General features: G+C 49.1%; 2 long non-coding RNA genes across 4 annotated transcripts in view; both read left to right on the top strand.

Annotated features, from left to right (window-relative positions):
- LOC135967408 (uncharacterized) overlaps positions 1-21254 on the top strand; it is a 32616-nt gene extending 11362 nt beyond the window's left edge. The window contains exons 2-4 of one of the 3 annotated variants that reach the window (XR_012425038.1): positions 4597-4695; positions 18596-18789; positions 21124-21254. This is a non-coding gene — a long non-coding RNA (uncharacterized lncRNA). Of the gene's footprint in view, positions 1-4596; positions 4696-5561; positions 7372-18595; positions 18790-21123 lie in introns of those variants that run through there. The other 2 variants (XR_010581514.2, XR_010581513.2) reach the window with 2 other exon arrangements.
- Positions 21255-43708: 22454 nt separating this feature from the next.
- LOC102117073 (uncharacterized) lies at positions 43709-59447 on the top strand. The gene is made up of 3 exons (XR_284617.5): positions 43709-43848; positions 45453-45876; positions 57906-59447. It is a non-coding gene; the product is annotated as an uncharacterized lncRNA (long non-coding RNA).
- Positions 59448-71284: the final 11837 nt, after the last annotated feature.

Below are 71284 nucleotides of genomic sequence, written 5' to 3'. Positions count from 1 at the left end.
TTGGCCTCCCAAAGTGCTGGGATTACAGGTGCGAGCCACCGCACCCAGCCTTCTTTCTTCTTCTTCTCTTTTCTTTTTTTTCTTGAGACAGAGTCTCACTCTGTTGCCCAGGCTGGAGTGTGGTGGTGCAAACACAGCTCAAGCAATCCTCCTGGCTCCACCTCCCAAGTAGCTGGGATCACAGGTGTGTAACACCATGCCCAACTAATTTTCTAAGCTTTTTCTTTTTTTCTTTTTTTCTTTTTTTTTTTGTAGAGACAAGGTCTCACCATGTTGCCCAAGTTGGTTTTGAACTCCTAGGATCAAGCAGTCCTCCCACCTTAGCCTCCCAAAGCACTGGGACTACAGGCATGGGCCACCTCACCTGGCCAAAAGTATTTTTAATGTTTTAATTTTATTAAACTGAACAACATAAAATTTCTAACATTTGACTGTTCTTGACTTAAAAAATGGCAATTTTATATGATTTGACCAAACATAAATGATGCTGCGGTGAACATACTTGAGACTAATCTTTGCATAATTTTTTTCTGATTACTTCTAGGATTGCATTCCTAGAAATCCACTTGCTGAGTGAAAAGGGATGCATGCTTTTGAAGAGACCCACACTTTAGTACACTGACCTCCTGGCATGTGTCCAGGGCAGAGAGAGAAAAGGGATGAGGGTGAGAAACCGTTTTAGGAACTGGCTGTTGGGTGTTGGGCTTGGCCATTTTCCTGGCTGCTTCCCTCACTAGGCTGTGGCCCTGGACCTGTGGCAGCCCAAAGGGAGGAACTCCAAGTCTGGAGAGCGATCAGCAGGGTTTTCGTAGTGAGACAACTGCTGTTTTGTTTCAGAGATACTGGTTTGGTGAAGTCTCAGCCATTTCAAATTCCATCTAACTTCCACCAGTCTTTGAAACTCTGCCTGAACTTAGGATCCTCGGAGTCTTGGGATCAGAAACCCTCTTTTCCAGGGAAAGGTGACTCAGTAATAAGACGGCCCCTCCCTTCCTGCTCCTTAGAGATGAGGCCTTTCTAAAGGACTCACGATTGCCTCCATGGTTTTGAATGTTTTAAAATGTAACTTGGCCTCGAGGGTGGACCCAGGCCTGGCTGTGGAGTGAGGTTCTGATGGATTCTGGGGCGGCAGACCTCTCGAACCGTCGAAGCGTGCAGGCTGAATTTTAAAAATAATTGTCCTTTTTAATGATGTAAAACATGTCATCTAGATTAAAAAATAAACACACTTTATTACTTTCCCAGTCCTTTCTTCCTCCCTCCCAGGGCCAGATGGGGATTGCTTGAATATTTCTGGCGTATTTCACATATTTAATAACGCCCTTGGAGGTTCTTCTAGAACTGATGAAAATGTGGGATTGAACTCTGCCTATAGACAGTGTTCACAGAAAAGAAAGCTGCTGGTGGGTGGGCATGTGTTGGGGTGGGGGTGGGAGATGGGGGGGCGGGGGCACGCTGTTTTGGAAGCAAGTCAAAGGCATGTACTTTTTATCTTGAGCAACAAAGGACATTGTTTCACTGTCTCTCCGCCCCAACTCTTGCCTTTTGAGGGTTGGGGGAGCAGAAGGAAGAAAAGAGAAAAAAAAATCACTGCAGCTAAAAAAACTAGAAAGGCTTCAGAGAATCAGGCCTTCCGCCCTTCCCCGACAGCTTTCCACTAGCTCTCTTGAGCGACAGCGAATCCAAGAAAATAATTAAAGCTTTAATTTATTTATACATCTTCTCTATAGATATTATAGATCTCACAATCACCGCCTGCTAATTTATGCACGCAGAGCCTGAGGCAGCCCGGAGCGGCCAGGACTGGGGGGTCCGAGCCCCTCGGAGCGGGATGGCTGTCAGCCCCCGCGGTGGCCGCACAAAGGCTGGGGTCCCGGCGGGCGCACCTGGGTGATGGGCACCTCCCAAGACTCCCCGGGACGGAGGCCTGACAGCGCGCGGCGGCCGCCTTAATAGACTGCGGGATGTTCTCCAGGAGAAGGCTGCGCCGGTCCCCGAGGACAGATCATCAGGCGGAGTGGTCCCCGGAGCAGGATTTATTAGCAGACAGGATGGGGAAGTTGATTAGCCTCCGCGGCTGAACGGACATCCTGTCAGACAGGCCTCTTAATCCAATCACTTACCTGTGGAGGGGAGCCGGCTGCCTCCTCCCGGCCTCCTTCCTCCTCCCGTGGCACCTGCGGGGCCACGCGGGGTGCCCAGGCGCCAGGGCACACAGGCCGGGCCTCTCCATCCCTCCCGTGCCTGGCCTCGCTCCTTGATTCAGTCTCGTGATTGACGCAACCTGCAGGCTGCTCTTTTGGGCTCACTGCCCTGGTGGTGACTGTCTCGCACAGAGATCTTACCTTCTGTGGCTCCCTCTTCCCCACTCAGGAAAATCCCCTTCCCCTCCCTGGTCTTGCCTCATTTGACCCTGAACCGCCTTTCCAGCTTCATCCTCCACTAGTCCCTCTCTTGAGTGGCCTCTCTCCATTTCCTGAACCTCTCCTGCCTGCCCCCTGCCCTTGCTTCAGGTATGGGGTCTACTTAGACTGTTTCTCTCTCTCTCTCTTTTTCTCCAAATCCTTCTCGTCCCCCGGGGTCTAGCCCACAAGCCTCACCTTCCCTGATTCCACCCCCCTCCCTCCAGGCCCAGGTAATTTCCCTCTGGTCTGAAGCTTTATCCATCTGTGTTGGGTGAGGATGCCAGGCCCAAATTCTGCTTCTGCCTCACCAGCTCTGCAGCCAGATGACCTCACTGGCCTCTCCTTCTGGGGATGACAGCAGCAAGTTCCTCCAGGGTCTGCTGAGGACCAAATGAGAGGGTGCATGTTGAGAGCCGGCGGTAACCCCCAGCTCACAGCAGCACACAGCGGTAGGCGATTGTCTTACCCTGGACCAGGGTCATTCTGTATGGTGGGGTCTCCTTCACGGTGCTGAGTTCCATTAGGACAGGGGCCAGGCCTCACCATCTCCTACCTCTTTCCGTCTCCCTTGCCCTAACACCAAGCACAACCCTTTCCGGATAAGATGGTTGAACGTTTGTTGAATGCATGGGGCAACCGTCTGCCACACGGTGGACCTAAGATGGCGAACCCTCTCCTGGAGTGACCCCACGAGGCCCCATCTTTGGTTTACCTGACCATAGAAGAAGTAGGACTGTGAGGGGCAGGACTCCCGTCTGCTTCTGTGGGTGGGCATTGAGATGTGTGTTCTCTCCAGCTCTTGTCAAGAGTTTAGGAATTCAGACCCTATTGATCCACTGCATCTTCAAAGCCATCCATCATCATTAAGAAACAGGACCTGAACCCTGGATGCAGCAGCTGGCACTGGGTAATTTAGAGCATTTTACAAACACACACACACACGCACACACACACACACACACACACACACAGAGAGAGAGAGAAAGAGAGAGAGAGAGAGAGAGAGATAGAGGTGGCTGAAAGAAGTTGGCTAAGGCAAACATTGAGCACTTGGCAGGCAGGGAGGGAAAGAACCAGGCGACTCACAGAAACCAAAGGTTTCTACACCGCTACATTAAATTCTACTTCCTGGTTACAGATTTTCATGGTTGATTGTAATTGTCTATGGGCATTTGACTTTGGCAAATGTGGATGCCAAGGTCTCACTCAGGCCCTGCCACCTTCTACTGATGTCTGTCCCTTGCTGCTCACAACCATCAGTCTTGACTGTGTTGATGTCAAGGTCACTGGTCCCTAGTTTGCACCATCTTCCTTATTTTCCTTTAAAACAAACCAGAATAACATTTGCCAGGACACAGTTGTCAGGCAACTTTCCCATGTCTTGGTGTTTCTCAAAGATTCCTAGCTGCAGCTGGGTGATCTTGGTGTGGCAGAATTTACCGCTGGAAAAAGATGCAGAGCAGGGGCCTGGTCAGATGCTGCTACTGATTAGCTGTGTGCTTCTAGGTGGGGTGGCATGGGAGAGTGTGGGCATTTAACTGAACCTCATGGAACCTCAGTTTCTTCATCCACCAAATGGGGATAATATTTGGCCCACTACTACAAAAGGGGAGATTTAAGGGTAAGATGAGGTGCTTGATAGGAATGTGCTTTTAAAAGCACAGTACTATACAAAATTAAGGTATAACTACTATCATGAAATTGTGCCTAAAATATCTAATACGCTTAGTGCTAGATGCTGGAGAAATAAAGGTGACCAAGCCTCACTCTGCTCTCAGTGAGTTCACAGGCTAATGGGGAAAAGAGGCAGACATGGGGACACTAACTAAGCACCAGCAGGATCCGTCAAACTGGACCTTGGGCCGCCTTTTCAATCCTGGAGCCCCTGTTCACTACAGCACGTGCCATCAGAGGGGGCTCCGGCCAGCCCAAGGTCAGGCAGCTGTGGCACTGCCCTTGTCCTGCTGTTTTTTCAATGGATGAGATGGAGTAAACATGGAGCCTTCTCCTTTTAGGATGGGGAGTTTACATCTTAAGAAAAATGACAGATGCCACTGAACCATTTTTATGACAGATTCACTGAACACTGACGTCTGTTGATTGTGTCAATAGGGAGAAAGAGGGTAGAGAGCAGAAGATATTCCTACCCCGAGCTACCCTCTCATCCATGTATCTTTTTTTTTGTCTCCAGTCCTTGCTTTGGGAATCTCTGCTCAGACCTGCAGTGCCCACTCCAAGGGGGATCAGTTAAGAAGCCTTCCGTTGCATGGATCCTGAGCTCCCCCGACAGGTATGGCAGCTGGTAACTGCAGCTTCCCCACCCCTCCCACAAAGGGGCAGGTGCACAGCTCTGATCTGGTCTCTTCTGGGGCTCCTAGAGGCAGAAGCGCTCTTCCGGGCTGTGCTGTAAGTGATTCTCACTATGGTTGGGAGGAGGGAAGGGGACCATTGTGCCAGCCTCTCCCATTCTGCCCCTCCCTCTGCCCACTCTATGGGCACCTCCTTGGGGTCCCAGAACCCTTCTTTGGTAGGCAGGAGTGCATAAGATGTGGCACCAATGAGGAGAATATATTTGCTCAGGTGAACATCCCCTTATTGAGGGAAGGTTCTCATGTTTCCAAGATGATTATGGCATTAGAGCTCAGAGTGCAAGTGCATATATCTCAACACAGATGAGCTACAGGGCCCCGATTCCCCTGCCTGTTAGGGGCTGACCTCTTGGGATAAAGCAAGGGACCGTGACTCAGATCTGAGGAGAATAAACTGGTATTTGGGTGAAATCACTGAACTATGGACTGAGACTAGGGGCCTGGCCCCAGGACATTCTGGGGTCGGGAAGTGGCCCCGTATAGAACTGGGACTATGGGGCTCTGTGGTTCTCCCAGGCAGAGTCCCCCTAAACTGCGGCCTGTGCTGCCCCATGCTCCTCCCCACTGCCATCCAGAACCCCCGTGCCTGCTCACACCCCTGAGCACAGGCACAAGAGGATCCCTTGGTTCCAAGTGGGAGGGGTGGGTAGAATGAGCAGCGCTCTGGCCTGCACAGTCGCCTGATGCTGTCTGGCTGTGCTCAGCAGCCTGGCAGGTGGGAGGAGGGAGACAGCTGGTTGGGGTTTTGGGAACAGGGACCATGTTTTAATAATCTCCATATCCCCAGCACAGAGTGGGAGCTGGAAAATGTGTTGTTGGATCAAAGGATAGTTGAGTAGGGGGCCTTCAGATGGCAAGGCAAGACAGGGCACTGAAGACTGAAGAAACTGCATGAGCAAAGGCTGGAGGTGGTCACAGTGCCAGGTAAGGCTGAAGCGGGAGTGACAGAGAACTCATGGCTGGAGGGATGTACAGCACTGCCCACTTCAACCCCTCCCTCTCCCTCAGAATGCTGAGCTCATTCTAGAGCCCCAGCAGCAGCCTTCCTGGAGATAATCCAGCTGCACTTGAAGTCTCTGGAGACGCCGAGCTCATTCTTCCCTTGACATTGCTTTGTATCTTGGGCGTCTCTGGGATACAAAATGAACTTCTTTCTTAAATGAGGTGGGCATTGATTCTTTTTGGAGCACCTACTGCTCCTCAAGCTGCCTGCTTCTTTGGTGCACATTGCCCAGGGCCTTGAGTGCCAGGCCAAGCAGTTTGGTCTTTCTTCTGCGTGCAGAGGGAGCCCTGGGCAGCCTCTGAGCAGGAGGACCATGAACGGGCAGAGCCCTGCTCAGGAAAGTGACTCTGCTGGCCCATCTGGGGCTGGAGTCCTAGAGGCAGTGCAGCCTGAAGTCTGTGTTTCTGCACCTGATCATACTCATTGCTTGAATTTATGGACCTGAGGGCAGAAAACCGGTGACAACTATTTCTGTTGCCTGACAAGCAAATCCAAGGCTTGTGGCCCCGGGTATGGGCTGCGAGGAGGTACATGTAAAAGTTTGTATCTTAGGGCCAGCCAGGTCTGGGTGTCATGGAAGCCAGTGCCTCCCAAACTCCCTTGCCCCTCTGGAGTCTATCTGCAGAACAAGATGGTAGGCAGGTGTGGGCACCTAGGGTCTTGGGGTAAAGGGAGGCTCTAGTTCTCCTCTGGCCCTGACAAAGCCGATGGCCACTGTGAGGACTGGCACTCAGTGGGAGCGGCACTCAGTCCTCCACCCTGAGGTCAAGGCTTGCACTAAGGTGGGCCCATAGCACCTTCACCCACCCCAGGAGCCCCACTGACCTTTGCATTCTCCAAAAAAAGTCAAGGTGATGACAAGACACATCTATCGCATCTCAGCCATCATTGCAGTTGAAAGATGGGCCCGGAGCAGGTGGACTGCTTCAATTATGATGGATGAGGACGGTGACAGCTCTCGGGAGAGCTGCGGGAACCTGGCAAGTGCTCACTCAGCTATGACTCCTCTGGTAGCAATTTGACAAGATCAGAGCACTTTATGGAAGTGGAAAGTTTGGGGACCTTGGGGTTTGCTTGGCCCAGGGACTCTGGCTGCGGAAGCCCTTTGCCAGCAACACAGGGTGCTTCCTACGAGGGCCAGCGAGGGGGAGGCAGGAGCAGCCCTTGGGGAGGGGCTCTGCTTCAGGAGACCTCCTGGCCCTGGGACCAAGCCTGGGACATGCCTGCTTCAGTCTCTTCCCTGCCACTGAGAATGGCCCCCTGCTACCAACCAGGGGACAACATGGCTCCAGCCACAACCTCACAGGACAGCTGGGCATCTCCTCTCAGCCAGGCCCTGTGCTGGGCACTGAGAGAGAGTGGTGAACAAGAGAGTTACTTCCTGTCCTCAGGACATTCTCCTTGTAGCCTCCAAGGGAACTGGACAGCCCCATCTGTGGTCAGATGTGACACTGGGCACGTCACCTCTTCTCTCTGAGCTTTGGTTGGCTTTCTTTATGAGGATGGCGGTTGTGTATTAAGTGAGGTAAGCTACGGGGAGCACTCATAGCTTATCAAAGGTAGTATTCAATAAATGTTAGATTTCCTTCCTGACCAATTCAGCTGTCCTTTGGTACATTTCTTTATTTATTTATTCAGCAAGTTTGGCAGAGCCCTTTTTGTGTGCCAAGCACTGGGCTTGGCTCCTGGGAATTAGATGTGGCTGTAGAAGAGGGGCTGACAGCTTTATCTGCTTAGGGATGAGGATGTGGTGGGATTAGACAGTCCCTTGGCCCTCGCTGCCCTGAAGTGCTTTCTGGGCAGAGGTGTCCGTCTTGCAGAATGATGGCCAGGCATAGTCCTGGCTACAGTGCTGCTGGAAGCTGAGGCCCTGGTGACCCCTGGGCATCCCAGGCATTGGTAGGTTTTTCTGCATTAGTTCTGCTCTGAAGCCAGGATTCCAGGGATTCTTTACTCCAGAGGGTAATCTTCCTAGAGCTGGAAGGGATCCCCCAGCACGGGCAGCTTGATCCAGAGGTGCTCCAGTTCCTCAAATTCTTTTTTTTTTTTTTAGATGGAGTCTTGCTCTGTCACCAGGCTGGAGTGGTGCGATCTCAGCTCACTGAAACCTCTGCCTCCCAGGTTCAAGCAATTCTCCTGCCTCAGCCTCCCAATTAGTTGGGACTGCAGGAGCACACCACCACACCTGACTAATTTTTGTATTTTTTGGTTGACATGAGATTTTACCATGTTGGCCAGGATGGTCTTGATCTCTTGACCTCGTGATCTGCCCAACTTGGCCTTCCAAAGTTCTGGGATTACAGGCTTGAGCCACCACACCAGCCACCTCGAATTCTTATTAAGCAACTGTTGTCTACCCTGAGGGGAGAAGCAGACAAGACTCAGCCACATCCTGCCCTCTAGTGGTTCTTGGGCTGGCAGAGGGAGAGTGAGGCATCAGGCATTGAATAACATGTGGTGCTGGTAAGGAGGCTGCAGGGAGGCTCTGAGGAAGGTGGCATCCATTCTGGCAGGGAGATCAGGGAAGGCTTCTCTGGATGCAGAGGGACCCCCCAGAAAGAGCTGAGGAGCACCACATGCAAGCCCATATGGAATGCACACAGGCAAACCCCCTCCACTGGGCCTCCGTGTCCCCATCTGCATGGTGACAAGGCTGCCTCTGTGGTTTTTGCCTCAGTCCTCCTGGCTTGGACACTGGTAGGTTCAGGTCTGCATGTTCCCCTCAGAGTCAGTGCCCGGGGGAGCTGCTCCTCCCTGGTAACTAGTTTCACTTGAGACTTCCCTGTGTGTCCCAGACAACTAAAGGCAGCCCCGAGGGGCCCCTGCTGCACCCCAGCCCCCACCTGGGGAAAGATGCCAGCACAATTATACAGAGATTGAGTAAATATTGCTATGTGTTTTACTAAACTATTGTTATTTTGTCTGGGGAAGAGAAGATGTTGATGTCGATGACAAAAATATTAAAATCACACACTAGCTGTGTGTCCTTGGGAAAGTTATACCCTCTCTGGGCCTTAATTTGCTCCTCTATGAAATGGGAGCTTTAGTCCTGCTTGATCCCCACTCTGGGATTGTGTAAAGTGCTGACTCCACGAAACAGCTGATAAAGAAGAGATGTGGTGAGAGAGGGATGGTGGGGGAAAATGATCTCTAAAAAAGTCATGGCCAAAATGACGAATGGCTCTGCCCTGCTCTCATAGCCTCTTGTTGCTGTGTGTGCTTTGGCAGGGGTGAGGGGTGGCGTAGGGCAGTGTTGCAGCTTTTCCCCTTCTGGCACATGTGGCCAGATACAGGGCTGCTTTCTCCTGTTCGCCTCTCAGGCTACCTCTCAAGAAGACCTCTTATTCTATGCATAAAGCCTCTAGCAGGAGAACGGCATGCAACGGAGAGAACTGCTTTTCAATGGAGCAAACCCCCATCAAGGTGGAGGAGCTCATACAAGCTCCTGAGCTCGCCTGGGCTATTGCTTGGACCTTCTCTTCTGGTTTGATCTCTGCCCTAACCATCCCTTCATGGCAAAAAGAAGAGACCCAACCCAGAAGCCACAGACCAGGCCTGTGGACCGAGGACTCTGCTAATGCTCCGCCAACTCTGCCCCATCCCCACCATGTCTCCTTGTCTAGGAGCCAAACCCTCAGCTCAGATCCCTCAGCTTTTTTAAGACTGGGAAGATTTTCCAGTGTCTCCTTCAAGTTGCCAAGTCTATGTTCATGAGTGGAGGCAAAGAGCCTGGGCTCTGGGGTCCAGCTGACCTGGATTTGACCCCCGGCCCTGCCACTTTCTAACTGGATGACAGTGGGCAGATAATTTAACCTTTCTGAGTCTCAGTTTCCTTACCTGCAAAATGGGAATTATAATAGTGCCTATTTCACAGGATGGTTATGAGGAATAATGAGATAATGTGTGCAACATCTGCATGAACTTTATGATTTTTCTGCCCAGTTGAGCGTTTCCCTTCTCCCAAGAAGGGCTCCCGGGTGTTCTCAGGGCTGCAGGTCACGACACGGCACTTCCCTGGCCAGAGCACATGACTCAATGCAGCCAATCAGAGTCTGTCCTTGGGATTTTATACTGTAGCTGGAGAAAGAAGGGCTCTCCCCTCTCTGTTGTAAAGATAAAAGATGTAAGCTTGAAGTTGCCTGCACATGGGGTTCTGGTCTTGCCTGAGTGGGGTACAGCTGACTCATCAGAAAAGAACAACTGGAGTTAGGTGTGGTGGCTCATGCATGCAATCCCAGCACCTTGGGAGGCTGAGGTGGGCGGATTACCTAAGGTCAGGAGTTCAAGACTAGCCTGGCCAACATGGTGAAACACCGTCTCTACTAAAAATACAAAAAATTGCCAGTCGTGGTGGCACACACCTGTAATCCCAGCTACTTGGAAGGCTGAGGCATGAGAATAGCTTGAACCCAGGAGGTGGAGGTTGCAGTGAGCTGAGATTGCGCCACTGCACTCCAGTCTGGGTGATAGAGTGAGACTCTGTCTAAAAATATAAAAAGAATAAAAAAAAGAAAAGAACAACCTGGAAAGAAGCAGAGAGGAGAGAGACACTGGATTGCACTTGAATCCCTGGTTCCAGTTATCTCATGGTCCAGCGTCATTTCTGTTCTTCCTGTGGTTTCACTGTTTGAGGGACTGCCCACAACATTTCCCTTTTGGGTTACCTGGTTGGAGTTGGGTTTCTGTCACTTGCAACCAAAGGATCCCAACTAATGTAAAATTACTTAGCCCAGTACCTGGCTTATAGCAAAGGCTCTCTAAGTGGTGGCTCTAAGTATTAAGTCAGACTCTGCAGCTTGACATTGCTGCTGAATTTCCACTGGCCACCCTGTTGTGAGCACTTGTGTATTCTCTCTGCCACCCAGCACCCAAGACTCTAGGGCTCCCTAAGTGAAACACGAAGCTGGTGGGTGGCTCACGTCCTGAGCCTGCCCGGTGAGGAGGACGGCAGCGCCGGCCCATGCAAAGCAGCACCATGGACAGTGGCAGCCCAGCCTGAGAATGCCTGCCGCCACACCAGACACAATCAAGCTGCCGACATCCTTCCCCATGTCGGGGCCTGATAATGAACAAGTAATTTATGTCCAGGAGTCAGTGGAGCCTGTCGCGGGCCAGGGCTGAAATGTGACTACGAGGGATTCCTATGAAGGTCATTGCCCTGCTCTTGTCACCGCTAAGGGGTGTCTGTAAATGGCATCCTTTGGAGGCATCACCTTGCTCTCCTGGCTTCTTTGTGGGGATAAGGGTGCACTTTTGAGAAGGTGAGTTGAGAAAAGCACTGGGCTTCTTTTGAGCCATGCCCTTGCGGTGGTGTAGGAATTCTTGCCAAGTGTGAACTCAGATGGCTCGTGGGTGAGAAGGGGTGACCCTGCGTGGACTGACACCTGAGAGGCTGTGCGGAATCTGTGAGTGGGGAGGGCAGGAATTGGGCATCCTTCATTGGGGACGAAATAGCTCCAAAGACCTTCTGTCTGAATTAATTTGAATCAAACTCCAGATATGACAAGAATGGTGTTCTGGCGACAAAGTAACAGAGCATCTTTTTTGAGAGTATGAAAAGAGGGGAACGGATAAAGGAGAAAGCACTAGGCTGGTGGGTAGGTGAATCATGAAACCCCTTCCTATGGGATTCAGTTTCCCCACCAGTTCATGGATTGGAGAGGCTTCGTCATTCTGGGATGTGGTCAGAGCATGGTTTAATGGTCCCATTTTACGGATGAGGAAACTGAGGCTTAGAGGTTAAGTCATATAGATTTTACATTCCAGATTTGGGTGTTTGGATTCCGAACCCAGTTCCATTTATTGCCAAGCCTCACATGCTGTTTATAGAAACTATGGGATCTCGCCTCAGCAGAGAGGTCTCATGGGGTCCTCCCAGCAGTGGCCCAGAGGCCCCCACTCTGTCCTACTGTCATTTCAAAGTAAGCATTCCTCTGGAAATTGCCATGCTGCCTCCTGTTGGAGAGGGTGCAAGGGGAGAGGGTGTTCCTGGAGGAAGGGTTTATTTTCCAGAGGAGGTTTGGCCACTTGTGTGTGCATTGTTTCAGCCCCTCCCTTCCAGTGGAGGGGCTGAAAGTGGGATCATACCCTTGTTCCTGCGCCATGGGGACCCCTGTCAATGCCTTCCTTTCAGCTTCACTTCCTCTTTCCATGTTGGAGGCTGGAATGTCTGGCCTGAAACATGATCAATACACCATGAGCTGAGTGCTACAGTTTTCTTTTCCTCCCAGGTGGGAACTACATTTAAATTTACTTGAAAGTTAAATAAAAAACACCTCCTATAAGGGAAGTTTAAAAAAAGAATGGGTTGGGAATCTTCCTATTAACAGGAGAACATATCACGCCAAGCCAAATGAGCCCTGTTTGCTGCTCACCCCACAGCTGAGCTGAGCCTGCTCTGGACATGTGGGCCCTGGTGACCACATCACAGGGCCTGGGCAGTGTTCATTGGGTAGAGGGATGCTGATGGCTTGGTTGGCTCGTGTGGCTTGGGCTTTTAGAAAATGCCCCTAGACACAGCTTTTCCTTTTAGTTCCCTTTTGCAGAACTCCAGGAAGCAGGTAGGTCATGGATTACCAGGCCCATTTCACAGAGGAGGAGATGTTGCTCAGAGAGGGAGAGTGGAAGAGAACAGCCCCCAGGCTGCAGGCACTCCCGCGGGGCCCTTTCTGCTGCATCTCTGCCAGCCCCCTACCAACGGCAGGTGCAGAAGCGGCTGCAGACACACAGGGCTCTAGAGCACCTGGCCAGAGGCTGCCTGAGCAGGCTGGGGGAGGTGGTTTCCTTCACACAGTCTCAGAGCTGACAGTCCCTGAGCTCCACACACCTTGGACTGGGTCCCTTCTGTTCCTCTAATGCTCACTGTCTTTGTCTGTGAGAAGATCCCAATCACAAACTGTACTGGCTTTAATTTTTAGGGGGAAATTTACAAAAGGGGATACATGTCTATGCAGGAACATTGGGAACGTAAAGCTGAAAGGGGAGGTAATGTCACCCCTGCCTCCCCTGTCTGGCTGCACCCTTCTTTACTGCACCTCACTACCAGCCTGCACTCTCCAGAGTCTGCTCTCCCTGGAGTCAGACAGACTTCACCCAAGTCTCAGCCCCACCACATCCCAGCTGTGTGACATAGGGGAGGTCACCTAACTTCTCTGAGCCTCTGTCCCTTCACCTACAAAAGGGGATAATAACAGGGTGACTGTTAAAGTCATCCAGATGGGGACACTATTGAGAGTGAAAGTTGGCACTCTTAATAAGCACATTGGGACAATAGGCATGGACCAGGGCCATCCTGGCAAACCAGGATATTCGGGCACTTAGTGATAATGGAAGTACCTACTCATAGGTTGTTGTAAGAATGAAATGCTAAAAATGCACAGATTAACTTGCATAGAGCTGGGAGTACAAGTTCTCGATGTAAGACAGCTTTACTGTTGTTATTTTGTGTTCTCTTTTCATCTCAGGACACTGTGTACCTTCTTTTGAGACTGGAGAGAATCGAGTGGTCCGATCTGGGATTGCTCACCGTCTGCACATGTATAATTCTATGCAGTGTTGGTATTTGCCTTCTCTCCTAAGACCGGGCTTTGCAAATGATCCCAATGGCTCTAAAGCCTCCCTGGTTGGAGCCCGCTGACCATGATGGTGTGAGGTTGGTCATATGTGGTCCCAGAAGATCACTGTCGAGACCTTGGAGGGCACGCATCTCTGAATTGGGATGAAAGGCACATTTGTAAGTTTGTGCCTCTGGCTTCTCTTGCTGATGCTCCCCATTACTTATTATGGGATGTGTGTTGTTAGAGTGATGGGTGGGTGGTGGGAGGGATGCTGCTGTTTAGAGAGGGGTTAAGCCTAGACAACCCTTCTAGAAATCTTCCAACTTTCTAGGAGTTGGCCTGGGGAGAGGAGGCAACCAAATCCACTCCTGTGGCCTAAGATTAGACAGTCAGGCTGGTCTCTGTCCTGACATGATTCCTGGAGACTTCAGAGAAACCAGTTACCAAGGGGGTCCTGGTAATTCAGCAAAAACACAGAATATTAAAATAATTGGGAGTCTTTCCATCCCTGTGTACATTTCAAGGCCAGGTCTTCCAGCTGATGAGTGTGTAGGCATGTGGAGTCCATGGGAAGGAATTTTGTAGTTCAAAGCAGATGCACCCAAATGTAACTTGACTTTCTCTGTAGCTGGGCTTTCCTTCTATCCTGTGCTCCTGTTCTGCCTGATGCAGAGAAATCAATCTAGCAATTTCTTACTGACATCATAATTATTCAGGAACTTCTCAATGCTCTCAGCTGAGCACTGTCACACTCAGGTTTGCTTCGCCTTTCAGGGTGTTCTCTCCATACCACCTTCTGGGTTGACACTGAGAGATGAGGAAGGGACTGTGTGGCTCTGCCTCTTCCCTTCTGGCCTGGGCAGGAGTGGCACCTTTGGGCTGGAAACCCACTGGGTGCGGCCGCATCTGCCCATGCCCTTCTTGGGAGGGCTGTCCTAGCCATGAACCTCTCCCTGGCCCATGACCTCTTCCAGACAACTTCAGCGTCCCATTCGGGAGTCTTGAGAATGTCCTGAATGTCCTTCCATATAGTTCTGGGCTTCAGGAGACTGGAGGGATGGGGGCTACCCTGAGCCTCTCATGTCTAGATGAACCATGTCACTCACGTATTCTCCAGTGACTGCTTCCTTGGCAGCACTAGGTGTAGGCACAGGAGCTCTGTGTCACGGCAGCTCCACACTTATCTGGGGGCTTCTAGCGTCTTCTCCCCTCCTGTGAGATTTGTCCCCAAGGGTAGATGGCAGAGTTCAGGGCTATCCCACACCAGCAACTGAGCTGCAGCTTCATCTGCAGACTTCTCCTCCTCCCCAGGCCTGGGTGCCTTTTATCTTGTCCGGGTGGGCAGGGGATAACTGACTCTAGTGGGTCATGTCCCCTCCTACTTTGTTCATCCTACACCTAGACTGTGGATCCTGAACTGAAAACCTCCGAACTTGGGACTTCTGTTCTTTGGTCCTTTCTGACAACTACCCGTAGGGGTAGTGGTGGGAGCGGAGTGGAGCATGACATGCTCTCATGGGGAATGATGGTTGTGAGGTGAAAGGGGGTGCCGGGGAGACAAGGAGACATGCCAGATAATATCTCAGATTTGTGTCCTGTCATGGAGATTTACAAGGAGAGCAGGCAATGTGGAGCAACAGGGACTCGCATTCATTGCTGGTGGGAAAGCAAAATGGTACGGCCACTGTGGAAGACAATTTGACGGTTTTTCAAAAAACGAAGCATACTCTTACCATATGACTCAGCAGGCACGCTCCTTGGTGTATGCCCAAAACAAAGTAACTGAAAAATTGAAATTTTACTTTGTCTACAAAGACACCTTCACTTGGATGTTTATAGCAGCTTTATTCCTAATTTTCAAAACTTGGAAGCAGCCAAGATACCATTTGGTAGGTGAATGGATAAATAAACCATGGTGCATGTGTCCAGGGGGTGGCTGGGCTCCACCCTGCCGTATGAGTTTGGACAATGTATAATGGAATGTTACTCAGTGCTAAAACGAAATGCGCTATCAAGCCATGAGATGACATGGAAGAAATTTCAATGCATGCTACAGAGTGAAAGAAGCCAGTGTGAACAGGTACATATTGCATGACATTCTGGAAAAGGCAAAACTATGGAGAGAGTAAAAAGCTCAGTGGTTGCCAGGAGAGAGAGAGAGAAGGTTGAATAGGCAGAACACAGAGGACTTTTAGGGCAGTGAAACTACTCTGATATTCTTATGATGGATATATATCATTATACATTGTCCAAACCCATATAATGTACAACACCAAGAGGGAACCCTAACACGAACTATGGACTTTGGGTGATTATGATGTGTTGATGTAGGGTCATTGATTGTAACAAATGCATTACTCTGGTGGCAGGGGAGGCTGTGCATGTGCAGGCATGTGGGATGTACAGGAACTCTTTGCACCTTATGCTCACTTTGCTGTGAATCTAGCACTGCTCTAAAAAACAAAGTCTATTTAAAAAACAGAGTCACATCACATATACTGTGTTATTAACTTCTTTTTATACATCAGGAGTATTTACCACCGTCATCACATATTCTTTTATAATATAGTCTGTAATGAGTATGCCATATTTCATTGTATACAAGTTTCATACTTTAGCCATTCTCCTATTTTTGGATGTTCAAGTTTCCTTTTTCTTTTTCCTTTCTCTCAGAAAAAAATGCTAGATGAATTTCCTTGGACATAATCTTTGTGCAAATTTCTATTCCCTCGAAATAAATAAGGATATTTATTTTCATGTAAATAGTTGAGGATTTTCCACATCATCCCCACACAAGCTCTTGTGCACATTTCCACAGATACCTGCACAGACACAGAGACACACAGAAACACAAAGCCACGTGCAGTCTTGACTTCACTGTAGAGAATTTAGCTCATCTGCTTTGAATCTAGACACAATAAAAACATCTCCCTCTTTCCAGGTACCACCAGGAAGTGAAGGCACCTGTGCGGGAGGGTGACAACTGCACACATGAATCACCCCAAGGTGCCCTAGCCTCCTTTGCAGTTGTCACCCTCCTGCATGGGTGGCTGTACAGATGTCTTCACTGGGCGGTAGAGTGATCAACTCCTCCCAATTCGCCTGGGACTTTACTGGTTTTAGCACTGAAAGTCCTTGACTCTAAGAACCTCCCCCAACCTGTCCTGATAAAACTAGCATGGCTGGTCACCCTAAAAGGCAGAGGGTGGGGCTGGGTCCCTCTCCTTCAGTGCTGGCCTCCTCCCCTCATGGGCAGATACCAGGTCCGCTGGGCTTACCCCGAAGGCATTGCAGAAGCTTAGGGACTAAGAAAAGTTTGACGCTGTGGGAACACAGCCTAAAGCCCGCTGGTGCTCTCGAAGGGAAGCAAAGGAAAGCTGTGTGTTCAGGGGCCTGCTGGGCTCAGCCCTGCCAGATGAGTTGACTAAACCTATCTCCATCTCAGTGCCTAGTGAGTGTCGGGGACTTATCATTGTCTTCTGAGGAGTGACATCAGCTGCCAATTGGTTCATCCATCTGCAGCCACTCCCCTGTCAAGCCAGTTCCAAGCCTCAAATGTATCTCTGCTCAAAGTCTGTGACGACACTCCATTGCTGTTGGGATGGTAGGACAGTGTGGGTGGAACACAGATTTTGGAATCAAACAGATTAGCGTTCAAGCTCCAACGTTCTCAGGCTATGTGACCTTGGACAAAGTCCTTGATTTTTCTTTTCTTTTGTTTTTTTTTTTGAGACGGAGTCTTGCTCTGTTGCTCAGGCTGGAGTGCAGTGGCGCCATTTCTGCTCATTGCAAGCTCCGCCTCCCGGGTTCATGCCATTCTCCTGCCTCAGCCTCCCCAGTAGCTGGGACTACAGGCGCCCGCCACCACACCTGGCTAATTTTTTTTTTGTATTTTTAGTAGAGACAGGGTTTCACTATGTTAGCCAAGATGGTCTCGATCTCCTGACCTCGTGATCCGCCCATCTCAGCCTCCCAAAGTGCTGGGATTACAGGCGTGAGCCACCGTGCCCAGCCAGTCCTTGATTTTTCATTTTCCTCATTTATAAATGAAAACAAAATCTGCCCTGTAGGGCTAAAGAGAGAAGTAAATTAAATAACATAACACATTTATAAAGTGCCCTGCACAGTATCTGCTACAAGGTAAGTATAAAATAATCAGTCACTATTGTTTTGATGACTTAGAACATCATCCAGAGACCCCAGACTGGGGTCATTCAGCAACCCCCCACCCTGACCTTGCCTTCAGCTCTGGGTTCATATTCACATCACCCACATCTACAATCACACCCACACTTCTGCTGCCCGTACTTCTTGCTATTCTCCAGGTAAGTCCTTTCCTTTCTGGCCACAGTCTTTTGCTGATTTGCTCCCTTGGCTAGAACTACAGTCCCCTGTTGAAGCTCCTACTCATTCTACTGTAGCCCCATTCCACCTCCTCCAGGAAGTCTTCCCCAACACCCCAAGATGAAACGGAGCTTTGCTTCCTCCTTGCTCTACCATTTACTTTCTGCAGCTTGCACTTAGAGACCAGCCTTGCAGTCAGAATGGTTTCCTCTATGGCTATTTGCATCCATATCTCTTTTCCCCTGTAGATCCTGAGCTGCTTGAGGGCAGGGTCTGTGACCTGCTCATCTCTGCCAGCCTCAGAGCCTAGCACAGAGCTCTGCACACAGCAACTGCTCCAGTGAAAGTGTTCATTTGTTCATTGTCCTAAGAGAGTGGTGGACACTGGGCACTGTGGAAAAGCAGAGGACAAAGGAATCACCTGCCTGGGGAGCATGGCATGTTATAGAGAAGGTGGCCTGGACACTCAGTTTTGAAAGAGCAGGAAGGTAGAAGAGAAAAAGAGACAGAGGAACAGATAGTCCAGGCAGAGGATGAGTGTGGGCAAAAGCCTGGGGTTGGGCAAGTGTGTGTTTAGGGAAAAGCAAGGGGTCCTATTGCTGATGGCTGGGATGGGTGCAGGTGTCACAGAAAGCTAGGTTAGAATCTGGCTGAGGAGGGAGATGCCCAACCACCCCAGTTCTTGCTTGCTTGACTGTGAACACTCTCTAGTTGGTATGGCCCAGGTGCACCAGAAGGATGCAGAGAAAATGTTGTGATGTTAAATATAGATGCCCTGTTAAACTTGAATTGCAGATAAACGAATAATTTTTAGTAAGCATAAGTATGTCCCATGCTTAGGTGAGACATACTTGCACTGCACAATAACATATTGTTTATCTGTAGTTCAAATTTAACTGGGCATTATGTTCTTATTAGCTAGATCTGGCAACCCTCTCTGTGAGGAATACAGTAATGCTGCCGCGTCAGAGGTGTCATTACCATTTTTTGGGCCATTGCTTCATGAGCAAAGACAGATTGAAGTGTATGAATCCCCACTGCACCTAAATGCAGATAAACATGACGAACGGTAATGGCTCCGGAGGAATCAACGGGAGTGTTTCCAGCAGCAGGTGAGTTGTGGGCGCTGGAAATGAGCATTTGGATACTGGAGCTCAGTACCCACCTGCCATCCCTGGGGTGTGGATTTCACAAGGGGGTATCTTCTGAAGGAGCAAGGCTCAGGCCTGAAGAAACAAGGCTAGAAGTAGCGATTGAGTTTCTAGGCTCGCCCACTTAAAGTCTATTTTGCTATTAAGGGGCAGAGATTTAGCAATATTTTTAATGAGGCTGGTTTGGGGGCTGTCCTGGAGCCCAGCTTCTATTTGAAACCCAGTTTTTACGGTGATGGAAACTCTTTTGTCCCTGATTAGAAAGAAAGACGGATACATCAGAAACATAGCTCCTTCAAGCCAACCACGGTTGCTGTGGTCTCCAGGCCATGTTCCAAGGAAGTAGGGGTGGAGGACGGGCATATTAGTGGAAACTGGGCAGTAATAAAAAAGGTAGGCTCCCTCTCACCTCTCTCCTTCAGCTACCAGACCCTCAGAGAGGAAGTATTATTTACTAGGCACAAACCATGAGCTAAATATTTTGGGTTCATCACCTTGGGTATCTTACAGTACTTGTTTGGTGTTATCTCATTATATGGAGATAGAAACTGAGGCTCGGAGAGGTGAAATAACATGCATAATAAGGTCATATAATTCAGCAAAGCCAGGACTTGAACCTGTGTCTATGAAGCTTCAAAATATTGGCTTTTTATTTTGGGCCACATTGGAAATAACTCCCTGGAAGCCCCCACAACAGGTCCTGGGATCCAACTACAAGATTCATTATTCCCGACCTCACAGCCCCTGATCCAGCCAGTCCCAGCATGGAAGGGCTGGCTATTTGTCCACCAAGGCACTTGCTCTATGGGTGTCCAAGATGGTGGCTGTTGCCACATTTCCAGGAGGGACCCAGTGTTGCTGCTACTGTTCTCCAAAGCCCTCCCACACTCCTGTCGTCCCTGAATGACTTAATCTGTGCGCTTTCTGAGACTTAGTTTGCACCTGTTTGTGAGCCTCCTGGAATTATTGATTACCCTAAGTGGAGAGCTCCTGGGGGTGGGGATTGGGCAGGAACCGAGTTAGTCCTCTCTTCCTTCCAGGTGTTCTAAATGTGTTCATGGAAGGGAGAAAACCCCAAAGGTTTATTGAACTAGAGTAGTCCAGGCAAGAAGAGCTGATGACATGTACACTGACCAAGCCAGACTAAGCTTATCTGCCTGGATTATTTAATATCTGATGCCTCAGAAGAGTGATAGGGCATTAGCTAAGGTAATGCTGGCTGCTATAACAAACTCCTAATTATATGATGGCTCAAACAACAGATGTTTATGTCTCACTTGTAAAGTACCAGACACATGTTCTGATAGGTATAGGGTTGCTAGATAAAATATGACACCTAGTTAAATTTGAATTTTAGAGAAACCACAAATAATTTTTTCCAAGTGATAACTCTCTACTCAGTTTTTCTAAGCATCTAGGACTGGTCCAGAAAGGTGGCTGGGGTTGCCTCTGTCCCTAAGCTGGGATGTATACTAAGAAGGCATTCATTGCTTATCTGAAGTTCAAACCTACCTAGACGTTTTGTTTTCGTTTTTGTTAATTCTGGCCACTTTAGACAGGTGGGTGGTCCTTCTTCAGTATTGGTTTAGGGACCCAGGCTCCTTCACTTCCTGGCCCTGTCCCTTCAACCTCTGGTTTCCACAGTCATGACACCCATTTGTATCAAACTGATGAAAGGGAGTGAGCATGAGGATCATTTGAGGGAGGTTTTTGTGGACTGAGCTGTAACTAGAACACACGGGTCTTCTCTCATTCCATTGGCCAGAACCAGTCATATGGCCATGCCCACCTCCAAGTAAGGCTGTGAAACGTAGTCCAGCCCAGGAAGAAGTGGAAGAAATTTCATGGACACACACACACACACACACACACACACACACACACACAGCTTTTTAAAGAAGGCATGATACATTTTCTTGGGTAGTCTTTTTAAGACTACAGCTTTACTTCAGCAAACACACACTCCAGGAGGGAACAAGCCAGTACCCACATCTGTCACGGCGAGAGTTCTTCCCTCTGCGTTCCATGAAGAAAACAAATAAACAAAACATTTATTTCTTCTATGAAGTAAAGTCCTGGTAACAAGTTGTTGAGTTTGTGCTCTTAAACAAGCAGCAGGATGGAGAATCAAAACTTTGAACCTACCAAAGGCCCCCAAATCCATCTGCTGAAATCCTAACACAGGGTGATGGCATTTGGAGGGGGTGCCTCTGTAGGTGATTAGATCCCCCCGAATGGAATTAGTGCCTTTGTAAAGAGGTCTGAGGGTGCTTCTTTGCTTCTTCCACCATGTAGGGAGACGGCAAGAGGACAGGTGTGTCTGTGAATGAGGACGCAGGCTCCCACCATAACCTGAATCTGCTGATGTCTTGACCTTCACCTTCCCAGCCCCCAAAACTATGAGAAATAAACTTCTGTTGCTGATAGCTACCCAGTCTACGGTATTCTATTATAGCAGTTCAAATGGACGAAAACAGCATTCAACAGACCTGGGATCGATCCTGGTAGAACCTGGTACAATCTTCTAGCGATGGCACCCAGAACAAGTTACTCAACCTCTCTGAGCTTCAATTTTACTATCTGTGAAATGGGGCTAACGGCATGTACCTAATGGGGTGCTATGAGGACACAGCCTGGCCCAACACTTGGCATATAACTAGAGCTCGACAAATAGGAACAATCTCACAGCTTCTGTTCCCTCTGTGGTCCTGTGCCAGCTACCCAACTTGATCCTGAGCTGAGCCTGTCTGGCGGACAGACTGGAGGTTCCTCCAGGAATCTGCCTGTGGCAAGGAGAGACAGGTTGATAAACTAAGCCTGGCAACCAGCCTCAGTCACCCACCAGTCAGGAGGAGAACTTTCCTACTGGTCCAGGCCTCTCATGGATTTGTGTCTGGGGCCTCTGGGGGAGGGGATTGGTCCAGATAAAACTTCTGAAAAATACTGGAACACAAGCCTCCTTGGAACAATGCCAAAGCGGGGGAGAGGCAGTCCCCACAGGGACGCAGGCTGGCTGTGGACCATCCAAGGTGCAGATGATGGTGGCGAAGATGGTGCTGCCGAGTGGGAGGTGACTTCAAGGTGGGTACAGAGGCAGTGTGTGTGTGTGTGTGTGTGTGTGTGTGTGTGTGTGGCGGGGGGCGTTCTCCCATGACTTGGTAGAAAGCTGAAGAAGAAAGAGAAGCAGTAGCTGAGATGATAACTGGTAAAAACATAAGAGTTTTCCAGAAATACTTGAGGAGGTACTGGAAGCAGCTAGACGGCCAGAATTATCAGGTAGAGGGGATACAATAAAACTGTGAAACATTAGTTATCCATAATGACCCCCTTTACACCAGGGTTGCTGTGGTTGGGGTAACCTAGGTTGCATCATTTTTTTCAAAGAATAATTCCCCAGGCTACATTTGATTGCTGTTGGCATGAGTGTGTCTCCCTGACCCCTACCCACCAATTAATGTCTTCCCCCGGGGCTCTGTGTTCTTCAGGAGAAGGTGCTTTGCCATCCTTGATTCAGACTCAACCTCTCTGTTCTCCCTGCCTGCATCTCACACCCCTCCGATTATGGAAGGATTGTCTTTTGGTCTCCAAATCATTAATTTTGGTTGTGTAGCTCCTGCCTAGCAGAGCTTTTTCTGCTCTGAAAAACTCTGATTATAAATAGTTCAATAATACACGTCCTCCTGAGTTTAAGACTCTGGCTTATATAATTGGAAATCTGGATGTGAAGCAAGTTAAAGTTGATGCCATAAAGACAGTAAAATAATTAATCACTTTGCTCTGTTTAATAGATTCAAGGGCATAGGAACAGCCTTGCGGCCAGGGTGAATCTTCGGGAGTGGCACTGGCTGTCATGGCGACCTCAGCAGGCACTGGGGAGATAGACCAGGAAATCAGCACCTGGGGCTGGAGGATGGGGTCTCAGCAGGCTGTGCCCCTCCAAGCTCACCAAGGCCCTCCTGATCAAGGTGTCAGGCATCTGTGACCTCCTGATCCCCCACCCTCCCCCGTCCCAGGGTTCCTGCGTATTGCACATGTCCTCAGGCTCATACAAGCCTGGTCCCTCCAGCTGCCTCCCTGGACATGGAGGTTCTGATTAGTTAATCCCTCTTCAGCCCACAAAGGACTTGAACACCCACTATCTTGCTCTATCCTCACAAGGCTCTGTGAGGCAGGCAGAACAATGATTCTTTCCCTCCCACTTGTCCTCAGGGAAAACAAAGGCTCCTCTGCTTCTGGGGAAATGGCCCATTTCACATGTATCTTTCTCAAATTCACACAGCCAGTTGGTGGAGCCAGGTCTTACATTCCGATCGGGGTGACACCTCAGCCTGTGCCTTCTTGGCTCTGCTCGCTGGGTCCCTGAGAGGCCAGGAGCAGCAGATTGTGGACGTCCACCTGAGGGAGGCTGCTCCAAGGGCAGGGACCAGCTGGGAGAGCATAACATCGAGTATCAACAACGTGCCGGGCCAGGTCCTAACCGCCTTCACACACGTGACCTCGTTTATTCTTCAAATCACCATCTAAGGTAGCTGCACAAAGAAACAGGCACAGGGAGGGTAGGAAACTCATGTAAGATCAAACGGCTCATAAATAGCAGAGACAGGATTTGAACCTGTGCTTTCAACCACTGTAACCTGTGGGCTCCTTGGAAGCCTGTGAGCAGCCTTGAGATGGGATCGAACTCTTACTTGAGTCATTGCCTCAGGGTCGATTCTAGGGTCTAGCACAGGAAGGGGTTCATGAGATGTTTGTTGAAGGACTGGAAGGTCCGGCAGGGTGGGGCCCTGCTGCCTCTGGCCTGGCTGTCTTCCTTCACTAATTCCAAGCACACATATTTCCTGACCTGGGCCAGGCCCTGTCCTGCACTGGGAACACGGGGGTGGATGAGCCACAGCCTCTGCATCTGCAGGGGGCAAGTGGAGGGTAGCGGGGCAGATGATAGCCAAGTCATGCGGTAAGTGCAGGACTAAGAGCACCATGGATGCCTGCAGAGCACCAGCCTAGGTCAGGGCAGCCTGGTAAGGTGACAGCGGGGAGAGGACAGGCCTGCCAGGTGGAAGGAACAGCACCAGCAAAAGCCTTGGCGGCAGGAAAGAGATGGGGTGAGTGGGATCCAGAGCCATGGTAGGGGGCGTGCTGGAGATTGTAAAGGCCTTGAGTGCCAAGGTAAGGACTCTGGATTTTCTCCAGAGCCGCTGAGCAGTGCCATGGCCCAGTGTGGTTTTAGGAAGCCGGGTCTAGTGAGACAGACTGGAGGTCGGGAGGCCGGGGAGGAGAGGGCGGGTGGCAGTGGGAATGAGGGCAGTGGCTCTGCTTGGTGAGGGAGTGTAGGGGATAGCCTGGAGCCTGCCTTGACTTCTATACGTGTTTGAGCCCCCTCACCCCCGCACCAAGGCCAGTTTTAGGCTTATTCTGTGGGTTGTGAGTGAGCTCCGGGGAGGGGCTGAAGCGACGCATTTGAGACCCCCGACCAACTTCTGCCTTTAGGACTATGATGAGAGGAGGAGCTCTTCGCTTGGCGTTCTTGGCACTTTTACCTGGATCTGTCCGAGGTGACTTCTGGAATGAGTGTCCTGAGGGCAGGGGACAAGCCCAAGGCGGTGGAGATCATCACCAAAACCAGAGCGACCTGGGTTTCAATCTCAGTCCCACCATTCAGAAGCTGTGTGCCCTTGGAGAAATCGTGTCACCTCTCTGGGCCTCTGTTTTCTTATCTGTAAAGTGGGGCAATAGTGATGCTGCTCCTACAGCAGCTGTGAGGCTCCAGCAAGCTTTATCTGGAAAGCACGTGGCATACAGAGGTGCTCAGTTACATGTCACTCCCGGGACCTTTGTCATCATCTTGTCTTCCTGTTGGGATCAACACACTGAAGAAACTGCAAAAGACTGCTGGGTGTGGTGGCTCACGCCTGCGATCCCAGCACTTTGGGAGGCTGAGGTGGATCACCTGAGGTCAGGAGTTCAAGACCAGCCTGACCAACATGGTGAAACTTCATCTCTACTAAAAATACAAAAATTAGCCAGGCGTGGTGGCAGGTGCCTGTAATCCCAGCTACTCGGGAGGCAGAGGCAGGAGAGTCAATTGAACCTGGGAGACGGAGATGGCAGTGAGCCGACATCAAGCAACTGTACTCCAGCCTGGGCAACAAGAGTGAAACTCTGTCTCAAAAAAAAAATTTAAAAAGTTAAAAAATAAGAAATTGCAAAGGATTGTTGTTTACCTGCTGAGTAGCTGCAGGCAAACAGCTTGAAGCTGGGGTTGGGGGAACGGCGGGGTTGAAACCCCTCCCTCTCTGTCCTCTGGAGCAGGACCACCTGGGATGGGGATCAGGTTCAGGGGGTCTGACACCTACCTCCTGGGAGATGAGCATAGAGAGAGTAGTCTCCATTCCCCACCCATCCCTCTGCCTAGCCCGTCTCCTGCAACACTGTGCAGGAGGGGCCAGGCTGGGGCGTACTACCATTTCACAGGGGGGAAGTGGGGCCTAGGGAGGCAATGGGACTCCCCACAGTTTGCTCTGAGCCGGGAGGGAGGCCTGGGTTCCTCTGTGGGGATTACAGAGGACCTTGAAGTCTCTTTGTGGCAGGCTGGTGTCATGCAGACAGGGGCAGGCAGCGACGTGAGCACTTCTGCCGTCTCCAGTGAGGAATGCGCTGCTCAGGTGAGGAGGGCCTTGCTCAAGGTGACTGCGAGCTCTCGACTTCTCAGTGTGCTGGCAAATGGACCCCATCCATCCTGGGAGGGAGAGGGCCTGACTCTCGCCCCACACAGCCCATCAGGGTGGCCATAAGCTCTCCAGGCGCCTGGAAGAGCATGATGGCCAGCTCCCTCGGGACCCCAGCAGCCGAGGACAACGCCTGGTTCCCAGCGGCCCCGCGCCTGTCGGGTGACCTTGAGGACTCACCTTCCCTGGTGGCGGCTGCTGGGAGTGGAGGAACAGGGCTCAGTCACAGGATGGAGGCAGGTGTGTGTGTGTGCGTGGGGTGTGTGTAACGCATATGGATAGGCATCTCCCCAGCTTTTTTGGGGGGAGGAGAGCATCCAGCTGGGTCTCCTCCCAGGTCCTACCAGCCTGTCAGGTAGGAGGGGAGACCTGGGAGAGACTGACTTGGGCTGACCTGGAGGGGATCGACCCCGAGGCCCTCCCTGAGATCTGAGCTGGCATCTGCTTCCGCCCCGTCTCTCTGACTCCTCTACCCAGGACTAGTTACGGTCACCATCACAGTCAGCAGGACTGTCAAGCACTGTTTTAAGTATTCATATATATCCACCCAGTTAGTCCTCATTTTACACACGGGGAAACTGAGGCACAGAGGGCTTAAATTGTCTAAGGTCACAGGGTCAACATGCACTCAGTCACTCCCTTCTGTGGCACTGCCTCAGGGGGCCACATGTGCTGGGAAATGCTGCTGTCCTGAAGCAGCTCAGCATCTGCTGGGTCAAGAGAGGCGCAGGTAAGGTGCTGAGGACCTCGGAGGAAGGAGGACCACGATGACAGCTCTGTGGTGTGTACAATTGTGTGCTATATGTGCGTGGTGTGTGGGGGGTGTGTTTGTGTATGGTGTGTGTGTGATGTGGCATATGTGTGGTGTGTGTGTATGTGTGATGTGGTGTATGTGTGGTGAGTAATGTGTGTGTTGTCTTTGCACGTGATGTGTTTGTGTGTGGTGTGGTGTATATGGTATATGTGTTGTGAGTGGTGTGTGGTGTGAGTGGCATGTGTGAGTGATGTGCAGTGTGTAGTGTGTTTATGTGGTGTGTGTGCTGTGGTATATGTGATGTGTGAGTGGTGTGTGTGTCGTGTGTGGTTGTGTATGTGGTGTGTGTGATGTGTGTGGTTGTGTATGTGGTGTGTGTGATGTGTGTGAGTTGTGTGTGTGGTGTGATGTGTGTGAATGGTGTGTGCTGTAGTGTATGTGGTGTGTGTGAGTGGGGTGTGTCTGTTTTGTGTGTGTGAGTGGTATTTGTAGTGTGTGCATGCTGTAGTGTGTGGTGTGTGTGCTGTGGTGTGTGAGTGGTGTGTGTGTGGTGAGTGGTGTGTGGTGTGAGTGGTGTGAGTAGTGTGTGAATGGTGTGTGTGGTGTGTGAATGGTGTAAGTGGTGTGTGTGTGCTGTGGTGTGTGAGTGGTGTGTGTGAGGTGTGTGTGGTGTAAGAGTGTGTGTGTTGTGGTGTGTGTGAATGGTGTGTGGGTGGTGTGAATGGTGTGTATGAGTGGTGTGTGTGTGGTATGTGTGAGTGGTGTGTGTGTGTGAAGGGTGTGTGCGTGGTGTGTGAGTGGTGTGTGTGGTATGTGTAAGTGTTGTTTGTGTGTGTGCTGTGGTGTGTGTGAATAGTGTGTGTGTGGTGTGTGAGTGGTATGTGTGAGTGGTGTGTGTGGTGTGTGTGAGTGGTGTGTGTGTGGTGTGAGTGGTGTGTGTGGTATGTGTGTGTTGCGTGTGTGTGCTGTGTGTGTGGTGTGTGTGTGAAGAGTGTGTACGTGGTGTGAGTGGTGTGTGTGGTGTGTGTAAGTGGTGTGTGTGAATAGTGTGTGTGAGGTGTGTGAGTGGTATGTGTGAGTGGTGTGTGTGTGGTGTGAGTGGTGTGTGTGGTGTGTGTGAGTGTTGCGTGTGTGTGCTGTGTGTGTGGTGTGTGTGTGTGCTGTGGTATGTGTGTGTGGTGTGTGTGAGTGTTGCGTGTGTGTGCTGTGTGTGTGGTGTGTGTGTGTGTGAAGAGTGTGTACGTGGTGTGTGAGTGGTGTGTGTGGTGTGTGGTGTGTGTGTGTGGTGTGTGTGAATAGTGTGTGTGGTGTGTGAGTGGTATGTGTGAGTGGTGTGTGTGGTGTGTGTGGTGTGTGTGAGTGTTGCGTGTGTGTGCTGTGTGTGTGTGAAGTGTGTACGTGGTGTGTGAGTGGTGTGTGTGGTGTAAGTGGTGTGTGTGTATGATGTGTGTGAATAGTGTGTGTGTGGTGTGTAAGTGGTATGTGTGAGTGGTGTGTGTGGTGTGTGAGTGGTGTGTGTGTGGTGTGTGTGGATGCTGTGTGCATGCCGTGGTGTGAGTGGTGTGTGTGTGGTATGTGTGGTGTGTGCATGCCGTGGTGTGAGTGGTGTGTGTGTGGTGTGTGTGGTGTGTGCATGCCGTGGTGTGAGTGGTGTGTGTGTGGTGTGTGTGGATGGTGTGTGCATGCCGTGGTGTGTGGTGTGTGTGTAGTGCATGTGTGCTGTGGTGTGTGTGTTGTATGAGTGGTGTGTGTGAGCAGTGAGGTATGTGTGGTGTGTGAGAGGTTGTGTGCACTGTGGTGTGTGTGTCACGGTGTGAGAGGTGTGTGTGTGCTGTGGAAAGTGGTGTGTGTGAGTAGTGTGGTGTGAGTAGTGTGTGCTCTGTGGTGTGTGCGTGGTACGTGTGTGCTGTGGTGTGAGTGGTGTGTGTGTGCTGTGGTGTGTGTATGTGGTGCGTGTGTGCTGTTGTGTGTGTGAGTGCTATGCGCTGTGGTGTGTGTGGTGTGTGTGTGTGCTGTGGTGTGTGCTGTGGTGTGAGTGGTGTGTGTGTGCTGTGGTGTGTGTATGTGGTGCGTGTGTGCTGTTGTGTGTGTGAGTGGTGTGTGCTGTGGTGTGTGTGGTGTGTGTGTGTGCTGTGGTGTGTGCTGTGGTGTGAGTGGTGTGTGTGGTGTGTGTGAATCATGTGTGAGTGGTGTGTGTGTGCTGTGGTGTGTGTGGTGTGTGTGAGTGGTGTGTGCTGTGGTGTGTGTGATGTGTGTGTGAGTGGTGTGTGTGTGCTGTGGTGTGTGCTGTGGTGTGTGTGGTGTGTGAGTGGTGTGTGAGTGGTGTGTGTGGTGTGTGCTGTGGTGTGTGAGTGGTGTGTGTGTGTGTGTGTGAGTCCTGTGGTGTGTGTGATGGGTGTGTGTGTGCTGTGGTGTGTGCTGTGGTGTGTGTGATGTGTGAGTGGTGTGTGTGTGAGTGGTGTGTGTGTGCTGTGGTGTGTGCTGTGGTGTGTGTGGTGTGAGTGGTGTGTGTGAGTGGTGTGTGTGAATGGTGTGTGAGTGATGTGTGTGAGTGGTGTGTGTGTGTGGCGTATGTGTGCTGTGGTGTGTGTTATGTGGTGTGTGTGTGCGCGTGTGAGGGAGGGAGTTTCGGAGAAAGAGGTGGCAGGTGGCAGGTGGCGCAGGTGGCAGGTGGCGCCGGCACTTAGCCACCAAGGGCGGAGGAGGGCCTTCCGGACGAGGAAACTAGTGGTGAGCAGGGGGCCAGAGGAGGTAAACGCTGTGGCATGCTGGGGGTGCAAAACATTGTCATGAAAGATAAGATTGGGGGGCTGGTTAGGACAAGATTGTGGAGGACACTGATTATCAAGCTGGAATTATGCAATTTCTCTCGAGAGCACCTGGTCACCACCGCAAGTCTTTAAGCAGCTATGGATGGGAGGCGACTTTGGCAGCGGCGGGCGAAGATGGGTTAGAAGGGGACAGGAATGAGACAAGAGGAAAGGAGGGAAGAAACGAGGTGGGGAGGACGGGAAGGCGTGCAGGGAGGGGGCCAGTGCGAGAGGGACATGGGATGGAGTCCACAGGGCTGGGCTGGGGAAGAGCTGGGGACTCCAGGTTTTCTGGTCAAGAGAGACTGGAGACGCCACTGACAGAAAGACGAGGAACAGGTGTGGGGAGAACTGATGTTTCTCCGACCAGAGCCATCTGCGGAAACATCGTCTCCTCCGTGGGGCCTGGCTTTCATTCCTCACAGCAGTGATCACTGCATGGCAAACAATCACATTCATCATTTATTTGGTTTTTGTCTTTGCTCAACCAGCATATAAGAGAGTAGGAATTCCATCTGCCATGTTCCCAGCGCTATCTCCAGAACCTACAACAGTGTCGGCTTCTAGTAGGTGATCGCTATTTTTTTTTTTTTTTTTTGAGTAAATAAACGAATGACTCACGTCGTGCTGGAGGGGGACTGTGGGACAAGCATCCAGGAGGACTGGAGATCTCCAGGAGGGACGTCTGAGCAAACAAGAATGTCCCACACTTGGAGGTCACCAAGCCCAGGCTGTGTCTGAGATGGTTCTAAGAGAGTAAGAGAGAACAACAGAAAGAAACCGGATCACCTCCTGTGCCTCCAGCGCCTGCACAAAGTCAGGCACACAGTAGGTGTTGCGTGTTGGTTGACTGAATTAATGGATGAACCTGCTCTTCGGCGAGGAATGAGCCTTTCTGTGCATAAGGGGCTCGAGCAGGAAGAGAGCAGGCCGAGAGCGTGCGCTGGCGACCAGAACTTGCCTCAGCTTCACGGGTAACAAGTTGTGCTTCCCCTGAGACTCCGGGCGGGAGGAAGTGGGACTATAGAGGGGGGCCCACGTGGGTAGAGCGTCTACCTCAGAGAGGTGGAACCTCATTGGGCGAGTGGATAGCCAATGAAGAGGCGCCCTGAGGAAGAGCCCGCCCCTGGAACTGGGCCGGGGCACCGCCCCCGCGGAGGAAACCCCGCCCCTCCCCGTGCATGACCAGGGTGTCCCAGAGGCGAAGTCTGTCGTCTCCCGGGCTACTTGGTGGCCTGAGAGGCCCCCGAAGGGCTCTGGGCTGCACCTTCATCAGCTGCCTTCCTGTGTGACAGCGCCAGACCTCATCCTTCAGGGGGCCTCCATTGCCTCAGGTTCCTCTTTTTTTTTTTTTTTTTTTTTGAGACGGAGTTTCGGTCTTGACTCCCAGCCTGGAGTGCGGTGGTGTGATCTCGGCTTACTGCAACCTCCACCTCCCGGGTTCAAGCGACTCTCCTGCCTCAGCCTCCCGAGTAGCTGGGATCACAGGCGCGTGCCACCACGCCCAGCTAATTTTTGTATTTTTAGTAGAGACGGAGTTCACCATGTTGGCCAGGCTGGTCTCGAACTCGTGACCTCAGGTGATTTACCTGCCTGGGTCTCTCAAAGTGCTGGCATGAGCCACCGCGCCCAGATTCCTTTTCATGTAGGCAGAGGACTTCAAGGGTTAGCTCTGGTTTAACAAAATGGATTCAGCGCTTCCTGTACCAGGTGCTGGTCTAGGCTCTTTTTTGCTTTTTCTTTTCCTCCCTCCCTCCCTTCCTTCCTTCTTTCCTCCCTCCCTCCCTCCTTTTTCCCTTCTCTTCTCTTCCCTTCCCTTCCTTTCTGTTTCCTTCGCGTAATGCATTTATTTTATAATACTTTTAGTGACACGGGAGTTTTCAGAATGCAGACTCGAAGATACACGGTGATCTATGTGAATAGTCTGGGCTCTGAGGATACACCTTCAGACCCTCTCCTCATGGGCCTCACCGTCTATGGTTGGAAACACAGTAAACAAACCTGCAGTCTCCTCTGTAATTACACATTGAATAAGTGTGTCAAGAAACAAAATAATGGGGCATAATTCAGGTAGCACTACTGGGAAAGTGACATTTGAGCTGAACTAGAGAGCAGCGCACCGTTGGCGGTTAGAGAAGTCTCCACACTGAGGGAACAATATGAGAGAAGTCCCCAAAGCTGAGATGAGTGTGCTGCATGTGGGGCCAAGCAGCCGGGCTAGACGGGGAGGCCCAAGGTGAGAGCAGAGGAGAGCAAGCCGTGCAGAACTCCTTCGATTGTTTTTATAATAGGAGTTTAGACTTTTTTTTTTTCTCGGGATACTGGGAAGCCACTGAATATTTTTACAGGGAAGCGCCATGTGATTTTTAAATAATTACTCTGACTTTGTGTGTAGAACTCCCAGGCTGGAGTGCAGGGGCGTGATCTCGGCTCATTGCAACCTCCACCTCCCAGGTTCAAGCGACTCCCCTGCCTCAGCCTGGGATCACAGGCGTGTGCCACCATGCCCAGCTAATTTTTGTATTTTTAGTAGAGACGGGTTTCACCATGTTGGCCAGGCTGGTCTCGAACTCCTGACCTCAGGTGATCTACCCGCCTGGGTCTCCCAAAGTGCTGGCATGATCTCTGATCAAGAGCAAGAAGATTCCTGTTGAGGTGGCTGAATTTTCCTCTTTATGGCAGTTAGAGGCAATTTGAGATGAGGCAACACCCAGAACCTTGAGTTGAAGGGCAGTACATCAGAAAAGGCACAGATTATCTCTAATTCTCTCCAGAAATATATGAGCTTGAGGGTGGCTTTGGGCAAACAACTTTCAGGACTGAGAGAAGGCGTGGAGGGAGGGGGGAATGCATGGGATGTCTCACAAGCCACATAGGTCTGCCCAGGTGTCCCGCACATCCCAGTGCATTCCCTATAACCTGTCCCAGAGTGGTTTTCCTTTTCTATCACAATCCCAATTTTCCCAGCTGAACCCTTCTCCAGTCCTGGGCAGCTGTGAGGCAGAACTTGCATTCCTGGGTTCTGCCATTTCCTTGCTAGAAGCCCCCAGCCTTCTTGCTTTCGTTTTCTGGTTCCTGAGAGGCACTTGCCTATAAGAAATCTGACTACCTGAATCCATAGTTGAATCAGGGTTCAAGCAGTTCATAGCAAGTGAAAAATGTCCTGTCTGGCCACCCAGCAGTGATAGGAGAGGAGGCTGAGTTGATGGTCCTCCAGGCTGTAGAGACCATGAAAGCAGGGATGTAGTAGGTCCTCAATAAGTTACTTGTTGTATGGATGGTACCTTCATCATGATTTATCAACTCTAAGGTGCCATCAACTGTAGGAAACACTGTCAATTCATTGACAACTTTTCAGGACATACAAAAGATAGACATGACATTAAACATACACACCAATTATAAGATACATTGTAACAGGAACACCAACATGTGAAAAAACAATACATACATTTGAGAATGGAGAACTTGTGTAGTAACAATCATCTCTCTGAGAACCAGTTTGCAAACCAACTGGTGGGGCCAGTTTTAGCTGTGAAGGGCGTGTTGCTTCCTCATTCTCCTGTGAATGCTTGCTTTTCTGTAGACACATCCCCAGTCCTGTGGATTTCTGGAGCCCAGTTTTCCTCTCCTCCAGAAAGTAGCCACGCCCCCCACCAGCAGATCTGCATGGATGAGCTCCCTAGGCCATCTCGCCAGCGACTTTGTAAATGACCAGCTCCACAACATGTTTTCTTTAGAGTTTACAGGAATAATGAAAGTGACATAGAACTGTGTAGCCAGATTCAAATGAAAGGACAAATGTAGTTGGCCAAAATGAACAATTATAGGAAACAAAGGGAAAATAACGATTAAAGATCTTTCATTACAGCCTGCTAATTATCATGAGTTCTGGACTTAACTGTTCAGGCATAGAATTAAAAACCTTAATTATATTGTCACCTTTGTCTCTCAGCTCCCATTGCCACAAATGAATCCATTTACTGTAAGTGCCGCTGATGAGCAGAAATTGATGGCAGTCCCAGTGAGGTGGGAGAGGGGCCCAGGAGTGTGTGTGGGGGGGGTGTGTCAGGCAGCACTACCAGGCCCGCACAGCTGGGTGGCATCTGCATTCCAGGACATTATAAATTAGAAACATTTTTAATGAGACAAATACAGGTTTGATGGATTTTATGATTTCTTCTCCCCTCCAAACCACTAACAATGCTCCTCCTCTTTCTTTCTTTCTATTAGAGCCAGCCTCTTGTTAAGTGATTGCATTAATGGTCTTTGGAGACAGGCAGAGTGTAGGAGGAAAAGAGGGACTTCCCTTGTGAGGGCATTGGAAGGCTCTTCTCTCTGAAAGAAGACAATTCCTGGCTGTTGTTCCAAGTGGGAGCATTTTAAAGCCCAGTGAGATGAGTGGACATGCGAGATCACTTTGAGAACTAGGGAAATTGGAAAAGAATGCAGCAGACTGGTTGGGGAGATAAAATCCTCAAAACTAGCCAGTTAGTTCTTTTGAGAGAGAGGCCAGCCAGTTCAGTGAGAGCCAGGCGTGGCTATTGGAGAGATGGCCAGGTGGTCAATTTCTTGACTTCAGGGTGGGATGGGGTGCGGCTGGGAGTGAGGAGCCCTAGAATTATAATCAAGCATAGTATTGCGGTTCTGGACACAAACTCAGGAGCCAGACTGCCTGGCCTTGAGTCCATGCTCCATCTCTTTCTGTGTGACTCTGGGCAATTTACCTAACCTGTCTGGGCTTCCGTTTCCTCATCTGTAAGGTGGAGCTATTGATAGTACCTACCTCATAGGGTTAATATGAGGATTAAAAGAGTTAATGTGCATCAAGGACAGACAGTGCCTGGCATATTAAAAGAACTACATAAATGCTAACTATACCAAGTAAACAACAGCCCTGAATTCAAATAGTCTTCCACTTAAAGGCAATGTGACCCCGGACGTGTTAACCTCTCCAGGCTTTCATTTCTTCTACAAGGTGAGGGAAGCCACCTCATATACTTTAGAAGTTTACACTGGGGAATCCTGAGAAAATACAAATGTACAACTGTTGTATACAATTACTAGATAAACTCCAGGACTGCCTTGCACCTTAGATTTCAGTGCCATGCAGAGAAAGGGCAGGCAAGTGGTCATGGAGAAACTTAACCTAAACTAAGCTGAAAGCCGTGTGCTAACAAACACACTCAGTGGCCGTGGGTGTCTTGGGTGAGGGGTTGTTTCTGGAGGCAGGGGCTGTGCTGGGTGCAGAGTCGGAGCTCAGGCAATGTGGCTCCCACAACTGTGAATGCGTTGAGATCTCTGCCTGTCCCTGCATAACTGTGGATGGAGCACAGTCCCACCCTGGTGTCAGTGGCATGCCTATCTCCTATCTTTGGGAGAGTTGGGAGCCCGTGTTGCCATGGTGATATGGAGGAGTTAATGGGATGGAACTCGTCACAGGGCTGATGGTGGGATGGCAGCGGTGACTGCACTGCGTTAAGATGCTAGAAACAAAAGGGTGAGCACCTTGGCCACGCAAGATTGTGACCAAACCTAGCTCGTGGGGGTCTCAGGTTCTGTCTTCCAGAGAGCAGGAGGGAGTCTTGGCTGCTGAAGGTCTTTCCTCCCATTGTCTCTGCATCCATGACCCCGGGTCCTACCCCTGATTCTTCAGAAAAGGGACCCGAGGAAGGACAAAGACAAGGACAGGAAAGAGATGTCAGGGAGCAGCCCCACAGGCTGGGCAGAGGGAGAAGGGGGCACCAATTAGAGATGGGAACCAAGGGGCAGGAGAGAAAAATGTGCCCCCATCCCTCTTTCCCCAGGCCTCAAGTGAAGACCCCAGACAACTGGGTCTTACGGGTGACCAGGGGCTTCTATGTCCCTTCTCCTATCACTTTTGTTTCTCCAAAAACCTTGAAAGTAACAAAAGCAGGGTTTATTATCCCCATTTTCCTGACAAGCAAGCTGAGACTCAGTGAGGTGGGAGCCCTCCCCAAGGTCAGTGACAGAGTTAGGATCAGCCTTCTACCTGTAGGTCCCATGTCCTTTTTCCTAAAATCCTGAGACTGGCAGGACTTTGGGGTGGGGAGTGGGCAGAGCATCCACTGCTCTCACTCCAGGCCTTCGGGTCTTTGTGCAGAAGCCCAGGCCCCTTCTTCAGCATTGAACTCAGGTCTCTGTGTGCCAGAAGCCAACCAGGTGAGAGCAGTTGCTCCATCAGCCTGTTCAGCTCCTCCCCACGAACTGGGCCCTGCAGAACTGACAAGGGCTTGGTGGAGAAGAGCGGGACTGAGCATCAGGGGAGGGCCAGCCTGGCCCACTTCCTTCCCCACCATGTGCCCCCCATGTGACCTTGGATCAGCTTCTACCTCTGAGCCTCAGCATCCTCATCTGTAAAATGGGACAAACAGGACTTGCTTTCCCACTTCACAGGTTGGCTGTGGATGTTGAAACACCTAGTAAGTTGGGTACTACAACTGTGAAGAGGCACGAGCTGGGAGGCTGGTAGGTGTGGAGTTGGCCTGGTGCCACTGTTGCTCCTGAAACCCTCAGGAGAAAGCCTGAGTTCCCAGCCTGGCCCTGCCCTCCTGAGACACTTCCTGATGCAGCACAGCCCTCATCCTGCCCTCCACTTTACCATTTCCCAAGTTCCCAAGACTCTTGGATACATTTAGGTCTTTGCTCTGGTTGGTTCTCCCACCGTACCTCCCCCAGCCTGTCAGTGCGGACTCCCGCTAGAATGCTTCTCGGACTGCAGGACCTGTGCCTCCTCTGTGACCCGCTGTATGGTAAAATCATCGCCAGGACCATTTCCCTATTTGCAGCCCCTCTCCTTGCTCAGACTAAGCATCTGAAGGACCTGGTCCAGTGAGTGTTTGCTGACAGCCCTATGGGTATGGACTGCATGGCTGTCTTCACTGCACAGATGTGGAGATAGGGGCTCAAGTGAGGCAAGTGACTCACTCAGGTGCTCCTGTGGGCTAGAGGCAGACGTCTTCATCTCTGGTTACTGGTTCAGTGCAGTGCCGTCTCCCTTATTCATCTGGGTCCCACTCTTGAGGTCAGGTAAGTTGGTGGGAATGCACATATGTGAATCACAGTTCATTTCGTTGCAGATAATAGACATAACTTTAGTTGTTTAAGGAAAAAAAGGAATTTAAGAAAGGGGATTAGGTGCTTACAGAATCATAGAGGGGTGAGAGAAGCAGGGTCTCAGCTAGGTCTCCAAAAATGACACACAGAACAACACTGCAGAATTGGCTGGCCAGAGGAGCCCCCACCTCTGCCACAATCAGGGAAGTAGGGGAATCCAGAAGCAGTCACCAGCGAGATTCACAACAGTAAAACAATGATGCCCAGGGCTCTGCTTCTTGACCTACTGGAACTTCTGCAGATACCTCTGCACAAGCCGAAGGAGCAAAGCAGAGGCAGCACAGCTCCTGCCTCACCTTCACCTCCGAAGGCACTTACTCAAGTGCATCTGATTGGCTGGACCCAAATCACATTTTACCTGCCAGGGCATCTGAGAAATGTACTTTTGGGTCTTCTTGACTCTATGGTACAGGACAGCCCACTGGAAGGAGGGTGGAAAGGATACTGAGTGCCAAGCCACCACATCTACCATGCAGCCATGAAGCTGACCCAGGCCAACAGTCCAGGGACCGAATTGGACCAGCAGGATTGTTTACCCAGGGGAGAACCTGTCCTCAGCCAAAGGTTCCTGCAGTGCCACATTTTAAGAAAAGGGGCATTGCACTTCCTGAGACTGCAGACAGATTTCTATCTGGTGAGTGACCTTGGACAGCTCCCTGCATACACACATGGACACATTACATGCAACTTTCCGTGGGGCAAGCTTAACGGACTGATGGGGAGGAGCCTCTACAGCTTAATCTCTGCCTGAGTCTGTGTATTAGAATTGTTAAGATCTTGGTCTCTGGGGTCAGGACCTTGCCATCCAAATGGGTCACTGTTCTGTGAGCTTGCTTTATTCTGCCGCCATGTGCTGAAAGCCAGCAGCCAGGAGTGATTCAGAGCATGGGCATGGACCCACACCTGACTCAGCTGAGCATGAGCTCTTCCTGCTCTGCCAGAGCTACTTCAAAGCTGGAGCTGGCTCCTGCCTTCTGGGCTGGGTTTCCCTGTGCCCTCTGCCTGACTAAGATGAGGTTACACTCAGGGAGGTGAGGTGATGAATGTGTCCCTGCTGTGGGGCCATAGGTGAGATCTTCTGCCACATAGGATCCATGTATCCATGGACAGCTGTTGACCCCTCTAAGCCTCAGTGCTCTCATCACTAAAGTTGCTTTCCTATCAGTGCCACCTCGAGGGTTAAAATGAGGATGAACGGAAACACCATGCACATCAAGCACTCAGCACGGTGCCCAGCACTCAGTACGGGCTCAAAAACAATTGCTTTGTTGTCGTCATTGACTTTGCTTCAAACCAGTATCCCTACTGACGAGTCGTGACCAGGTGTTATCATTCCTTTGCCTCTGCTTGTGAAGGTCACTGCAGGGGCTTCCCCAGAGCCCACTGAACCCAATTGTGTTAACCACTTGGTGGCTGACAAGGAGCTGATCTTGGGTTCTGAAGAAAGGAATGGGTGAGTGAGAAAACTGGACCAGAGCTTCTTGGTCCTGGCTGCGCATTGAAAAATACTGATGCCAGCTCCACTGGCAGAGATCAGATGTAATTGGTCCCGGCCGGGGCCTGGGCATCATGATCTATCTATCTATCTATCTATCTATCTATCTATCTATCTATCTATCATCTATCTATCTATCTATCTATCTATCTATCTATCTATCTATCATCTATCATCTATCTATTATCTATCTATCATCTATCTATCTATCTATCATCTATCTATCTATTATCTATCATCTAGCTATCTATCTGTCTATCATCTATCTATCTATTATCTATCTATCATCTATCTATTATCTATCTATCATCTATCATCTATCTATTATCTATCTATCTATCATCTATCATCTATCTATCTATCATCTATCTATCTATCATCTATCTATCTTTCATCTATCTATGTATCATCTATCTATCATCTATCTATCTATATGTCATCTATCTATCATTATCTATCTATCTATCATCTATCTATCTTCTATCATCTATCTATCTATCATCTATCTATCATCTATCATCTATCTATCTATCATCTATCTATCTATCTATCTATCTATCTATCTATCTATCTATCTATCTATCTATCTATCATCTATCTATCTCCTGATGATGCTCATGGGGAGCTTTGACTGAGACACACTGAATCAGGGTCTCTGCTTTGATTTGACTGGGTTAGGACAGAATAGTGATGACCCTTACATCTTACCGGTGTATATTCTTGGTCCTCTGAATCCTTGCAGGGTAGGAATTAAGGTCCCTTCTTTATGAAGGGGGAAAGTGAAGCTTGTGGAGTTTGGGTGACCTTGATTCGCCAGCCTGGAAGGGCAATGAGGAGACATTGTGGTCTTGCTATGTGAAAATCCCCCAGAAGAATTACTATCAATAGGGAATCTTTCTCTAGGCCCCTGTAGCTTCAGGAGCTGAGGGTTTGGACTGTCTGGTGGGGATCAGGTTGCCTGTTCTGTCTTCCTCTGATTCCAGCCAGCCTTCATCTTCTGCTGCTGGGGACGCGGAAGGGGCCCTGCCATTCTTTGAGGCAGGCTTCAGTTTGTCCGCAGCCAGGTAAAGAGAAGCCTGGCAGGAAGAGGAAGGAATTCCTGCTTGGAACAAAATATGGTTCTTCCAGGGGACGTATCTATGTGGTGGCTTCTTTTTAAAATTATTATTATTATGCTTTAAGTTCTGGGGTACATGTGCAGAACGTGCAGTTTTGTTTCATAGGTATACACGTGCCATGGTGGTTTGCTGCACTCGTCAACCAGTCACCTACATTAGGTATTTCTCCTAATGCCATCTCTCCACTATCCCCCAACCCCCCAACAGGCCCCAGTGTGTGGTGTTCCCCACCCTATGTCCATATGTTCTCATTGTTCAACTCTCACTTGTGAGTGAGAACATGCAGTGTTTGGTTTTCTGTTCTTGTGATAGTTTGCTGAGAATGATGGTTTCCAGCTTCATCCATGTCCCTGCAAAGGACATGAACTCATCCTTTTTGATGGCTGCATAGTATTCCATGGTATATATGTGCCACATTTTCTTTATCCAGTCTATCACTGATGGGCATTTGGGTTGGTTCCAAGTCTTTGCTATTGTGAATAGTGCCGCAATAAACATACGTGTGCAGTGTCTTTATACTAGAATGATTTATAATCCTTTGGGTATATACCCAGTAATGGGATGGCTGGGTCAAATGGTATTTCCAGTTCTAGATCCTTGAGGAATCACCACACTGTCTTCCACAATGGTTGAACTAATTTACACTCCCACTAACAGTGTAAAAGCATTCCTATTTTTCCATATCCTCTCCAGCATCTGTTGTTTCCTGACTTTTTAATCATCACCATTCTACTGGCATGAGATGGTATCTTCTCGAACCCAGCATGCCCTGAGAGCAGGTTGTCACATGGGGTGGCCAGACGATCAGCTGCTCCATCTTTCCAGTGAGGTTTCACCTCTCACCCTATGCCGAGGGCACATTCATCACACTGAGTGCCTGAAACATTGAAAGAGATGGGATTATAGATGGCACCAGGAGAAAAATGGAGCTCCAGCTCCTGAGTAAAATGAATTTATCTATTCCCAGACCCAGGTCAGACAACGTTGGCTGGAAGAAGTCATTTATCTCTTTGAGAGATGATTCTAGAAATTCAGTCGTGGATGTGTCAGTTCCATGCTTTCTGACTTAAGGGTGAGATAGGAAGAACGGAAGTGCCTTCTGCCACTGGAAGACAGTGGGAGGCCCCATGGTGACCAACCGCGCTGCCTGACAGCGGGGTCCAGGCCTCAGGTTCTAATTACTACAGCCTTTTCTGAATTGGAGCCTGTGTTGTTCCTCTTCACTTCCTTTTGATTATCTCGGGGCAATTTTGAGAGAGCCAGGGACGAATTAAGCAGAGCTGGTGTGCACATTATTATGGCCTCTCTCTGGGCTTAAATGGCTCTCTTGAAAATAGTTCTTTTTATTTATCCTCTCATCTCCTCTCCTTAAATTGTAGCCCAGCCCTAAAGGCGTGGATTGATTGTGCATATCCTTTACTTTGTAATGAGCCTGTTTATCACTTCTGTGGATCTGGAAACAGGAGAGGACATGGGGCCGCTGGGGACTGCCTGCTCCCACCAACCTCTCCTGCCCACTTAGACCAAAGGCAGCTCTGCCTTCAACCCTTTAATTTTTAAAGAAGCCACTTGCACTTTGCATTAGGAATTGGTGGGTGCAAGGTTATATGATGAGTAACTAGAGTTTTTGTTTATTTCCTTATGAGTAGATGGATCTTGGCCCAGGACAGCTGCTGTTAAAGGTCCCTTTAGATGAGAGAAGCCACACTCATTCACTTCCTGGACCCAGGTTGGTGGTGGAGTCATAAAAGTGGCCCTGGTCCCGGAAGAGGAGGCCGTGCCCAGATGCACTATCATCAGCCAGGGGCCTCGAGATTCTGTGCCAGGACAGTGATCCTCAGCCTGATTTCTGATTCTGATTCAGGGAGTTAATGGCCAAGCTGAGACCGGAAGCTGGGCCACTGCACCTTCTACAACATCCCTCCAGTCTCTCCTTGATCTTGACTTTGTTAACATTTTAACTCTTTCATAACTGTTTGGGCAGGAGCAGAGAGACAGAGCCCACGCTGTGTGCCTGGGCTTGTGCCTTTTGCAGATACGGGTGGTCCTGCAGGCAACATGCTCTTCTCAGGGCACTTTGAGTGGACTTCAGGTCAGAGGGAACAACGCTGGCTAAAGGGGCTGTAACACTCTTCTAGGCCCTGGACCAGATGCTTCATGTGCATTAACTCACTGGATCCTCACAACAGCTCTGTGACACTCCCCTATTAGTATCCCCACTGTGCAGATGAAAACACCGAGGCACAGAGAGGTTATGTAACTTGCCCATGGTCACACAGTTGGTGAGTGGTAAAGCCAGGATCAAACCCAGGCAGTTTGGCACCTCCGCCTGAGCTCTTCCCATCACTCCAGAGAGCCTGTGCCAGGTCTTGGGAAACAGGCAGGGGATTGTCTGTTGATGTTTCCCGGGTGCCCTGCTGCCACCGCCCTGGCTCAGCCCACGTCTCTCCCACCCGACTGCATTCCAGCCTCTCCACTGAGTACCATGGCTATAGTGTAGCCCATTCAACCACCCGCTACTCCTGCCTGCAGGACCATGCTAACACAGAGAGCCTCCTGACACGACACTCCTGTTGTTCCTCCCCAGCCCTCTTTAATGGCTCCCAATTGTCTGATTTCTGGGTGTTCCCAACCCATCTAGTCTGATCTCCCACCACACTTTTCATGGGTCCTGACAGCAAAACAAGGATTTACCAACTTGTTCATACAACATTTTTTTCCACCTTCCAGCCTTTATCCAAGCTGTTCTTCCTGCCTGGAATGCCTGTTCTCACCCACCCATGGCTCTTTCATGGCTGCTTCCCAGGCCCTGAGCTTGGCAGGTACTCACCAACTGGATAGTATGTGTCCATGTTGCTTTGTTGCAGAGGAAGTTTTATTTTTTCTCTTTTTGGATCCTAAAAAGAATACAAGTTCACATTAGAAAATCTGGAAAATTGAGACAATCTTTCAGAGAAAAATTAAAGATAGCCTGAAATCCTACATCCACTGTCAATATTTTGGTATACATCTTTTCAATCTTTCTTTTCATTTTTAATATTGTGAAATATTTCAAACACAGAAAGAATGAAGAATAATATAACATTCTCCAGTGCATCCACCTTTTCTTTTATCAACCCAGTAGTTTTTCTATGTATATTAGCAAATTTAGTTAGTTAGTTAGTTTGTTTTCCTAGAGACAGGGTCTTGCTCTGTCACCCAGGCTAGAGTGCAGTGGCTCGATCATGGCTCACTGCAGCCTCAATCTCTTGGGCTCAAGCAATCTTCCCACCTCAGCCTCTGGAGTAGCTGTGACTACAGGTGTGCACCACCATGCCTAGCTGCAAATTTAGTTTTAAACCTTTTGGGATAATGATCTACACATTATCCACACCGTTTTGAAAGCTGATTGCCCCCTGGTCCCTTCCCCATATGATAAATCACAAATACTTTTCAATGACCAAAGAGTATTCTCTGAAAAAAAAAAATATACAGTAGCTTAGTCAGTTAATCAGTCCCTAATTTTGAACATTTATAATTATTATAAGCAATATTGCACATCCCTGACTATTTACTAAGAATATATTCAGAGAAGTAGAATTATGGGGTCAAATCATAGAAACATTTTGATACATTCTGTTAAATTGGCTTTTCAAATAATTTTACTGATTTCCATTTCCATAAGCAGCATATGAGAATATCAATATTGATTCATCTTAGTGAGCGCTGGGCATTATCACATTTGTAACATATCATCTCTTATGAATGAATGAAGGAATGAATGACAAGAGCCTTTCCTGGGAGGGATAATGTCTCCTTGAGATGCTGCTGTCACACTGCCACTCTCCTTGTGACCAGCTCAGATCCCCTGCCTGTGCAAATGTGCGTGTTGCCCAGGAGGGGAGGTGGGGAGGTGAGGGTAGGGGGCTGACTTCCAGGATATTTCAGTATGGCTTTTAGACCTCAGCCAAGTCTGTGAAGTGACCGTGCAGCCAAAGTAATCACCCTTCCTTGGGCCGGGTTAATGTGCTCCTCCCTTGCTGCTTGGATCAATACTGTACTTACTGCAGATTAGCTAAATGAGCCAGCGCAGCTGGGAATGAGCTTCTAGAGACAATTACTATGGAAAATGCAGCCATATTTTAGTGGGCACCGCATGCATGAGGCTCTTTGCAAATATCAATATATATTTGCTTGCTTGACAAAAATAGATCAAACCTAAGTCCGGAGATTAATCCAAATGATCAGAGTGTACATGCTTCTTGTTGTACAAAGTGTGGCGGAACCTGACCTTTTCCATGGTGGCTATTGTTCGGATGGTGCTGGAAGTAACCCAAAATGGGCTAGTGGTTGGCCCATGAGATTGTCTGCAAGTTTATTGCAGGTACAAATAGTAATGAGGCTGCTTATGGTGATAATCATTTATCTCACTTGATCTTCACCACAACCTTGCAATGCTCACTAAATGTTTATTTAATAAATTCATTCATTTGCTTAACAAATAGTGACTGAGTAGCCTTTGTGTACAGGGCCGTGTTCTAGATGCTGGAAGAAGTAGGGCCCTTTTCAGTGGAACTTGCAGCCTGGTAGGACAAGAGTGATAATAAACAAGGAAGCCATGTGCGTGGAAAAGTAATCACGCACTGAGGCAAGTGCTGCAAAGAAAGACAGTGCCATGTAAAGAAAATATATAGGGTGGCGGTGCTTAATTTCAAAAGGGGGGTTGGAGAAGGCTTCTCCGAGGGGGCGACATTGAGGTTGAGATTTGATGGATGAGAAGGAGTGAGCTAGGACAAGAGAAGAAGAGAGACAGTGTTCTTGGCGGAGGGACCTTCTTGTGCAGAGGGAGTGAGCTGGGAACCAGACCAGCAGTTCCAAGGAACAGAGAGGCTGCCATGCAGGGCTGGAGCGGGATGAACAAGGCAAGAACAGGCAAGAACAGCACGCCATCCAGTGGGAGAAGCAGACAGCGGCCAGGCCACACAGAGCCCTGCAGGGCACGGTAAGCACTTTGGATTTTCTTTTAAGGGAGATGGGAAGCAGTCAAAGGACTTTACACAGGGAAGGGATATGATCCAATTTACATTTTCAAAAGGTCACTCTAGGTCCTGGGTACAGAATGAGGAATATTCTATATCCATTTTGATAGCTGGTTCCGGAAAAATAATAATTATAAGTAGACAGGCTGGCAAGGTGGGAGGAAACTTGGGTAGATCCTCCGAAAGGTTCTTTGGGAGGTGAGGATCTGCCATGGCTGCGGGCTCTGGTTCTGAATGTTGTCTGATTTCACATCCCATCTCACGGTTTCTCTTCCCCTTGGGAGGACTTGCCACTGGCAGATTCTTAGCCCAGTAAAAAGGAGAGGCAGAGGATGGAGAGGAGAGAGCTGAGGATCTTTGATGTCAACCCCACCATTCCAGCCCTGGCTGTTCTGGGGTGCTAGCTTTGATCCCAAAGAACAGCACAGAGCCCCTCCTCACTGCATGCAGGGACCCCTCTGGCACAGTGGGGAGGTACCCTGAAGAGAGCTCCTCCTCACTCAGTCACTGGGCTGCAGGTGGCCAGGGCTCAGAGAGCAGGGGACCTGAAGATTGGGTGGCTGGTCAGCAAGGTGTCTGGCCCCCTGGACATTTAGACTGTGCCTGGGTTTTTCCGATTGCTCCCCAACACTCCTCTAGCCACAATTCATTTCCTGTCCTTGGGCTCAGTAACCTCCTCCTTGCTTTTCCCCCTGCAGTCTTCTTGGTTCTCATCCATACCTTCCTTACTCCTTTACACAAGTATAATCTAAAAAAAAAAAACAGCTGCTTTTTGTGTATGTTTGAAGACAGGTGACCCTCCTAGGAAAGAAGTTTGGGGTGTAGGGAATGAAAGGAGCACGATAGGAAAGATTCCCATTCTCTTCAGTCTTTGAAAAGTATAACATTCAGTATGTGCTTAAATGTTCAAAGAGTCAGCACTAAACAACCAGGAATAGAATGTGTAGCTTCCAAACTACTGGGGAAAGAGACTGGAGGAAGCATAACCCAACAGATGGCTGGGTGACTTCTAAAATAGAAGCAGCAGAGGGAGGAAAAGCAGGACAGAGAAGTTGAATTCCCTTCCATAAACAGGTTGAACATTCTTCTCTGCCCACAGGAAACCTGGGCTGTGTTCTCTCAGGAGGCTGTGGAGGGAGAGGCATGGTCCGCATCCCCAGTGCCTGTGGGTGCTAGCCGATGACTTACACGTCTGCCTTCCCTCAGTTGTAAGTTCCCCGGGGGCAAGGCCAGACCTGGTTCATCCCTCTATGTCCCCGGAACAGGGAGGTTCCATTGCTGAAGAAGAATAAGAGCACATGTTATTACCCAACGCAAGCTCTGCCCATTCTTTCAGCTAATGCCATCTTATGAAAGGGGTGAATTCAGATCCTACTCTGAAGGCAAAGAAATGGGGCAAAGTGGACCATGAAGCTCAGGGACCCACATGAATGTGAACCACGGATGAGACCAGCAGACAGAAAGCTCTGAGTGTCTGGGGATGGGAAGCTTTCTTATTCCACTGGCTTCTCTCACCATTTCTTCTTCTTTGTCCTCCTCTGCTTCCTCCTCCCTCTTTTGACTTCAGCTGACAGAGCTGCTTGAAACGAAGCCGTTCCCTGAAAGGCACACGTGAATTTCCCCTGCGGAAAATTCAAACAGACACACTTGAGGATTTCCACTAAATTCTCTCCGGCCCCCAGAACACTGGGGAAGCGTGTGAGACCTGTGCCATCCCAGAACTGTGGCGACAATGGTAGTTAACGTCCATCATCCGCAGGCACCTTCAGGATGAGGAGCGTGCAGAGATGACTCACGCCCACACCGGTGACCTCCAACACACCAGGGAAGGCAGGAAAAGGCTGTGTGCCAGGATCTTGTTCTGGGCTAGAAAAGTACGCCTGTTCATTACCCGACCTTTGCTAAGTACACCAACTAATGGAGCGAGAGACATGAAAGATCTTCACAGGCCATGTGGAAATGTAATTCAAACCCAGCCTGAGGAGGTCACAGTACGTGAGATTAATTTTCATCCTGCCTTTCCTTACAATGCTAACCTTTGCCTTACAAAAAAGTTGTTTAAAAAGAGATAAGTCAGTGTCTATTTGGCATTTGAAGGAGTTTTAATCCTAGCAACCCTGTTAGAAGTGTTTCCGTTTCCTTAGGATTCAGTTCGGGAAACTGTGTATTGATTCTTTACATCAGAAATAATTGTTCTGGGTTTGAAATCTATCAAGTATTGGAAATTCAAATTAAGCTATTTGTGAAGTTCTGTTTAATGAGGGTTATCAAGTCATTTATTAGTGGCATCTGTCGGCCTCCTGGTCCCCTCTGCTATTCCAACAGGCCCAGGGTCTCCCATTATATGCCCCATGATGCAGCCGGATGGGCCCCCTCTCTGGTCTGGGCATCTCTGCCTCCATACATGGTGGGCAGTCCCACCCTCCCCCACTGCCCTGGGAGCTGTTCCATCCCAGCCCTCCATGTCTTATCTTTCTCTTCCACTTTCTGTTTTCTCTCCTGTCCTCTCTTCCCATCACCCCATTGCTTCTGTTTTCTGTCTCCCCTCCCAACCTCCTGCCTCTTTGTCATACATTCACCCTGTCTCTCATCAACACTAAGGCCAGCCCGTGTCACCAAACTGCCTCCCATCAGAGGCCTCTGAAATTCTCCAAATCCTCCTTCAACATGTTGCATCCTGACAGTGTGGGATCCTGAATTTTAAACATTTACCACCCATTATTTATCAATCGCACTTTTATCTTTTGGCCTGAAACGGGCTGCCTCCAGAGCCTGGGGGTTGGGAGCTGATGGCGAGTTCCCTGCGTCTCTTCTCCAGCCCTCTGGGTTTTACAGAATGCGATTTTGTGTTCTTGCACAAAATCATGGTGCTCCAGCCTGAAAAAGTCTACTCATCAGGAAATCTCCCTCCCCTTTGAGCACTAGAACTGTCTTTTTGTGGGACTTGGTCAGCCCCGAGATTTCTTATAGGAGATAAAGGGCCAGATTGGGGAGATGCTTGGAGAGAAATGGTTGACAGGGCCTGGAGAGCACACAGTGGAGGGAGACATCGACGAGGTCTCCGCCTCACCGTCTTTCCTCCTTCCGTCTCTCCCAGTCAATCCCCAAGCCTTGGTTGATGCCCAGTTCCCTAAGGTCACACACGAACTTCTCGTATGTTTGTTGTCATTCCTCTTTCCTTTAATTCTCTCTGCTTCAAACTTGGGAGAGAGATTTTCTCTGATGAATTTTTCAGGAAACTCCCTTCAGGCTCCCTGCTGCCCCTTCCAGCCACTTTCTGCTTTGGGATCCCCGAGGACTATCCAGAGAGCCCATGTGTCATTTTTAAGAAACTTTGTTACAAGGCAAGAATTAAAGGACATCCTCAAATGGTAGTGCACCCAGGGGAGGGTGGGATGACGAAGAGCCCGAGACATACGCTGTACAGCAAGGTCCGCAGAGCTGGGATGCCCACGGGGTGGGGTGGGGTGGTGGCTCACACCTGTAATCCCAGCACTTTGGGAGGCCAAGGTGGGTGCATCACTTGTGGTCAGGAGTTTGAGACCCACCTGTGCAACACAGTGAGACCCAATCTGTACAAAATATACAAAAATTAGCCAGATGTGGTGGTGGGTGCCTGTGGTCCCAGCTACTTGGGAGGCTGAGGCTGGAGGATCACTTGAGTCTGGGAGGTGGAGGATGCAGAGCCATGGTCACGCCACTGTACTCCAGCCTGAGTGACAGAGTGAGAGCCTGTCTCCAAAAAAAAATCAAAAACCAAAACCAAAATAAAACCCCTGAACCCCCAAAACAGAAGCAAAAATGAATATCTATTGACTCCATCACTGACGTTGGACCCGTGAGTTCTAGGGCCTTACCAGCATCATCAGGACACCCCAGTCTCTTGAGAGACAGTATTGTCTAGTACTCAGCACTGCCTGGACTTGGAGCCTGGCCCCACCTCTTACGAGCTCTGTGACCTTGGGTGAGCGACTTAACATCTTTGTGCCTCAGTTTTCTGGCTTAGAAAACGGGGATAAAAGTAGCATCACCTTCTAGGGCTACTGTGGCTATTAGGTGAGTGAATATTTGTAATGTTCTTAGATTAGTGTGGTGCACACAGCAGGTACTAGCTGAGTGTAAGCAACTGGACATGTTTCCTAGGCCTCCATAACAAAGTGCCATGAACTGGGGGGCTTGGAACAACAGAATGTATTGTCTCATACAGTTCTGGAGCTGGAAGTCTGAAATCAAGGTGCTGGCAGGGCCACGCTCCCTCTGGAATTTGTAGGGATCGATCCTTGCCTCCTCTTGGCTTCTGGTGGTTTGCCGGAATTCTTTGGCATGCTTGACGTACAGGTGCACCATGCAATCTCTGTCTTTACGTGGTATTTTCCTTGTGTCTCCACCCCATCTTCCCGTGTCTGTCTCTGTGTCCAAATTTCTCGGTTTTATAATGAAGGCAGTCATGTTGGATTAGGGATTACTCTAATGACCTCATTTTAACTTAATTATGTCTATAAAGATCCAATTTCCAGGTACTGAGGATTGGGACTTCAACATCTCTTCTTCTCTCTCTCTTTTTCTTTGTCCTCTTTCTTTACTTTTCTCTACATTGGCTTTCATTTAATAGCAGATTTGCCCTAGGCTTTGGTAAAGATGTTCATTGCAGTTCTGGGCTTATTACAGTCTACCATCTTAGCAGCCTACCATCTTTTCTAATAGTTTCAGTGAAAGCCCCTGACTGTCTTTCGTTGGCTCAGCTTGGATCATGTGTCCACTCTGGAGCCTGTCCCTGTGTCCATGGTGCTCCCATTGGCCATCCCTGGAGCAGGTGCTGGGGTCAGTCCCACTCAAGCCATGTTGATTGTGAGTGGAGTTGAGGTGGTTGCCTGGAATAAAAACTCAGGTCTTGCTTCCTGGAGAAGGAGTGCTGGCAGGCAATAGAACTAGATGAGCTCTGAAGCCTTGAAAGAACGTGGTCACGAGTCCTGCAGAGTTGTCTTCAATTCTGTTAATGCGATCATCTGAAATGGGATTGAATTTATTGGGGGAGATATTCAGAGAGCTAGAGAAGACCAAGGGGAAGAAGGACAAGAGGTAGATTTGAGTTCAGTGTGAGGAAATACTTTGTAGGCACAGAGCAGCCAACAAAGAAGGGGCTTTGCCTTGGGAGGTGGTCCACATCCTCCTCCTGGAGGCAGGCAAGAGCAGCCATCTAGTTTACTGAGAATTCTGTAAAGGCAATTCACACAGTGGAAAAGGAGTGGACTAAATCAGTGGCTTTCAAACATTTATTACTGTGACCCACAGAAATGGATTTATATTATAAACCAACACACACACACACACACACACACACACACACACACACACACAACTGAAACAAAAGTTTCACGAAGCAATTTACCTTGACTATAAGTATGTTCTCTGACATAGTCCTTTCTCTTCTATTTCATTTTAAAAACACTCACAGCTCAGTTAATTGATTTCCCAGCCTGGTGTTTAGAAACCTGGACTAGATGACCTCTGAGGTCCCTGCAGCTCAGTGACTCTGGGGTACCGAGACAGGTACCAGTGGGCCAAAAAGGAGGAAATGTGGTTTGGTATCACCAAATGTCACTGGCACAGTTGGTGATGACACTGGACTGGAGCCAGCTCTCTGGACCCTGCAGCCCAACTTCTGATGTTACTTCTCTGCCACCTTCGATGACTGCCCTGTCTGCCTGTAAAGTAGAGTATTTGTAACCATATTAGTCCTTTCCACGGATAACTTTATGGGTTCCCCATTTGTCTGATAAAGGTAAAAGGTTTGATGTCTTCATCTGCTGTCCTCACTAACCGTCCCAGGAGTCCTTCCCAGTGTTTTCCAAAGCTCTGTGCCCTTTGAGCTGTCCTCCTCCGAAACACTTAAATCCACACCTTTGATCCTATCCTTCCCTTGGCTTGGGTGTCCTCCCTCCATGTCCCCCTTTCTAAATTCTCCCTGTCCTCCCATGTTCTCTTTTAGGAAGGCTCCCATGGTTCATTTCCCAGGTGGCAGGATCTTCTGCTCCTCTGAGTCCTTTCAGCCTCGTACTGTTCCTGTTCTTCCTGGACCATGAAACCATTAACAGAGAGGGTTGTGGGGTTTTTGTGTGTGTGTGTGTGTGTGTGTGTGAGTTTCCCACAATACCTAGCCTGGTGTGTCCAGAGAAGATGCTCAGTACCTGCTTGAAGAATGGAGAGATGGATCAATGGGTGGATGACTGAAAGGATGGATTTCACAACATTGAATCTAATTCATTTATTCAACATATATCTAATGAGCACCTATTATGTGTCACGCACTATTCTAGTTACTGGGGACACCACATTGAACAAAAGACAAAGATTCCTGCCCTCATGGAGCTTACACTCTACTGGGGGAGACAATGAACAAAGCACAGTATATGCATCTGGTGGTGATGGCTAAGAAGAAAACTAAATAGGGAAGGGGATAGAAGTGTTAGGGCTATTGCAGTTGTAGATGGGATGGCCAAGGAAGGCCTCCCTGAGAAGTTGATATCTGAGTAAAGACATGAAAGAGATGAGGCGTGAGCCATGTGGAGACATGTGGGGAGAGCTCCCAGGCAGAGGGGGAGCACAGGCAAAGGCCCTGAGGCTGGAGCATACCTGTCACACTAAGGAACAGCAATGAGGCCAGTGTGGCTGGAGCAGAGCAAGTAGGGGGCGGGGGGAGTGGTGGAAGCCGAGGTGAGAGAGGGGAAAGAGGGACAGGCCACGTGGGGTCTTTGTCACAGGTTTCATTCCCCAGGAAGTAGACTCTGAGATGAAGATTAGTGGGCAGAAGGTTTATTAGGGAGTTCTCTTGGGATCAACACCTATGGAAGGGAAGGGAAGGAAAGGGAAGGTGCAAGGGAAAGAAAAAGGAAAGGAGAAGGAAGAGAAACAGAAAAGGCAGAGGAGGAAGCTGAGCTGTGATACAGTCTCAAGGGGGGCCTCAGCCAACCCCGCACGGAGGTCTGAAGACAGGCTCACCTTTCACAGGCGTCCTAAGTTGGGGTGAGATGACCAGGCCTTATACTCCTGTGTTGATCAGGCACTGGGTGCAGGTTGCCTGGAAGAGGGGGCGTGACTTTTAGTTGAGGCAGTGCCTGAGGAGATGATGGCTGTGGGCTGGTGGTTGGTGCCACTCCCAACATCTGGGAGGATAAGTTCTATATCCCTGAAGAGGAGTCTAAAGGGTATGTCATGGCATCCAGCATAGCCTTGTAGACCAATATGAGTGCCCTGTTGCTACTCTGAGTGACACGGGAAGACACTGGGTCTTGAGAAGAGTGGCGTAACTGGACTGATACTTTCACAGACTCACCCAGGTTGCTGTGAGCCAGTGGCACGTGATGCAGATGAGAGAGGGTGGGGGCTGGACCAGGGTGGAGGCAGGGGAGGTGTGAGAAGTGGTCAGACTTTGGACTTACCTTGAAAAACGCAGAGCTGATGGGACTTGCTGACAGATCTGATGTGGGGTTTGGTTGAAATAGAGGAAGTAAGAATGATTCTGAGGATTTCAGTGCAAGAAACTCAAAGGACAGAGTTGTGGTTAGCTGGGATGAGGAAGCCTAGGTATAGAGGAGGTTGGGGGAGAAGATCAGGTGCTAAGTTTGGGATGCTCATTAGCCATTCAAGGAGGCATGGCCCATTGACTTGGACACCCAGGCCTGGAGTGCAGGGCAGAAATACGAGCTGGATGCACTGGTTTAGGAATAGTTAGCATCTAGATTCTCCACTGGTGGAGGGTGTATGTGTGTACACATGTGCTCACTTGTGGGAAGGATATGGGGGAATGGTTGGGATAACCTGTGTGTGGCTGACTCAGACATGGGGCTGCCCTTTCCTGGGCTGTTCTAGGCTTGGACCTATGGTCTCTCTAAGAAGTCTTAGGCCAGACTCTGAAGGAACATCGTAGGGGCTGCCCACACCCACCACGTGCTGAAGTGGTCTGAACTCTGATGGGCCGCTGTCCTTGAATTGCAGGACTGAGTGTGGGGTCTCACATCAGGGCAGGGGTTGAGCAGATGCCTCTAAGGTCCTTCCCCACTGTGATTCAGGGACTTTCTGTGGCTCTTCTCCCTGAGGGCTTTTCTCTCATCACTGCTCTGCCTTCACACTGCCTTTGTCCCCTCTTGTGCCACTCTGGAGTTTGTTCCACTCTGGAGCCACTTCCCCCTGGAGAGGTTGCTGGCATTTCCCTCACTTTATTCTCAGTCTCTTCAAACTTCCCAAAGATATTAGTAGTGTGCAACCTGAGGAGGAGAGGGGCATTGACAAAATGAATTCTGACAAAGATAATTGTGTGAATCCTTTGTAGCTCAGCCCTGAACCTGGCTCTACACTGTCAGTTTTTATTTTATTCAAATGCTGGAGTCAAACGTCCCCCTAAAGGTGAGAGAGTAGTGGGAGATGAGAAGGGGAATGAATGGGGCTACAGGCCAAAGGCAAGGTCTAAGCCCTGTTTTGTGAGCCTCCTGGGGTCTGGGCTGCAGTGGCACGTCCCTGGGCTTTCTCTGGTCTTGGGATCTAGATAGTCTCTAGGATGGATAGACAGACATGTGAAGGGCTTAAGGGACTACCACGTTGGCACTGCCTGCAAGGCTGGGAATCACAGCCTTAATGAACATTGAGTTTCTTGATGAAGCAGGCACAGTCTTGTCCCTCCTGGGTGAAGAGAGTGTGAGCCCCTGGCAGGAGGGGGTCACAGTGACCTTGCAGAACTGCATTGCAGCTGACTCTCCTCAGTGTTCCCTGCCATCACAGCTGACAGGGAACCACAGGGGGCCACCACTGCCCTCCAGGCGTACTCTCACTAAAATTTCCCAGTGGCTGCTTGTGGGACTGCACCCTAACCCTCAGGCTTATGGTCTTTTTTGGGTCAGGAACCAAGGGCTCCCAGGGTGCTTGGTGTGGATGTCTCCATGGATGGGCCATGTGGCTGAGCCTTTGCTAAAATGACCTTTCTCAATATCCCAATTTCTACTCTGTGAAATCCAAGTCATCCATCAGCACCTTACTCTGGACCTCCCTTAGGATCCTTCTTAACACATGCTGTAAGTAACTGCCACCAAACAATGACCACTGGCAACTGAGAGGAAACCTATTTATCATCCCTGATCCAGAAGACAGAACCAAAATTTAATCAACATTTAGTGTTTTTGTGTTATTGGTTTAGTTTACATGTTACTTATGCTGTAGGTATCAGAAGTTAATCTGGTCCCTATTACGACAGCTTTTCATATTTGGTGATGAACATTTGATAATTGTGCGTGTTTTCTTTTTTTTTTTTAGATGGAGTTTTGCTCTTGTTGCCCAGGCTGGAGTGTAATGGTGTGATCTCGGCCCACTGCAACCTCTGCCTCCCAGGTTCAAGTGATTCTCTTGCCTCAGCCTCCCGAGTAGCTGGGATTACAGGCATGCCCCACCACGCTGTGCTAATTTTGTATTTTCAGTAGAGACGCGGTTTCTCCATGTTGGTCAGGCTGGTCTTGAACTCCCAACCTCAGGTGATCCACCCACCTCGGCATCCCAAAGTGCTGGGATTACAGGTGTGAGCCACTGTGCCAGCCATGTGTAATTTTCTTAATTAGAAAAGCATAAGCTTAAAGAGCTGGCCAAGAAGAATCCATCCTTTTGGAGGTCATGTTGAACTGCCCCTTAGCTGTTTAATGACATGAGAAAGTGCGTAGGGACAAATGCTTGCATTCCCTACATTAAAGGCCCAAAAAGCCACAAACAGTGATTATGTCCCATCAATCATTTCAGTGAGCAGATCTGTCAAACTAGGGAAATCCACCAGTTTCACTAGTGAAGAACTGGGGCTTCTTCTTACTTCTTTATCTGGGATGCCTCCCTTGCCCATCAGTACGTGAAATAACATCCCACAGAGCTAGGCTGGGAGATGGGAGATGTTTATGTCAACGGACAGTGTCTGAGATGGCTTCTCGGAGAAGTGAGATTAGCTGTATCAGGAACGCAGAAAGTCCAGGTGCATCTCTCAGTGACTTCTCTCAGCCTCAGTGTCCTCCTTTACAAAAACAGAGAGTTGTGCCCAGTCATACTGCAGAGCATTCCGTAGACTTGGTTTTGATGCTGTGGCTTTGTGTGAACACCTGTGGGGCTAGATGCATCAAAACCAAACATATGGTCTAAATATCAGGCAATCCAGCCGAACTGGTTAGGTGAGCAGGAGCCAGCTTCTGTCCCCAAGGACCTCACATGCTAGTAAGGGATGGGACCAGATGCACAGAACTGTCACACAAGGCAGAAAGTAGGAATGGCCAAATGGAGGTGCCAAGACTATCCCCTGGGAGTTGGGAGACAGCAAGCCTTGCTCTGGCTGGGGGGTGTGTGAATGTGTGTGTAGATCTGGGAAGGCCTAAGGAAGCAGCAGCACTGAGCAGAGCCCTGGAGTCAGGCTAAGATTTGGAAATGGAAGCAGAAGGGCACCCCTCTGTCCTTTACTTAGGCCTGGCACATGAGAGCTACCCCAAAATGCTTGCTAACCCACCCTTGAGTCTTTCTCTACACATCTAGTTTACTCATTTGGGGACCTCAGGCCATGCTCAAACAGTGTTTAAAAAAATTAACCCTGGCCAGGCGTGGTGCTTCATGCCTGTAATCCCAGCACTTTGGAAGGCCGAGGCAGGCAGATCTCTTGAGGTCAGGAGTTCAAGACCAGCCTGGCCAACATGGCAAAACCTTATCTCTACTAAAAATATAAAAATTAGCCAGGCGTGGTGGCAGGCGCCTGTGATCCTAGCTATTTGGGAGGCTGCACCGAGAAAATCGTTTGAACCTGGGAGGCGGAGGTTGCAGTGAGCCAAGATCATGCCACTGCACTCTAGTGTGGGCGACAGAGTTAGACTCCATCTCAAAACAAAAAACAACAACAAAAACAAAAATTAACCCTGGAAGCAGAAAGGCAAAGACAAGCAAAATCCATTCATTTGGTCATAGCTCTTGTTTTGAGACTCTGAGAGCCTGGGCAGGAATCATTTCAAGGCAAGAAGCCCACTGGGAGCTCAGGTTTAAAAAAAGGGTAGGAGCTATGAAGGCACTAGGGACTCCTGTGGCACCCAATCACCAAAGGTACAGATAGGCCTCTTAGGAACTGGACTTTGGATATCTCCCCTTTCCACATTGCCACTGTCCATTATTGGGTGCCTGGTTTCTCATTTTGCTTCTGTCTGAGCTCCCATTTCATTCTACTGCTCTCAGATCTGGCTTTTCTGCTCATCATCTGCTTGCGCAAGGCCCATCGAGGCCTCCACAAAATGGTAGCTTCAGCCCTCAAACTTCCAACGCCTTCCTACGCCATTCCCGGTGGCTCACTGGCCAGTGTCGGAGTGCCCTGATTCCAGATTTTCAGAGGAAACAGTCTGATGAGGTCGGCTTAGGTAGATTCTGCCTCTGACCCAATCAGCTGAGAGCAGGGGTGTGTCAGGCCCCACACACTGTAGAGCAGTCCCCTTCCAAGCTGCTTTTCCAAGAAAGGGTGGAGCGAAAATGATGGGCTTCTCCAGGAGGAAAGGCGTCCTTCTCCTGGGCTGTCGCATATAGTGTGGACACTCACGCTATCTGCCTTGAAGGCTTGATTACCCAGAGGAAGGGCATAGCAGCCTAGGCCTATTCTTGCCATTGTCAATGGGATTAACATTAACATACCATGAACAGCTGAATACATGCAGGAACACTTGTCTTTGTCTAACAAAGTCTACGTGGCACCTTTTCTTTCTAGTGCTAATCAGGCAATCTTAAAGCATATTTTGTGTCTGTGTTGGAAGAAGGAATGACAGTAGGCATTACTCACTGCCCCCCGGCCTCCAGGCCAAGGCTTTAGTCATCATTATCAGCTGCCACAGGTTCCTGGGCTTAGAGCACTGAGCTCTAGGTGCTGACTGCCCCAACGGAGACATGGCCAGTGTCTGGACCTCGGAGTGTATGTTCCTATAGAAATAGATGTGAAATGGTCAGTTGGTTCCCACACCAGCCCACAAAGGCTATGTAATCAATTCTTTGTGGACCCTAATGGCCATTTAATACAAGCTTCTCTACATTCATGAGATGAAAAAAACAACTCTAGAAGCAAAACTTGTCTTAGAGCTAAAAGGGGACTCAGTAATCCCCTGTAATCATCCCTTTGATGGCAGGTCCAGGAGAGTAAGGAAGGTAATCAAAATCACACAGCTATTTAGTGGCTGGATTACAACTGAACTGACATAGTAGCTACACTACCATTGAGGAAACAAAATTCTAAGTCTATGAAGCTGTATAAGAAATAGGTTGTTGGCCAGGCATGGGTGGCTCACACCTGTAATCCCAACACTTTGGGAGGCCGAGGCAGGAGGATTGCTTGAGCTCAGGAGTTTGAGAACAGCCTGGGCAACATAGCCATATCTACTAAAAATAAAAATAAAATTAGGCATGGTGGTGCACGCCTGTAGTCTCAGCTACTCAGGAGGGAGATGGGAGAATCACTTGAACCTGGTAGATTGAGGCAGCAACGAGCTATGATTGCACCTCTGCACTACAGCCTGGGCAACAGAGCAAGACTCTGTCTCAAAAAAGAAAGAAGGAAAGAAGGAAGGAAGGAAGGGAGGAAGAAAGAGTTTGTTGTTGTTTATCTTGAATATTGATGCTCTAGAAAAAGCAGGTTGAATTAGATGAGAGGTGATAGACACCTTTATGAAGTCCCAAGGGCTTCCAAATACTTTCAAAAGGGGTTCGTGGTTGTAATGCATGAAAACTCTCTCTGTCTCTCTCTCCACGTACACACACACACACACACACACACACACACACACACACACAGAGGCATGTATGTATCTGTATTGAACATATATATAGAGATAAGGAAATAACTGGTTCTTTATTATGTGTTTTCCTTTCAGAAGCTGAAAATTGCATTTCTCTCTTATTTAGAGGAATGTAGAGCACTGTTGTCCAATAGAACTCCCTGAAATGATAAAACTGTTTATATCTGCACTGTGTCACCACTAACCACATGTGGCTATTCAGCATTTGAAATGTGGGTGATACAACAAAGGAACTGAATTTTTAATTTTATTTAATTTTAGTGAATTTATCTAAATGTTAGGGAATTGAAATTTAAATGTAAATAGCCATTTGTGGACTTGTGAACAGTGCAGCATAGCATTACTAGTATGCTTATCAGCCCAAACAGACTTCAGCCTCTCAGGTGTAACAAAATGGAGTAGGATGGGAGGAGGAAAAATAACAGAGACAAAGAAGGAAGTTCAGTGGAAGGTAGCTGGACACAAGCTACAGAGGTTGTGTGTCTATGTATGAAGGGCCACTTGTGGAGTGTACACTGAGTTGTGAGCAGTAAGAGGCAAGGAGAAGGGGTACTTGGTATATTCAGCATTCTCCTATGGGATTAAATAAGGACAGAAGTGGTGAAGAAACAATGGTAGGACAGTTCCACACCTTGGCCACCAGGGGCCCCCGCTGACCCAGTGCAGCTTGGTTTCTGAGGTGAGAGAGGCCAGGTGTCTGTGGCAGGAACGTGGGGGGTGGCGGGGGATGAAACACAGAAAAGCAGCAGACTTTGAGCGGGTCCAAGAGGAGAGGAGAGGGATATTGGCTCATTATGTAGTGCCAAGCACCACTTTAAGCACTTTACAAATAACAGCCTATAAGGTAACTATTTAATCACCCTCACTTTACAGATGGGGCAACTAAGGCATACGTAATTTGGACAGATAACTTGGCTACAGTCACAGAACTGTTAAGTTCCGAGTTAGGAAATGAATTAAACAGTCAGGCTGCAGAGTCTGGGTTAACTGTTGTGCTCTGCTGCTCCCATGAGGAGCCTGCCCCTGCGTGGTTCTGGAGCCCTGTCTAGAATGTGGACATGTACCACCACTCAGCTGGGGTATCTCCACTTGCCTCCCAGTATGAGGCTGTTGGGAAGATTTGTGTGAAATATTGTATCTTTTTGATTTTTTTTCCCCTACGGTCACTTTTCATTCATTTATCCATTCAGGTGTTCAGCAAGTAAACATGGAGCCTGCTGAAGCTGGGAATGCCAAGTGTGCAAGAAGCCTCCCTGTGGGAACCTACGGCTCAGCAGGGAGATGTGAAATAGCTGGGAATGCCGGCTACACAGTGTAAAGGGCGTGCCACCTTGGGATGGGGTCAGAAACAGAGGAGAGGGGAGATCCTGGCCAGCAGGGGTGTCACAGAGGCTTTTTAGAGGGGGGGCCCTGGAGCTGAACTTTGAGACCAGCAGCATTCGAACACATCCATGGGTCTCCCTTTCAGATTTCAGTGCCCTCTTGGCCTTGGGCTGATGAGCTAAGTTGCTACTGGAGAATGACTTTTCACGGGAAATTCAGAAACCCAGTCATCAATGTTGGACTACCCTGCCACCAAGTCCCTCCATTGCCCTGGCTTGGTGTGGCTGCAAGAAGTCATCTGTTCAGGCCCCTCCTGCCTCCTCCACACACTCACCTCCCTCAGACTCAGAACAGCCAATGCTGCCCTCTGAGGTCTGCCCCTTTGCACAGGCCTTGCCCACATCCAGGCTCCTGGATTCCTCAGAAGCTGGCTCCTGGGGCCTGTCCAGCAAGGCTTGGAAGCCCGGATCCCCAAAGACCTGCTAGTTAATGAGTTCTGCAAAAACTAGGTCTGCCTGTAATCGAAATGGGAGTACAAGGCTTGCACAGTCCCTGAATTAATTCAGTCCTGTTAGAAAGGGAGCAAGGCAGAGTTTCTGCTGCTGTCTGCAGGACCCATGGAGGGGTCTGTGCACTGTTACTTCCATTTGGGGACCCATTGTTTTCCATCGCTTCAGCACAATCTGGGAAACATTCTCCAAGTCTATTGTTCCTGTCTCCTGCTGCCACACTGAGGCAGTTGTTAACAATGCCCTCTGCCCACCCCGGACCCCTCCTCCATTTAAATACCAGTCTGATGGGCAAAAAGAGCATTTAATGACTGCTCCAGACTAAAAAGTTCCTATTATTTTATTCCCTTCTTACTCCTGCCCAATTTCCTTCCACATGGGGACAGGTGGGTATAAAATAAATGGAGCTGGAATTACAATCACAAGAAGACAGGTGGGGAAATTGAATGTGATTAGAAAATTTGTCCGTGCGCCTACAGGTGTGTCTCCTGAGGTCTTGCAGGGTACCACCATCCCCCTCCCCCAGCCTGGCCATTCTTCAAATGGTCTGGGAATGGGGAATATGAGTGGCCGAGACTTCCCCTCCCATTGGAGTCGTCTGAGTATCCAGGCAGAAGGAAAGGAGACATTTGGCAAGGGGGCTCTTAGAATGGCAGCCTTGAAGAGGTGCAGGCAGTGCTGACCTGACACTACCTTCACCATCAGGTGTTGGGCCCCCAGTACGATACCACAGAGTCTTTATGCCTTCCTTCTGGATTCTCTTCTTTCCTCTCAGATGCCGCCCCCATTGGGAAGTCTTCCTTGATTACCCCAGAGTTAGTTTCTCCGTGCTTTCTGCTCCTCTCTCTTTGTATCCCTATTAAACGTGTTATTGGTCTATGATGTTCTTCTGCATTACAACCTGTCTCCATGTTTGATGGCTGGTGACTTCCTGTACAGAGGAGGTTTAGGGACATGCATGCTTGAGAAAGACTCCTGTTCTCCACTTGCTTGCTGTGTGACTGTGCAAACTTCTTTTATCTCTATAACTCTGTCTGTAACATGAGGACAAAAAAGTCTATGTCACAAGGCTGTTGTAAGGAGTGCGTAAGATCCAGCTTCCTTCTCTCCACCTCAGCCATTTACAGTCACTACTATTGGGAAACTAGGGCTGTGGAGTCAGATCAGCCTGGGTTTGAATCCTGGCTCCACCACTTTCCAGCTGTCTTTGGCCCTGTTACAACCATTCTGTGCCTCAGTTTTTCATCTGTAAAATGGTGATAACTCCTATCCCATATCTCATATACTTCTTGGGAGAATAAACTAGGGTAATGCACGTAGATTGCTCAGCATAGGCCTGGCACGGACCCAGCATTCTGAAAGTTAGCTATCATCGTTGGTAGTGTTGTTACTAACACTGTGAGTTGGTGGAGTCTGAAGCCTCAGCCTAGTATAGTGCCCAGAGCCTAGTGAGTACTGAGTATATAAAAAGGAAAATGTTGGCCGGGCGCGGTGGCTCAAGCCTGTAATCCCAGCACTTTGGGAGGCCGAGACGGGCGGATCACTAGGTCAGGAGATCGAGACCATCCTGGCGAACACGGTGAAACCCCGTCTCTACTAAAAAATACAAAAAAAAAAAAAAAACTAGCCGGGCGAGGCGGCGGGCGCCTGTAGTCCCAGCTACTCGGGAGGCTGAGGCAGGAGAATGGCGTAAACCCGGGAGGCGGAGCTTGTAGTGAGCTGAGATCCGGCCACCGCACTCCAGCCTGGGTGACAGAGCGAGACTCCGTCTCAAAAAAAAAAAAAAAAAGGAAAATGTTTCATTGTAAACTGGGAACCATGATCCAAATGTAATGCTCAGTAATGTCACCCCTTGTCAATTATGAATGATTAGGACATGATGCAGGTGACTTGAGCCTGCATCAGAGACCATGGGCCTGGGAGATGCCTAGGGGTGCCTGCCCCTTTGGCTATCACAGTCTCCAGCTCTTCCAGACTATGCCAGGTGCAGGCGAGCTGGAGGTAACAGACAGTCACCCACTGATAGCCAGAAGTCTAACCCAGGAGGAAAGAAACCCCAGGGCTGCCAGTTCACATGCAGCTGGGAGCACTCGCAAGCCATGGTCAATGGCCAGAAACAGACGAGAAGAACCAAGGGAAGGGTTGGTATTTGCTGGGGTCTGCCGATTCCCAAGCTCTGGCCTGTGGTGAAGCAGCAAAAATGTGCCAAGCTGAGCCACAAAGAGCTTGAGGAGACCTTGGCCTTCCTTCCAGGCTGTGAGGGCCTGGGCTGCCCTGAGCCATCCTCTGGAAAGGTTTTCAGGCCCAGAGTCATGTCTGTGTTTACATCTGTGCCTAAGTCTGTAGCGATCTGGGATATGGATATTTACATAGCTAACATTTACTAAGGGCTAATTATGTTCCAGCTTACATGGACCAATATTGTGGTAACATCAATCATATCCATGATGTAGATACTACAGTTTCCTCACCATGAAACAGAGATAATAAATTCGAGGCCCTATTGGTCTCAGTCAGAATCAGTCATGTTATGCTGTGGTAATGAGCACCTCCTAGATGTCAGTGGCCTGAAGTGGTCTCAGTCACATTGTATGTCCTTCTTGTATCAGCCAAGGGCACTGGCCTGTGCTATTGTCATGGTCAGCCTGGGGCGCAGTCACTATGACAGAGGGAGAGAGAGGGAAGCCGTGCCCTGACTCTTAAGGCCTCTGCCAGGAAGTGACAGACAGCGCTGCCGCTCACATTTTATTGGCTAAGGCAAGTTACACGACCGCATTAAACTCAAAGGTAGTGGGGAAATGCAACCCTACTAGATGCCTGGAAGAGAACTGGAAATGTTTGGTGAACAGGAAAACGCCACCCTATCACCTGCTGGTGTGGTTTAGGGATTGAATGAGTTCATGTACTTTAGGTACTCAAAACAGTGCCAAAGGCCCAGTAATCTCTGCATGGATATTAGCTAGGAACACCACTGCTATTTCTCTTATTTGCTTTAAAGATGAGGAAACAGAGCATGAGAGGCCAAGTAACTTGCCCAAGTTACTGCCCAGGGGCTACCCAGAAGTTGCCCTCCTAACTGGCACACTCTACCACCCCACTCCGAGCGGCAGGCCGTCCTGAGAGCTGGGGCTGGGTCAGGACAGACATGATGTGCCCTCTCCGCCTTTGAGGACTCTCATTCTACTGGGGGAAGAGAAGGGACGCTGTCATCTAGTGAGTGCCACATAGAGGATCTTATGGAATTCTCACAACAGCCCCAAGGTAGGGATTATCATTCCCATGGGTGGGATGGGGAAACTGAGGCTCAGAAAGGTAAAGTGACTTGCCTCAAACTGAAGGCTAGTGGGACGTGGAGCCAGGGTTCACATCCCGCCTGTTGGGCTCACTGTCGGTGGGGCTCCCTGCACGCACCCCTGTGCCTGTGGAGGAGGCACAGACAGAGGCACACGATGGTGAATGGCTTCATGGACGTTTTCCTTAGGGACAGAGAGGACTCACGGGTCAATTCAGGAATGAATGAGCCCACTTTCTACTCCCAAAGAGGAGCCAGGGGTGTGTGTGTGTGTGAGAGAGAGAGAGAGAGAGAGAGACAGGAGAGAATGAGAGAGAGAGAGAGAGACAGAGAGAGAGAGAGAGAGAGAGAGAGAGAGAGAGAGAGAAAAGAGGCCCCCTCATGAATCATCAGGCAGGTTTCAAGGAGGAGGTGGTATTTGTCCTGGACTTTCTAGATTGGCATACATGAAAATAGGGAAGGAAGGGTAGGACTTCTGTTCAAGGTGTTTGGAAGAGCCAGAGTACGAGCTGGGCAGGGGTGAGCAACAATGAGACTGGGGTCAGTCCTGACTACAGCAGCGTTACCACCAATGATTGTACAGGCCAACATTGGGCCGCCATCTACATCATATTGTGGAATGGAATGTTTATCATGACATTCCGGCAGATGGCAGCAAATATCTGGAGGAATTGGGGCTGGCCATCTCTACCCCTATACCTGCTCTCACCCTTCTCCCTGTTGCTCTGTGCCCTGGAAGGCCAGTGTCTATGGCCAATACTACAGCAGCGTTACCACCAATGATTGTACAGGCCAACATTGGGCCGCCATCTACATCATATTGTGGAATGGAATGTTTATCATGACATTCCGGCAGATGGCAGCAAATATCTGGAGGAATTGGGGCTGGCCATCTCTACCCCTATACCTGCTCTCACCCTTCTCCCTGTTGCTCTGTGCCCTGGAAGGCCAGTGTCTATGGCCAATATCAGTCAGGATCTCTGTTCTTGGGCAGAGAAGTCAAGGGAAAACACCAACAGGGGACAGGAGGTGGTGGAGAGAGGCTCGAGTATTTATTCCTTTGGTTCCCTCCCTGTTGGCTCAGCAGTGACTGTGCTTGTCTGTCAAAATCTCCCCAGCTGCAGCCCTAGTGGGATTTCACAACTGCTTTCTTCTGTGGTCCCTTTGGGTCTAAGGGTGGTAACAGCTCCCCTCTGTTGCTAGGGTATTTCACCGTCTTTTGCTAGTTTTTCTTAGCCATGACCACACCTTCATAAATAATGTCTTCAGTAAACTCTCCAATCACCCCTTCTGAGTGAGCCATCTGTCTCCTGCCAAACCCTGACAATTCAAGGGCTCTTTCATAATTTACACAACGATCTTCTTTATGCCAGCAGCAGCTTCAGAAACCTCCTGGCGTTCTTTTGGCAGTCTGTAGGCATTTGGGGAGTTGTTCTGAGCAGGTCAGGAAATAACCCCCACTGCGTCTCTCATGGGGTAGCTGAAGCAAAGGTGCAGAGAACAGGGCAGAGGCAGCACGGTGAGAACTTTTGCCTTTTTTCAACACTTCTGGCACCGACCAGGATCCTGATGAATGTTTGTTGTGCTGAGATCCATTGAATTCTGCCAGGCAGGGCAGAGAGGCAGGGCCCCGGGGACCAGCAGGGTGCTGTTTTTGCCTTAGTTTCCCCCTTTAGATTGTGAGTTCTCCAAGGCAAGGCTTGGCCTCTCAAATCTCTGTCTCCTCCAGCCCAGCCTGGTGGGAGAGCACTGGAAAGTAGCTGGTGAGGTGACCTGAGCTAGTTGAGCTGGTTTGAGCTGACATGCAAACTTCCTTTCTGTGGACCCCTGGTTTCCACTGGAAGGTTCATCTGCCCATATTAGAGAAAAGCCTGACTTTAAGGGATTTTAGAAAACATCATTTTATTCTTTTTCAAAACGTACAGCAAGTAATCAAGAACATTCCTCTTGAGTCCAGTGCTATTTCCTCTCCAGTTCACTGCCCCTCAAGCCAAATCCCAAGTCTACTTTAATGAATATAGAAAACTCACTTGTCATTAGTTGGACAAAAGCTAATGGACTGGAGTCCTTGAGGATAGTAGGTCTCTTGAGCAAATTAAACACTCCCCTTGCAATCTTGAAGTCAATGTTAAATTGTTTATCAAATCCTTCCTTTCCAGGTAGCATTAAGGTGAAATTTCCCAAGTTCTGGCCATTAGATCAGAAAATTATATTGAGCTGGAGGCAGGAAGAAGGAGAGGCAATTTCAAAACTGTTTTGTTTTGAAGAGGAAAAAGGCATATTGGTTAGGGTCTGGGGAGGCGTCCATAAATATACTTCACCTCTGATGTCACTCTGGCCTTCGTTCATGGCAGACATTACTAATCAATCATATGCTCCTAACTGTTAACTCAAAACTAAAGCTACTTGCAAACCAGGGCCTAGGGTTGATGGGTCTCCATGATTTTGGTAGTCATTAAAGAGGATGCATCATGGGGCAGAGGGATAAGCACTGGGCTGGGTATCAGAAAGCCTGCTCCCAGTTCTGCTGCATGATCTTCCCCTTTGAGTCTGGTTCCCCTTTTGCTCTTTGAGTCTGGTTCCCCTTTTGCCTGCTACCAGAGGCTGTTGTAAAGGCCTGTCAAGGGCTTGGCTAGAGGAGTTTGCCAGGGCTGTGGAACACTGCCATGGCAGCTGCACAGTCACGGTTGTTCCAGGCACTGCCCTTCAGCACACACAGAAATGAGTTCTTCCAGGAGTGGCGATAGCTCTTCAATCATTTTCTCCTCATAGGGCTGTTGATGCTTGCGCCCTGTGTGCTGCACAACCACATGGTGGCCTATGAGGTGAAGATGTGACTTGGGAGGATCTCTTGGGTCCATGGCTCCCAGGGCAGTGTCAGAGAAGCAGAATGATGATGCACGGAAGGGAGGAGATGGAAGCCTTGTCCTAAGTGGCAGAGATTCCCTCAGTTGTCTATTTATTCACCCACTCATTCATTCACTCATAAATGTGTTCTGCAGGGGCCTGAGCTGGGCCCTGATGACTCACCATCCACTCAAGTTGGAGCTGGCCAACACCCTTTTATGGACCTGCACCACCTCATGGTTGAGAGGAGTCCCACAACAGGGCCTGACTTTGGGGACAGATCCAACATTGACTGGCTGTGTGTCCTTGGGCAAGCCATTTCTCCAAGTCCCCGTTTCCCCATCTGGGAAGCAGGGGAAATAGTCCCCTTCAGAGGGTTCTTGTGGGGGTGTCAAATGAGATCTAACATGTTAAAATGCCTGGCATACAGCACTCAAGGATTGCCAGCCAACTGCTGGCTTTTAGGACCAATAGCCTCTGCAAACGCTTACAGAAATGGAATTCAGTGCAAATACCCAAAAGAGGAGCTTTCAGAATGCCAGAAACATTTTCATATTTGTGCAGGAAGAAAACAAATATTATCTGCCCTAAAACTATGAGGAGCATGCTAAAGGCTCAGAATGCGGGCGCTGAAAATTGAATAACTTCACTTGCAGACGTTGCATCAATTGCATTCAATTTGTAAGCACTTGTCCCTGTAGTCAGGAGGAAAAATGAATTCAGCTCAATCAATCAGCCTGTTTCTGGGTGGTTTGGGGGAAGCCACCCCTTCTCACAGGAGGTTCGGCGTCACCTGGAGCAGAGTGCCTGGAGCTTGGTTGTTTTTGCAGGAACTTGGGGATAGTAGGAGCTTCATTGATTACCTTATTCTATCTCTTCACTCCCACATCAGTACCTGCAAGGAACCACTGTAAGTAGGTGTCTCAGCCTCATGTTTGGGGGTGTTTAGAGACTGTCAGTAAAGCATGCTATGGCTACTTCTGCAGCCACAGCTCAATGCCAAGGGAGTAACACATGGGGAGGAGAGAGGCATGTCCACCCAGGAAACGCAAAGAGAAGATGTAAGGGAACACCAAGAGGCAGCCACTGTCTCACTCGGCCTTTCCTTCTTGCCTCTGTCTTACACTACCTAACCTGAATTGCCCCAGGGCATGCCCTTGACCGTGGTCAAGTACAGAAATATTATGTATTTGGGCATGGACGTCGCTGTGGAGGAACTCGAGCACTGGGTCTCCAATACCCACCTTGTCATTACTGTTGAGGCCTCTAAGTAAAGGTGTTGAAACCAGAAACCAGGAACTTGAAAGGAAAGGAGAGCCTAAACACAGACACCACTTCAACTGACTTGACCTGTCCGTCTGTGGTCTTTCTCCCTTCTCTCCCCTCTTTAGGCATGCCAGCCCCCTCTTTAGGATCCCATGAGGGTCCACTGGGATTCTTTAGGCTAGGACTTTGCACCATGAGCTCTGTTTCTATAAATTGAACGCTCAAGTACAATGTTTGCTACTGAAGGCATGAAGAAGTATCGATGATGTATCTTCCCAGTCCCTGGCCACTGAGTGCTATGTAGTGATGCATAGGTGAGAACCCTTAAATGTGGCCAAGACATGCCAGAATCTAGAGGCACAATTGATGGTGGGAGAGGCGGGCACTCGAATGGGGCCACCATTTGCATTTGTCCTGCCCTGCCTCCTCAATAAAAGGAAAATAGGAAAGGGGGAAGGAGGAGGATGGTCTCATGAGAGAATCCCGTCTTTAGGCGTTTGTGTTCAGTTCAGAAGACAAGCCGTGTGCTCAGCCCTGCCAGCACACACACACTGCCCCCCCCCAACCACGGAACAAGCTCTGATTGTGTTAAATGTTGACTATTCTCATGCCACAGCCCCTCGGGGACAGATTCTGGCAAAGATGATAGATAGACCTTGAAGTAGGAAAGCAGATGATGTTTGAAAGCACAGTGCCCGGGGAGAACCAGCTTGGGGCTCAGAGAGAAGAGCACGTTTTGTTTGTTTTTGTTTGTTTCAGCTGGATCGCATTCAAAGGAGACAGAGGGAAGGTTGCAAAATGCCCTTTTTTTTTTGCCCACTATGGAAGTTCAGGCTTTGGGTAGCTAGTGTTTAGCATCCTATGCTGTTATGTCAGAAGCCCCCACTCTGGATAGATCAGACCTTAAGGGGTCTCGGGGGACACAGAAAGAAATCAGATGTAGTCCCTGCCCTGAGCGCCTCAGTCTGAGGGGAGATACAGCATGCACAGACCAGGTTGATGCAGTGACTCATGCTGAGATGCAGCCGAGGACTAGGGGCTGGGAATGGAGGGATGGAGCAACTGATGTGTTGCGCGTGTGTGTGTGCGTGTGTGTGTGTGTGTGTATGCATGTGTGTGACTGACAGAAGATGAAAAGGATCAGGGAGGAGGGAATTCCTACATGTTTGTGCCTGGGACCTCATGCAAAGGAAGGACACGAATGAAAACTAGAATGGAAGCAGGAACTAGTTCACGGAGGGCCTTGAGTGCCAGACTTTAATCCTGAGGAGACATAAAATGAGGAACCCAGTGAGACTGGAGTTTTCTGGGGAAGGATCCCTCAGGATGGGAAGGAGGGCAGCAAGTACAAGAGGGTGGAACAGTGGGAGAGGCAATTCCATCCACTTCCACCCCTGCCTTTGGAGTTCAGGGTGCCTTTGTAAAAACTGTGGTTGCCCAGGAGTGTTTAGTGAACAGGAAAGTTCAGGGCAGGGAAGTGCTTCCTGCTAGGCAGAGTGGAGTGAGACCCTTTTACACTCTGAGCACAGTTGCCTGGCGGCAGGCTGGGGTGAGGAGGCAGTGAGGCAGAGAACCACGGAGGTAGAAAGAAAGGAGGCAGTGTAATAATGTAGCAGGTGGAGCATGGACTTTGAAATCGGACAAACCTGGCTTCATATTTCAGTGCCACACCTCTGTAACCTTCAGCATGGTATGGAACGCTTCTGTATCAGTCAGGATAATCTAGTTTATGCCACAGTAACAAACAGCTCTGAAATCTCAGTGGCCTAAAATGACCGAGGTTGTTCTCTTGCTCATGCTGTGTGTTCGTTAAAGATTTGCTAGGGGCTGTCTTCATCGTAGTAACTCCAGAACCCAGGTTTATGGAAACTTCTTTTTGTTACTGCTTCTGCAATGACCAAGGCAATGTGAACAGGGCATGGTAATTCACTCATTGGCCCTTAAAGTGAGCTCTTTCATTTCCATTCACATGCCACTGGTCAAAGCCAGTCTGGCCATGCACATCTTCTCAGAGTGTGGGAAAGCAAGAATTGAAATAGTTGTGAATGATCTGTCTCAACTTTCTTATCTGTAAAATGGGAATAAAACTACCAACCTCAGATGAGCATTGTGAATCTAATGAGGTAATGCATGCAGCAGTCTAGGTGAAATGTAGTCACACTCAAACAATGACAGCCAAAACAACAACAAAAAGATGTGGGCAAAAAGGAGAAAAAAGTATAGCATTTGTTGCTTCTGGTGTTTCTGAGACAGCAAGGTCGATTTACCTGGGAAAAGTCACTGTGTCTGGGACAGCTGTATCAGGAGCTGCTGCTTTGGAGGTGGCCCCAGGATCGACCCCTGGTATTCCTGGAACTCCTTCCTGCTAGTGAAAGATTTTCCCTCCATGAGTCTCAGGGCTGAGCTGGGGGTGTTGTTGAAGGCAGCTTCCGGCTTCCTGTCCAAGACTGTGCATTTCAAACACCAGTCTAACACCTTTCCTGCTTCCACCGCAGCCCCAAGGAAACGGCATTTCCATTCCAAGATTCAGTTCCCATTCATCACCGTGAAGCGCGATACCTGAGGGGAAATGGTAACTGAGACTTTGTGAGTCTCCAAAGACGGGAATGTGTCTGCAGGAGCTGAGTAATTAGAGCAGTTTTCTGCACACATGCCTAATCTTTATTTAAGACATTTCACTTAGGTACACATCTAAGTTATTCAAAAGTCACTTAGATTTGAGACATGTATGTCATTAATTTCTCGTCTCTATTTTAGAATAGTTCAGTAAGCACCAATAACCATGACTGCAAGTATTTATTGAGGCTAACTATGTTTCAGGCAACTGTAGTCAACGACTTACTTGAAATAACTCATTTAATTTTATAACGATGCTTATTGTTTTTTGTACCCAATTTGAGAAACTTGTAGGACTCCTAAATTGTTTCCATATGAAGGAGCTTTAAGTAATCTTTAAGGGGAAAAATGGAATAAATGGAGAACAGTTAGTCTGTGAGACTAAGAAAAGAGCAGTAACTAACATTTAAATACAGCTGAGTATGTTCCAGGCACTTAGGTATATTAGCTCATTAATTGTTTCAATAACTCAAAAGATAAACACTATAGTCATCATTTAATAGTTAAGGTACCTGAGGTATAGAGAGAATACATAACTCCATGAATATAACAATAGCTAGTGGGTGGTAGAACCAGGATTTGAACCCAAATAAGTAGGTTCTTATCCACTATACTATACTGCCTCTTGGGGTCTCACAATCTCAACATCTTAAAATACTGAAGGGACTGTCATGTGGAAGACTCTTCACTAACATCTAGATCAGCAGAACCAACACTGATGGTGTAATGGATGATGTAATTGATGGTGTAAGCCACAGAGAGGCAGATTTTGACTCTATCTATGGAAGGACTTCCCCTCAATTGGCATTACTCAAAGATCAGAATTCCTTGTTGATAGCAAACTCCCTGGCACCAGAAATCCTCAAGAATGGGCTGGGCAAGCACTCCCGAGGTGTGGGTGGGATTCCCTCCCTGGGTTTGAGGCTGATATAGATGACCTCTGTTACCCTTTAACATAATTTCACGATCACAACAACTGCCATGACCTTGGAATATGGCCAAACGTTTTCAAAGTATTAAAACTGGGAGTAGATGACAAAACTATGTGACAAATATGAAGGCCCAGGATACTTTACCTGAGCTCAGTGGTATCATCAAATTAAACTCATAACTAAGTGATTCTGACATGTGATTATGATGCAAATAAGTGTTGTTACCTGGATGATCAATTAACCTCAGTTCACTTCATCAATTCTAAATAGTAAAATTTTCACTAATTGAGCCTACATTTTTATGTTTTTCTTCTCTAGCTGCGTGAATTTACCTGAATTTTAAAGCGAGGTTAAATGTGGTAGTTTTTCTCGATGCTGAGTGGGTGTTTTTCTTCTTGGTGAAGCTGTAGAAGGATGGGAAGCAGGGGCACCAGTTATTGGACCAGAAGAACCAGGTGAGAGTCAAGGACCTACGCAGTGAGAGGTCCATGCAGGCCAGGGGAGAGGAGACGTGACAGGAGCGTGTCGGAGGAGCTGGGGTCTGGAGGGAGCAGACATTGGCAGCAGAAGGTACAGAAACTCTACCCACCCCACAAAGTGCAGGGCAAGGGCTAGGGAAATGGTCAGAGGCCATGAAGCAGGGCAAAAGCAGGAAGTATACAAGGAAGAGGCTTGGCCCCTGCCTCAGTCTCTGGGCATTTGTCTGGCTCCTCTGGGGCAGGAGACTGTTCTAGCTGGGTGGGCCTAAGCTCTGGATGCAGGGACAAGAAAATGGTGGTAATTGATGAGAGCCAAAAGACCCAGCACAGAGGTCCCAGGAGGTTCTGGTAGCAAGTCCAGACCAGTGTTCTCAGGCAAACCTCCTGCGGCCCCAGCTCTTATCCCCACAGGAGGCCACAGGGCCGGGATTCTAGTCCCAGCACTGCCCCTGACTCAGCGGGTAACCTTGGCAACATCCCTTCCTTCTCTGGCCTCAGTTTCTCATGTCTACAGTGGGACAATTGGTCTAGATATTTCCTAAGGACCTCCTGGTTGTGAAATAAACACAACAGAGGCAGCTTTCAAAGTTCTTCCCCTTTTCCTTCCAAAGGGCTGGCAGGGAGGTTAAACCAACTTTGAGCCTCTCTCTTCTCTGCTTGAGAACTGAGGATTTCTATGAACTGAATTTTTGATTTACAGTCCCAAGTGGTGCAGGAGGGAATAATAAGCTCTTTAGACTTGGAAGCTCCTGCAAAAAATGATGGATGTCCTCGAGGGAATGTACATCCAGGTAGGTGTCCCCAAACTCCCAGCAGGAATCAATCTCCTGTCCCCTGAATGCTCGACATCTCCCTAATAGCATTTTCTACCTTGTGTTGTGTGCAGCTGCTTATATGTCTTATACGCCCCAACTAGGTCACAAGCTCCCTGAGGTCAGCGACCGTGCACCTTGGGCTCTCGGGCAAGATTCATGGCATGGCTGCTGACTGGCTGGACAGATGAGACTTCTCTGATTTTTAACCAAGCCTTCTTTGTGAAGATGAAAGTGTCCCACGTCATCTTGTTGGGATGATGTACCAGGATCTGTGCTGTTTAAAAATGCACAAAATCCCCGGTACTTTAGAGTTCTTTGCAAGCAGAAAAAAAAAAAAAAACAAAACTGATGGAGGGTGAAGCCCAATATTAAGTGGAAGCTGGAATGAGACCCCTGGAAGTGTTGTTGCTTGTATCTGAGGTCCTGACTCTATCGACACTACAGCACAGACCCCTGAAGACTGGGCCTCCCAGAAGCCTGCCTCCCACCT

This window comes from Macaca fascicularis, chromosome 15 (genome assembly GCF_037993035.2).
Source record: "Macaca fascicularis isolate 582-1 chromosome 15, T2T-MFA8v1.1".
Classification (NCBI taxonomy): domain Eukaryota; kingdom Metazoa; phylum Chordata; class Mammalia; order Primates; family Cercopithecidae; genus Macaca; species Macaca fascicularis.
This window is presented reverse-complemented; position numbering and strand designations above follow the sequence as displayed.